Source organism: Solanum pennellii, chromosome 10 (assembly GCF_001406875.1).
Source record: "Solanum pennellii chromosome 10, SPENNV200".
Classification (NCBI taxonomy): Eukaryota; Viridiplantae; Streptophyta; class Magnoliopsida; order Solanales; family Solanaceae; genus Solanum; species Solanum pennellii.
The window spans coordinates 81,267,439-81,337,500 of record NC_028646.1 but is presented as its reverse complement, the minus strand read 5'-3'; the positions used below and the strand labels follow the sequence as shown (position 1 = coordinate 81,337,500).

The following is a 70,062-nucleotide window of genomic DNA, read 5'->3' as shown; positions in this document are numbered from 1 at the left end:
TGTTTTAGCTCGCCACTAAATGAGGTTATTGGCGACAACATTAATCGCCGCTAAAGACTATTTATGTCGCCACTAAAGGTTTTTATTAGCGACAAATTCAGTTGCCGCAAAGATGTCTATGTCGCCGCTAAAAGTGGTTATTAGTAACAACTTCTGTCGCTGCCAAAGATATATCTGTCCCAGACAAAAGTTGTTATTAGTGACAACTTCTGTTGACGCTCAAGGATATATATGTCGCCGCTAAAACAGGTTATAAGTTACCACTTTTGTCGCCGCCAAAGGATATTTATTCCGCGACTAAAAGTTGTTATTAGTGACAACTTCTGTTGCTGCGAAAGGTTATTTATGTCGCAACTAAAAATGTAGTTATTAGTGACAACTTCTGTCGCCCTAAAGGTATATAAGTCGCCACTAAAAGTTGTTATTAGTGACAACTTCTATCGCCGCTAAAGGTATATATAAGTCGCCACTAAAAGTTGTTATTAGTGACAACTAGTGTCGCCGCTAAAGATATAAGAGTCGCCATTAAAAGTTGTTATTAGTGACAACTAGTGTCGCCGCTAAAGATGTAAAAGTCGCACTAAAAGTTGTTATTAGTGACAACTTCTGTCGACGCTAAGGGTATATATAAGTCGCCACTAAAAAGGTTATTAGTGACAACTTTTATCGCCGCTAAAGATATAAAAGTCGCCACTAAAAGTTGTTATTAGTGACAACTTCTGTCGACGCTAAAGGTATATATAAGTCGCCACTAAAAAGGTTATTAGTGACAACTTTTGTCGCCGCAATAAGTCGCCACTAAAAAGGTTATTAGTGACAACTAATGTCGCCGCTAAAGGTATATATAAGTCGCCACTAAAAAGGTTATTACTGACAACTAATGTCGCCGCTAAAGGTATATATAAGTCGCCACTAAAAGTTGTATTAGTGACAACTTTGTCACCACTAAAGGTATATATAAGTCGCCACTAAAAAGGTTATTAGTGACAACTTTTGTCGCCACTAAAAAGGTTATTAGGTGACAACTTTTGTCGCCACTAAAGGTATATATAAGTCGCCACTAAAAGTTGTTATTAGTTACAACTAGTGTCGCCGCTAAAGATATAATAGTCGCCACTAAAAGTTGTTATTAGTGACAAGTTGAGTCGCCGCTAAAGATTTAAAAGTCGCCACTAAAAGTTGTTATTAGTGACAACTTCTGTCGCCGCTAAAGGTATATATAAGTCGCCACTAAAAAGCTTATTAGTGACAACAAAGGTTATATAAGTCGCCAAAAGGTTATTAGTGACAACTACTGTCGCCGCTAAATGTATATAAGTCGCCACTAAAAGTTGTATTAGTGACAACTTTTGTCGCCGCTAAAGGTATATATAAGTCGCCACTAAAAGTTGTTATTAGTGACACTCCTGTCGCCGCTAAAGGTAATATAAGTCGCCACTAAAAAGTTGTTATCATGACAACTTTTGTCGCCGCGCCACTAAAAGTTTTTATTAGTGACAACTATTGTCGCCGCTAAAGGTATATATAAGTTGCCACTAAAAAGTAATTGTTAGTGACAACTTTTGTCTGCTAAAGGTATATAAAGTCGCCACTAAAAGTTTTTATTAGTGACAACTAATGTCGCCATAGTCGCTACTAAAAGTTGTTATTAGTGACTACTTTTGTCGCCATGAAAGGATTTTACTGTCCCTGTTATTAGTGACAAATTCAGTCGCCGAAAGGATATTAATGTCGCTCCTAAAAGTCGTTATTAGCGACAAATTCTGTCGCCGCTAAAGGATATTTATGCTGCCGCTAAAAATATTTATTTCTGACATTTCTGTTGCCGCCAAAGGTATATAAATCGCCACTAAAAGGTTTTATTAGTGACAACTTCTGTCGCCGATAAAAAAAAATTATTTGCTACAACTTCAGTCACCGCCGCTAAAGGATTTTTATGTCGCCACTAAATTATTAACAACTCTCACAGCAAAATGATATATACGTCGCCACTAAAAGTCTTTAGTGACAACCTCCATCGCCGCGAATGAATATTTATGTCGCCATGAGAAGTCTTTATTGGTGACAAAACTTTACACCGGGAAAGGTTTTTATCTCCGCGAAAGGATATTTACGTCACAACTAAAAGTCGTTTAATAGTGCTCTTCTAAAGAATATTTATGTCGCCACTAAAAGTTGTTATTAGTGACAACTTCTTTTGCCGCTAATTATCAATATGAATAGGATTGATTAGGTTTGACATTCCATGAAGGTTTAAAACATGATCTTTTCATTCTCTTAACTTATTTAATCTTCCCAAATGTTTCAATTTGAGCACGTAAAAACAAACAAAAATTGTGATAATATATCGAATGAAAAGTATCCCTTCATTATTAAGTAGAGTCTGAGTTTGATTTCCATTATTTTTTAACGAGATCATAAAAACTCAACCACTTCTCGCAACTTTATTTCTACCATTTATCATATGATTAGAGAATTAATAATATTACCATTTATGTGGAATAAATAGGTATTCAGTATAAATGATATCCCTTTTAATAAATCAGTCACTACCGTATTCCATATTATATTGTAACTAATAAGTAGTAAAGAGTTTACTTCCCGGCATCACATTGTAAATTTCTCCTTACATAGTGAACATTTTCTCACAATCTACTCTATTAGTAACATGAACCGCGTCCACGACCATTTGTACTGAGATCAGAGAGAAGGAAATATTCAACTTCACAAAATGCAGTGTCCCTTACATGATCCGTTCTAAGATTACCCCCCACAAAACCAGACTTGATTGGTCTGATCAACGAACTTCCTCCTCGAGTACTCTATTGTTCAAGAACATCCGCCCAGAACAATGAAAATTTTCATGTTTGAACATACCCGGTATCAGTAAGTTAGTTCTCCGCTCAAGGTCCAGAAGGAGTGATTTGCTTCATTTCTTCAACATGATGGAAATTTGTAATATAGGTGACTGCAACATCATAGATCAGTGTTCCGCGAAAATGATGGTAGTGGCATGGCCTCCTGTGGACGAAGGATGACAAGCACACCAAACATTCCCAGCATAGGGAGTACGAGAATCCATTTCAATAGCTTATAATAATGCATATGGAATGTTATAGAGAAATCATCTGAGAAATATAGTCCATTCTTGTCAACCATCTCTAGCAAAACAGTCCCAGCAGTCCTTACATTAACAGTTGGGAGCATAAGCTGATGTTTTCCAGGACGGTCGAATATCTTATTTTGCTTAATAGTTCGTTCTCCTTGGTAATTACCAGGAACTAACAAGCTCACCTGTGTCAATGGAGAAGAAATAACTGATAAGATTTATATAGTAAGCAGGATGGACCAAGAATGTGAAAGCTATTTACCGTGACATTATAAGGAGCTTGAGACCCAGATGGGTATCTGTATTTATCAACAATCTCTATTTCAACCCAAAAGCTCTTGCCCTCTTCATCACGGAAAGCTCTTGAAGATGGAGTTGCATAGATCCCCTGACGATCATTACGGTAAGCAGCATTGTTTCTCCCTTGATTAGGAGATCTCCAAGTCTGAGTGCAGGTATCAATATCAAAAAACACGAACAATTAACCAAAAGCAAATACACCAAATTTTCACTTACCTTGAGGGGATGATGTGGGGCAGGCGTGGAGAAACAGAAGACGTTACCATTCATCGTTGTTACAATAAGATCAAGGTCATCGCCACCATCAACATTATCAGCCAAGACCATGCTGTATCTGTGACAAGCAGAAAATATATAGCAGATCAAAGATAAGTCTACAAAATAAAAAAGAAAAATGGAGAGAGAGAGAATGAATGGTTGTCTTACGAAGTTTCACCAATATCTACAACATCAGCACATGATGTTGGTCCGTCTATGAGATACAAATAACCATCAAATGACATTGTGACAATTGTAAGCCCTTTTTTCTTCTCCCCACGTTTGCTCAAGTCGACGAGAAGTGCTCGATTCATCACCCTACCATGAGTCCTATAAGGATATGGACGTACAAATGAGCCGTCCTTGCCATTCAGAACATATATATTTCCAGAAAGTGTTGGGACAACGACATCCGTATGGCCATCTCCATCCACATCGCCAATGACCGGTCCCTGAGGAACAAGGCTCTTGAGATGCGTTTCCCAAATTTCTGTACCTTGTGCAGTCCAAGCAGCAACATTTCCATGTGAATCTGTTGTAACTAGTTCAATCTTTCCATCATCATTGATATCAGCTGCAACTACTGCTCCTTGGATTTCAGCCATTTCGAGAGGAAACTTTTCCCTGACTTTGCCTGATGTTAGGTCATTAGTCTTCAAAAGATTTGATAATAAGAACAATCATATGAAGCAGAGCAAAACAAGAATTAGGAGGATGACACATTTACTAAAAACGAAATGAATGGAAAACACTTCAAAACCTAATTGCCACTTAGGGACGTGTATGACTGTCCAGCGAAGAGTAAGCCAAAAGTATTGGTAAACCCCGCAAATTCTAAAAATTGGGTTAATTACAAGCTTAATGGATGATAATTAACTCCAAAACTGTGTGCAGACACACACGGGGATGGTAAAGTATTTGGAACGTGTTAACGGGTGTCTCACTTGGTTTGGGATTGGTTGGAGAGGTAGGAAGGACAAAAGGACCAAAATGGAGAAGTTTGAAAAGGACTGATGGTGCCAATTTTTTTTTAATGAAGATGAGGCAGGTTGTGTCATTAAATACATTTACTAAGGGATGTTTAATTTGCACATGTTATAATCATGCATGAATTATGTTGAGTATGCCATGTTAGGCTGGTTTCCTTGATGGAAGTTTAAGGCATCAGGTGCCGGTCACATTCTCCAGATTGAGGCGTGACAGTATCATGCTTGCACGTTTAACTACAAGTGATGCCAGACTTCATAGGCTTAATCAAAGAAGAATCTAGCAGGAAACAGCACTCTTTAGATGATACAGAACATTATAATTACCATGACAGGACATAGTGTTAAATCAATGATGGGTCTCCCATGATGGGAAGATAATTCAGATCACATGGAAAGAACAGTTACGGTACTAAGGTGAATACTAGAAGCTGAAAAATACTACTGAATTTTTTGAATCGAAACAACTGAATAATGGATACATAGGATTCATATTGCTGAATCCAACAATAGGAATGACATGTAGTGGTTGATTGATGGTTTACTTAAACCAGACATCAGCAACACAATAAACTAAAAAATAAGACTGGAAAGACCTTAACAGAGGATTACCGTTGTGATCCAACACATAAAACAAGCCATAGGAGGTCCCAACTAGAATGTCCATGTTTCCATCACCATCCAAATCAACTACCGTAGGAGAAGAGTATATGTAGGCACGGAATGTCCCGTCGTCAGTACTTAAGTCCAACTGTGCAGTCCATTTAACTTGCTTGGTATCTAGATTGAAAACAACAATACCACCAGCAACATATTTTCCTATTTCAATGTCTCCAAGTTCCTTTATATGCTCCTGATTGTTGTAGTACCTGTGAGTGAATTCATGATTCATCAGTTTTTTATTTTTTTGGCTGCAGAATTGACTTCCAAAAGTTCTAATTAGCTGTCTATTACTAGAAGAGACCTTTTTAGGGCTTTTTTTTGAGAAGGTAAGAGAGTCATTAATGAATGGAGCAAAATAAAGGGGCTCTATTTGACAAGAAAAAAGGAGGAGATTCAATCATTTCAAAAGTTATATATGTTTCATACAGTAATGCACATCAAGAAGATCAAAGCAATGTCCTGAGATAAGTAGCATTTGATTAAAAGATCTTGACATGAACAATTGCAACTCCCATATTTATTTGGCAGGATTGTTATGAGTGAAATGTATAACACAGCCTATTAACATTACCAAACTGAAGTTTTAATCAAACAATCCTACATACCCACGTAAACATCCTTTTTCTGGAAGCAGTAATCATTATCCAATCAACAAAACACTCACTTCAAGATACATAATTCAGCCAACTGTCCATATAATAGCAGCAACAAATGTCTTAAATAGCATATACCATACAAGGGGAGGCTTGGTGTTTCACCCTTAATAAATGCTCTGCAAGACTTAATTAGCATATACCATACAGTGAAAACTGAACAACTTCAACATTTAAAGAGCAAATATATAAATCAGCTGAGACTTCAGTCAGAAACCGAGTAACAATGTGAAACCAAAATAGCACCATGGTGAGAAAGCTTACTCATGGTCAAAGAAGTAGGATACTGCAACAATCATCTCCGACACCCCATCGCTGTCAATGTCAGCAATGACCTGATAGAAACAAGGACATCCAAATTTATTACCTGACATTTACCGACTATGAAGTATCAATCAAATAAGCTTTTCTTTCCAAGAGACTTACAGGAGTACATAAAATATGAGCATCAATATGAACATAATTCTTCAATTTCTCATGTTCTGGTTCCTCAAATTCTTCAGTTTTCCATAATTCATCATCATCAAGGTAATCATCCTCGTCATAATCATAATCATCAGGGATATCCTCATTATCCCGGAATAACTCAAATGATGAATCAGCTTCCGCTTCCAGACCTCCTTCATTTTCCACAGTTGCAGTTCTAACATCTTTGGATCCAGAATCACTTTCCTCCGAACTTCTCAAGACATTGTCTTCAAGAAGCCTTCTCCCTTTACTTGTTCCATTCTCTGGGACACTGATTTTCTCATTATCAGAATTCAGAGTAACATTGTTTAAGTTAGTCATTTTAACTTCTCCACCAGCTACACTATCATTTTTCCCCTTTTGGTCCTCAAAATTAGATGAATTTGATGTGTTAGGTGAAACTCCTGACGGCAAAAATATTGAAGCATTAGAAGCGTCATGGTTGACTTCTTTTTGAATAGAATGGGTTTCAGTGTTAACTTCAGATGCAGTAGATTTTGAATAGTTGCCTCCATGAGTGGATGCATTGTGACCTAGGAGAAAACTTTTGAATTAAAGATATGATTTAAGATATAATTCAATTGATGAAGGTCAACATCTAGCACCCACGTCTAAATCAGAATGTAACATCACCAAATAAACAAAAAATAAATTAAGAGTACCTCTTGACATGTTGAGACAAAAATCAAGGAAAAATTAGTCTTTCCGCAGTGTCAAGTCAAAACAAGCACAAGGGTCGGAGTCCCATTGAAAATCAGTTGAATACTAGAAAGCACAAAGAAAGAGGTAGAATTGGCAAATAGGTGAAAAAAGTCGAGTGGCAACAAAAGATGTGCACCGATGCTGAGAAATATACAGACCAAGGTACCAAATTACAACAGAAATATTCGAGTAATAGACCCTACAGGACAACAGGTAAACTAATTCAGTACTGTAAAATCAAGAATATTTTAGCAGTATTTTATTACGGACCTTATTAACAAAAGGTTAACTTATAGAACATAAGGAAATCATGGTTCTATATATAAATGACAAATGTCAGAACACATTTTAAAAAATTACACATGCTGGGGCAGCTAGGTAGCATATATCATAAACAAGCAGGAATATTAAGAGGAAACAAAGTGACTATGAAAAGCAAATGTAAGAGGATAATACTCACTGGCTGCGGAGTCCATGACAGGCTCCTGTATGAGTTGGTCATCATGTACATCTGGATGAGAACGGTCCACCGGGTCCTGTTTCAAACCAACATGCCAATCTTTTTTAACTCTCAGCCGAGGAATCTCCAATTTATCAGACATCAGGTATCCTGAGACCCTATGAAAATCTAAGAAGGTCATACTAAATAAAGAAAATCTCAACAAGACAACAGCTACAAGATATGTTGTACTCATACCTGAAAAAGAGCACCTCACCATCATAGGTGGCCAAACCTATCTCCCTCACCCCATCCTTGTCAATGTCATACAGGAAAGGAGTGGAATGAACAGTTGATTGATGGAATGCTGGCCATCCTGATGATTTGAAGTTATAAAATTTGTACAGATGTCATCAGATTTACACACACAGCTCAAACCTCATTATCATTTCATATACATAATTTCTTCATATTGAGGTGGATTTTTTTGTTTCATTGTTCATAAATTTACATTTTGGTGTTCAATTTATATACAAGCGGGATGTGAGGTATTATGTAGCTCATCTAAAAAGTTCGCATTTATTCTTATAACCTGTGTCGTTCGGACTCTTCAAAAGTATCGATGGTTGCGTGTAGATACTCCAAAAATAGTGTATTTATGGAGGATCCAACACAGGTGTGGCAACATTTTTGGAGTGTCCAGAGCAACATAGCTTATAACTAGCTTTCTACAAATCATACCTGGAACTTTATCTCCATCAGAACCTTCCAGAACTTCTAAGTAATGAACAAAAGAGGGAACTACCACCTCAAGCTTTCCATCACTGTAGTAATGATCCAGAAACATAGCCGAAATGAATAAATTAAGGAAACAGAAAACAATAAAAGATACTTGAGTTCGAAATTAAGCAACTGCATGTGATTTTGTTGAATCTCACACATAACTAGAATAGTTGTAGCTTTCCCCTGCAATAATCTGGGAGTGCTTGAAAACACAGTTATTTGCCTTTTCAACAGACCACCCATTTTCATCAACAAATTTATATCAGGATACATGTTATCTCCTCTATTACTTTCATTTTAAAATAAGGTAAAAGTTCATTACTAAGGTAGTAAAGGTACCAAGATGGTAGAGAGAAGTACAGAAAACAAACAGCCTACTACCCTTACCTTCCTAAAAAAATAAAAAAATCCACGAACTGATCCAGACTAGCTAAACTGCTAAGGTACTACTTTTACACCAAAAATACAGATTATGCATTCATTCTTAATTCTAGATTTGTGATTTCTCTCCTTCAAAGCAAGCTTTTTCCTCTCCAGAAGATGCATACTAGGACAATTTTCCGAATATGCTTCAACACTCTTAAGTACGCTTTGAAGTTGTTAGCTTTCCAATAAGCTCCTAACCCTGAGGCATCACCCATGAAATGCCACAGATATTAAAGAATAATTCCCAAAATTGTCTTCAGACACTACACGGAAGGATTAGATGAATAACTGTCTCCTGGTCCTCTTATACAGATTGCATCTATTACACCACCAAAATAAAGGTTTTCTGCAGGTAATATTGAGTTAGACAAATCTCCATAGCTGCAATCCATCCCAAGCATGTTAACTTAACAGGAGTGCTTTCCTTCCAAATCATCTTCCAAGGCCGATTCTCATCCCAATGCTTGTCTGCTTTAACAAAATAATATAGCAACTTTAGCCGAGAATATTTTATCTTCAGTAGCTGACCAAATCAGAGAATCCATCTCAGTTTAATCTATAGAGACTGATTCCAGCTGCTGAAACATTAGGAAAAATCCTCTACCAAGCAATCATTTAGATTCCTCGGAAATAAATTTGCCAACCTGAGTTTGAGTGAAATTCAGCAACAAAGACTCCTTTATTAACAGAACAATTAAACTATATAGGGAATTTAGCCTTCAGAATTCTTATCTAACCCATAAATCTGTCCAGAATTTGATCCTATGTCCATCTCCCACCTCCAGCTTAGTGTATTCGATGAATTCTTTCCATGCATGCTTATACCCTTACAGATACTCCATTTAACATTCACTTGCCTAGAAGATCTCTAGTCATCCTTTTTGCCATGTATAGCATTAATTATCTTCTTTTAGGTTCATTGATCTCGAAGTTATATCTCCAAAGTCATTTGAAGAGCAAGGTCATATTGTGCAGTTTCAGATTTCTTACACCTAGTCCTCCATCCTTCCTATCCTTGAGAACCACCTGCCTCTCGTTTACTTTTAATAAAATAACTGCATCCATGTCACTGACATTTGTTATTATAACTATTATTCTCTTGATAATAATTGACCGCTGTACCACTATGGAAGCAAGTAGTATCAGAAAGTAAACAAGAACACTCATCTTAAGGCAGTCATCACACACTCAGAGAGTGTAAAAGCAAATGAATTACAACCCAAAGGAAAGATGCTTCTATCACATTACCTGTTAATATCAGCAATCAACGGGGATGCATATACGCTAGAACTAACTTCTGTCTGCCATCTCAGCTCCAAATGCTGAGGGCACTGTGTATTCAACAATTCATCTTCGTCTCTGCCAGCATAAACACCAAAAGTAATATTAAAAATCTTTTCAGTTTTTATCTTTTGTGTATCAGGCATTGAACCAAAAGTATTTGTCAATGGTACTTCCTCTGTCCCATTTTGTTAGGATGTTTGACAAGACAAGGAGTTTAAGATGTTAATTTGACTTATATACTCCCTCCATCTTAATTATACATCGGTGTTTGTTCAGGCACAAAGTTTAATGTATTTGAATACTTGGAAGTTCAGCAGCTTGAATAGAAATAGAATGGCATGAACAAATTTTGAACCTTCCAAAATGGAAAGACTGTCATATAAATTGAACCAGATAAAGTATAATTTAATAAAAGTTGTAGAAGAAAATGGTAAAATAATGGCTAAAAAGTCTGTTATTATAACAATTTTAGCAGTTTCATGAATGTGAATTCTTGAAAGTTCTATAGAAATCTTAGGCGTCAATTTGTTTGTACGCAAAAACAAATAATTTAAAATTTAAAAAGTGTGTCTGCCATATTAGGAGTAAGCACATATTTAGGAAGATATTAACATCTCCAGTTTGATATTGGTAATAGAGAAAACGATTAAAAACAACACACTCAAGTATCGTCTTTCAGCAAATTTCACACTCCAACTATCATTTGTTCCTTTTGGGAAAATGCACAAGTACCCCCTAGACTATGAACGAAATCCCAGAGACACACTTAACAAAATTAAGGTCTTGCGCGTGGGAGATATTTGGATGCCACGTAAGCCAAAAAGATGCACAAAATTACAAAAAGAAATAAGTTCAGCGGTAATAGGACCTTAATTTAGTTAAAGTGTATCTCTGGAATATCAGTCATAGTCTAGAGGGTACTTTTGCATTTTCCCGTTCCTTTTTGCTACCTAAATATCACCATGTTTTAAAACACGCTTCAACTATCAACTGTTCTGTTTTTTCCTACCTTAACTATGGTGATAGTTCAGTTAGGAAAGCGAAAAACTAATAGTTGAGGCGTGATAATACAGATGATGGTTAAAAACATACATAACTATCATCTTGTCGCAAATTCCACTCCCTAACTATCACTTGGACCATTTTCCTACCTGAATACTAAAAACACACCTCAACTATCAATTCTTCCATTTTCCTACCTCATCTATACTGACAGTTCAAGCAGTAAATGTAAAACTCAGGAAATGCCTTAGTTTAAATGTGTTTTTGATCATTAAATCTCGATAATTAGACACTAAATTGGTAATATTACCAAAAAATTAGGAGAAAATTCTCAATGAGTCAGTATAGCTCTATGTAACATCCTCAAATAAGTGATTATGCAAAATCAAAATCGATTAAACAGCTCAAAAAACACAGAGAAGGAATGAACGGAAACTTACAAATTGGGGTAAGCGAGGGCATCATCAGTGGCTTCCCGTTCTCGAAATTTGTTCTTTGTCGTGTCTTCAGATTGCAGAAAACGGAAATTTGAAGATAATAACAGAAAACAGAGTAGGAAAACCCTAGCTTTCATTGAGATCACCGGAGGAAGTATCGCAATTTCAGACTGCTAAACTTTCCAAATTGAGAGTATTTTTTATACAGAAAAGTCCTTGCTATTCAGTTCAGCTCCGGCCAAAACATTACCCCTTACGGTTTCATATCGTTTCACTCAATCTCGTATTTGTTGTTCGTATTATTAAAAATAGTTACGAATATTATTTAATAAATTATTTATAAAATCAAACATAAAATTGATCAATTTTTTCCGCTTTTACTTTTATAATTTATTAATATATTATTATTTAAGAAACGTATAAAAAGAAAAATGAACGATTAATATAAAACGAAAGAAATACTTTTTGAAAAGTTAAACAACCCACCCTTAAATATACCAAAATAGTTAGTAACCTTTTCATTTTAAACGTGTCATTTGAAAAGTTGAAAGTAAAAAATATTTTAAAAAGTGAAATAACGATCTTTTTAAAATAAACTAATAAGAAACAGAGCACAAACAAATGGAAGGAATAGAGTAAAAATATGTTATTTAGCCATTTGGCTTGATTATTCTGCTTAGATTAAACATTGACTGTACAATCTTATAAATCTTCTTATATGTTTTCTCTTACTTTAACTAACTATATTGTCCAAAAATTCTGCTTGGGAATAATACCTATACCCTATATACATAAAATTCTGATCAAATATTTGCTGCTATGATTTGAAAACTTTAAGAAATTTCCAACTCTTCAGTGAAGACTTTTTCGTGGAATTTTTCCGCGTCTATAATTGAAAAACAGTCACTAACCTAAATTTAGTGATCATATAAACGCTCGAAAGTGGCTAGCCCGCGCTTATTACTATCTTTCCCACTGTGTCAATTCCTTCATAGCCATTTTAACATCTTTGATCTCTTTCAACATGTTGTTTATACAATATCCCAAAGCATACATTGAAATAATTGACTTTTCTTTTAGTTCCTCTCTTCCTTGGTTACTCAATATTCTATCAATCACTTCTTTTGATCTTTCAAAGAAAAAACTTAACCCTCTTTCTGTTTTTTCATTTATTGCGTGATAAACTCTTAAGAGGCAGTAAATGTAAAACTCAGAAAATGATAAAACTTAACCTTCTTTGGAAAAAGCGATAAGCATTTTTTTACTTACGTGTGTGATAAATTAAATTTAAAAAATGTTAAGTGAATAGAAATTTAGAAAAGACTGTCAAGTTTACATGAATACGGTGTAATTATAAAAAAAACCGAAAAATTGAAAAATCAAAAAAATCCAAAAAAATCGAAAAAACCGATTTTATATGATTTAATTTGGTTTTTAGATTTGATTAACCAACATGATTGGTTCAAATTTTTTAAATAAAAAATTAAACCGAATCGACCTATGTACACCCCTAATTGCAATGGAGTACCAAGCCCAAAAGTAATAACTTCGTCATACTTCGTTTTGGGCTCAAAAGTTAAAATCGGGGTTCATGCATGACTATGAGTGGATGTTTTGTGATTTTAAATAACACATTTTATCCTTCAAATATGTTAAATTTTAAGTTTTTGTCATTTGAATGAATAGATCTTTAATTTATCTTTCAACGATTGAATTTATGCCTAATAAGATATGAGCTCTTTAGAAACTGAAGTTATACTCGACTATAACTTGTGGAATATTATGTATATGAAAATATATACTTATGCATCGCCAACAAAAAAGTTATGAGTGACATAAACTAAAGACCAACACAAAATATGAGTAAAAGTGCAACAACCCTTTTGTGATTCATTCCCTTATAGGGGAGAAATTGTTTAGACTTGATTCCTTTTTTAGTTTTTATTTTTAATACATAATAGGTACTCATACAATCAATTTCTAGTTTGAAATTGAAACGTAATTATTATTTTCATAGACTCATTTTTCTTTCATTCACCTTAATAACTAGGATAAAGTCCAAGTATTCTTAGCCCATCTATGCCTAAATATTGACGTTAATATTCTTCAAGATAACTGAACTTAAATAGACCCATGATATTATTACATGCGTAAAAAGAACCATCCTAAATTTTCGTCACTAGGAATATTCTCAACACTTTTCTAGATTTTTATGAAGAACTTCACGCTTATACAAGAGTTTGAGACCATTAATTGATATGTCATGTGACAGTTCAAGGGTATATATAAGATTACTTGATCAAGTATAGAGATGTTTTTAAAATTGTCAATAATTTAAAAATGAAACTAATAATTTACATCAAATTTAAGAATATTTTTAATATTTTTTTTTTTATAAAAATAAAAGGACACATACTCATAATAGAGATGATAAATTAAACAAATTTAGTTTTCTCAATTCATTGACTGCTATTTAAATCCCATGTTGGTGTTTATGGTAGTCCATTACACTTTGAAACATGTTCTTGACACTACTCTTTAAGGATACATTAATTAATTATTTATAAAATTTGACATGTGTCCTTCTAGTGGTACTTGAACACATATAGTTGTATTTTCATTTTCTGATAAATAATGAAATGACAAGTGTATAAATTCTTGTTAAAATATCGAAGAAAACCTAGTAATTTTAATCAAAATTTTCTTGTAAAATTTCATTTAATTAACTCATCGATGGTTGAGCACTACTATGGTCCATGAAAACGACGATCATACAATATTATCGGTTGATGTATTTTTAATTTGTCACAAATATATCAGTATGTGTTTTTCGATTTTATTCATATTCGTTGATGAAAATATCTTATATTAGATTATATATAAATAAATTTAAAATAAAATATTTTGCTTGATAATTATCAAATACAAAAAATAAATAAGAAACATTATTTTAGAAATATTTTTCAAAAAGAATTCCGTCTGAACGGACACATCCTGTATTTATGAGATTTTTTGTAAGATATTATATTTATATTACAAAATCATTTCATCACAAATCAACCGTTATTGAGTTATTTATTGTCCAGAACTATAATATTTTTATTTTGTTTTAGTAATTGTTATTAATAAATTTTAAATATGTGAAAAATAAATTACTCATAAATAATTTTAAAAAAAAATAAGTATATTATTGATAAAAATATAAATATAATAATATTTCTCTCTTGATTTTTATCTCTCTTAAGATTATAATTCTTATTTCTCTGAAGATTTATCCGTGATTTAAGAATCATAGTGGCGTATTTCTCTCTTAAGATTACAATTCTAATATCTCTGAGGATTTAGCCGTAATTTAAGGATCATAGACGTATTTCTTTAAGCAGAATGATATGGACTTCTTTGAGATTTATCCTTTTCTTTTTCTGAATTTTTGAGATGTTTCTCAAAGTAATATAATAGTACCTTTTAAATAAGTATAAACTAAGATTTAGGATAAAATAACTTCCAAGAATTCTAAATGGAATCACATACATCAAATAAAGTTCCATAATTTATTTAAGTTTTAGTTTTTCACCGGGTGTTGGCAAGCCCTAGGAAGGTCTAGGTTTACTCCATATTGAAGCCCGATTAAATCGAGATTCGCACCGAAAAATCCAGCATTGAAAGTTCCATAAATTTCAATGTTACACTAATATTATATTTTCTATCTAGAACATCACTCAAAGTGTTCAACTGACATAATAAAAATGAATTAAGATATCTAGTTATTAGACGTGCATACTCAAAATTAGAATATTTACTTACCAACTAAGCTCAAATTTAAATATACGTTTATATTTCATGCCTTCCTTCTATGAACCCTAGGAATTCCATGCCTTTAATTAAAATTCATGCATTATTACTACTACTTATCATGTGATACCAAAGTTTGTGGTATACGTTGCTCTACCTTTTCTTTAACATATATCTTTATAAATTTCATCACAAATTCTATTAATACAAAAATGACGCAAGTATAGCAATATTCATGTGAATTTCCACATTACAAGAACTATTTTTTTTATGAGAAATTCATAGTAACCTCTTATTGTTACATACAAGCAAAATAAATCAATATCCTAGAAAAAGTAGAAGCAAAAAATAAGAGAAAAAGAAAAATTAAAGCCTAAAACTTTGAATTTTGAACCATCATGCACGTTTTTCTTGCTATGTTATATGAGAAAAAAAAGAACCAAAAAGTAAATCACCATGAAGGACTAAGCTAGACGCTTAGATACAGTTTGATCGAATTCAATAACTTATTAAATATATTTAAATAATAAGTTGATAGTTATTATCACTTGAAGTTGTTATTTGAAATTTTCAAAGACTAAATTATTTAACTCTAATTTATCGAGTAACGTCAATATTTTGTTCATGACATGACTATGGGGATGTTCGGATCACGTATAATCAAGATATACTTATTACATAAATTTAGTTAAGAAATAAAATTATGTTCCTGTTATTTTACCATTTTTTTATTAACCATACGTCAGTATATATTTTCAGACAAAAGCTTTCATCAGTATTTACAACTTTTTTTATTTGATCTTTGAAAACCGTACACACACAAAGCTGCTTTCTTCCATAAGATAATTAAGCCGTTGCTTGAAGTGACGTTTGTTAAATTTCATTATTGTTTTTTTTTGTATTTACATTTTTTTTCGTAATTGCAAAACATATTATAGTGCTTATTAATTATTTTATTTTAATTTATGTATTTTTACTTTCTTTATAAAATATAATAACGCATTTTATATGTTTTAGTAATAAGTTTTCAAGCTTCATCATTTTTGTTGTTTCTTTTAATTATCATACACTCTCGTAGAAATAGAATGTTATTATATTTAACATCGTTAATTTAAAATATATTATTAACATATTGTGCATGTTTTAAGTTTAAAATCATAAATTTTTAAGTTATTTTACAATTTTTAAATTCATTTGCAATCAAATTGAGCCTTAAATTCCATCCCATTACATATTAAATTAAAAATTTATAGAATTGATATAATTTTACACACTTCTAGCCTGTTTGTCACCATTTTAATCTGGTCACCATTAGTTATTAACAAAAAAATTATTAATAACTTAATTTCCTTTTACCTTTAATAAGACAATGACATAATATTTTTTGTTAAAAAATTCTCCTTTTTGACAAATTGTACATATTTAGCTTAGTTTAAAAAGTTGACTAATTTTCTTTTTAAAAATAAAAACATCATATTTAAAGAGTATAAATTAATTAATTAAAAAAAACACACACAAAGCGTTAAAACCACCTTCTACCATTCTGAATCGGCAAACATCCCTCCCTTTGCGAAAATCTTTCATAGACCCATAATTCTCTCTTTTGATTCTGTATTTTGTAATATGTAAATCGATAAACATTTTTTTTTAAGCAAAAATCTTTGAATAGACCCATAATTCTCTCTTTGATTCTGTATTTTGTGATATGTCAATCTGCAAACATTACCCATAGTTCTCTGTTTTGATTCTGTATTGGGTAATATGTCAACCGGTGGCACCGCCACCAATTCTGCCAGCGGTAGTCCCAGAGTGGCCGGAACCGGACTCACTATCCACCACCGACGTCCTGTTATGGAGAATGACCCTGAAAAATTATCAGATCATATACAAATCGGATTTGACAATTACTATGGTGATAATAACAATAATGCAAATATTATTAACGCTGGTAGCGGAAACCTTCCTTATTACCACCATCATCATCATTCTCGAACAATAGTACGATATTTATTAGCGTGTAAATGGGTGCCGGAAAGTTTGATTTTTAGAGTAGAAGAATGTTTATTGAGTTTTTGTTCAATTATGGCGTGTTTAGGATCAAGATATAATATGGGTCGTACGACTTTGGGGATATTGTTGATTTTGGTGATGATTTCTGTCTTCTTTAAGTTTTCAATCGTTATGAATGGTGATGTAAATGGGAATTTGATGAGTAAAGATAATGGGCTTTTTGTTGTTCAGAATTTTAAAAATGATTGGGTTAATGCTCAAAAAGTTGTTTCTGAAACACAGTCCTCTGTTTCTGTTTCCTCTTCTGGTGGAGTTGCGCGGAAACGCCAGATGAAGGAGTTGCCGGTAAGTTCTGAGTAAAAACTCCTAAACTTTAAATCCTAGCTCCGCTTCTATGCAACAAAGTTTAAGGGTTGTAGGTAGACAATGACTTTCTCCGGCTCGAAATTGTTTGGACAGGTACCAGAAATATGGATGAAGCCACCTAGTGATACTTACTACAAATGCATTGCTCGGCCTAGGGATCGAATAAGTATGTCTGAGTTTGTTTTTTTTTAGATTTTGATTTCTTAATGTTCATTTCCTTCTTTTGGATCAGTTTTTACTATATAGTTTGGCTATAGTTATGTTATATGATTATTTTAGGAACTGGATCATCGACTAATGGATATGTCTTGGTTCATGCTAACGGAGGATTAAACCAGATGAGAACAGGGGTAAATGAAGCTTCGAGTTGTCTTTTCTATATATATTCAGCTGTTGGTGATGCTGTTATTTATGACAATCATTGTTTTGGGTTACCGTAGATATGTGATATGGTGGCTATTGCAAAAATTTTGAATGCCACTTTGGTTCTTCCTTCTCTTGATCATGAATCGTTTTGGACAGATCCCAGGTACAATTCTTTAGTTTTTCACTGTGTTTCTTCTTGATTCTGTTAGTTCTAGTTCTGATCTGTTTTTCGTCTCTTGTAGTGATTTTAAAGATATTTTTGACTGGAGACGCTTCATTGATGTTTTAAAGGATGATATTAAGATTGTTGAATCGTTGCCACCAAAATATGCAGCTGTGACCCCTATTCAGAAGGCACCGGTCTCTTGGTCTAAGGTCGGTTAATTGAACTACTATTAGCAAGCGATGATCTTTTGCATGCTGGAACTATAGTTTGTTGCTTTTCTGCAGGCTAGTTACTACAGAGGAGAGGTTCTTCCTTTACTAAAGAAGCACAAGGTGATACAATTTACGCATACAGATTCAAGGCTTGCTAACAATGGCTTGGCATCCTCTATTCAGAGGCTTCGCTGTAGAGCAAATTATGAGGCTCTACGGTACACAAATGAGATCGAGGAGCTTGGAAAGAAGTTGGTGGATAGACTTAGAGACAATGGTGAACCCTACATTGCTCTTCACTTGAGGTAATCTCTCTAACATGGTATCTGTTGGCCAATTTCTCAACCGTTCATTTTTAAGTACGTACTTAGCATGTTTGCAGATATGAAAAAGATATGTTAGCCTTTACCGGCTGCAGCAACAATTTAACTGCTCAAGAGGCTGAAGAACTTCGTTATATGAGGTATCAAGTGAAGCACTGGAAAGAGAAAGAGATAGATGGCAATGAGAAACGACTACAAGGGGGCTGCCCTATGTCGCCTAGAGAGGCTGCCTTGTTTCTTAAAGCAATGGGCTATCCCTCCACGACCAGGATATATATTGTCGCTGGGGAAATTTATGGCAACAACAGCATGGATGCATTTCGAAACGAGTATCCTAATGTTTTCTCTCACTCAACTCTTACAACAATGGAAGAACTACAGACTTTCAGGCATTATCAAAACCGTCTTGCTGCCTTAGATTATCTCGTAGCCCTTGAAAGTGATGTCTTTGTTTACACATATGACGGGAATATGGCAAAGGCCGTGCAAGGGCATAGAAGGTTCGAAGGATTTCAAAAGACCATAAGCCCCGACAGGTAATTACTATTATCTTTAGATTTTTGTACTCGCTTTGTCATCACTCAATCAAACTAATGATGATATTTGGTACTTCTCTTCATTTCAGACTGAATGTTGTAAGATTGATTGATTTGTTGGATAAGGGTACGATCACTCGAGAAGAGTTTACCTCCGAGGTCAAGACGTTACATTCCAACAGATTAGGAGCTCCTTACTCTAGAGAAGCAGGAGAATCACCAAGATTAGAAGAGAACTTCTATGCAAATCCTTTCCCAGGTTGTATATGTGATAGGTCTTTGATGGAAGTGAGGAAGCAGCAAATTAACGATAGAACGAGTTTGAAGGCTGCTGCACAAAGATAAAGATTTAGATTAGATAAATGTCAGTATTTGATCTATGATATTAGGCAGCAAGCAGAATCAAAGAGGACTTACGCCATATGAATTACGTTGATGAACAAAGCTTAAAGAAGCGAGCAACTTCAGAAGCAGAGATGGTAGCTAATGAGAAAAACAGAAGAGGCAGCAGATACAACACAAGGTACTCAAATCATTCTTTTTACTGTGCAGTTTAGAACATTTATTCATTTTCTTATTTATTCTAGTTGGTATTGGTAATTGGTTAATTTATTAGGTTTTCCACAGATTCACAATGTAACATACCACACACGTTATTATACTAGTCTTTATACATGGTTGCAAATTTCTTCATCTTCATACTCGATGAACTGTTTACATTATCGCGATTTCTATGATTAGAACTTAATTTTGTGACTTAATCAAAGAAACAAGAACTCGATACAAAAACACGCGAAATATATAAAAATTCACAAGCTCTAGCTACACAACACTTTTTTTTTTCTTAACAAACACTAGTTTCAGCTTCACTCAACTGGAATCATAACTTCATTAGTCTTAAATGGAGGCAATGTCCATGGGGGATTATACCTAGCCAACTCAAATTCCCCAATTATCTTAAACCCATCTCTCTCTAACCATTTCTTCAAATTCTCCACTTTCTCTTTCACCGTTTTATCATTTGCGGTTCCACTAAACTTCACCGCCCCATACTTCCTTTCCCCTTCTTCTACAATCACCACTCTCTCATCCAACGGTTTCGGTGCTTCTTCAGCTTTCGTATACTTCGCAGGCAAAATAAACTGCATAGTCACTGTATTCTTCTCGCCGTCACCGGTCTTAGTTACCACGGGTGCAGTCATCGCGATTTGCTCAGACGATTTGGTGATTACTGGGGCTGTCATGGCGATTGTTTCAGGTTTGGAGTTTTGGGGATTACCTAACGCGCCGATGTAATTGGCTAGTAGCATGAATCCGCCGTCTTTGTTGCCTTTAAACTGGGTTGGATCGTATGTGACTTGTGCTATAACAGCTGCTGGGTATTTTCGGATCTCGTAATCAGTTGTAGATTGTATCAATTCGTATTTGGGTGTTTCAACAGAGATTTTCCCCAAAATCATGCCCATTTTTAGAGAATTTTCTGGATGAGATTATGGAAATGTTGGCTGTGAATTGCTTGTTGTTAAATCGATGGAAACGAAGCTTCTGGTGCCAAATCGACTTGAGAAAGGGGTTTTGTTTGCTGCAAAACGAATGGCGGTAGATGAGGGCAAGGGATGTGGAGTTCGTTTTGCCACGTTTCGTATCTCAATATGAGATAAGATGAAATCAGCGTTTAAATTTATGATATATAACTAAGTCTTTCAATTACTAAAAATATGACATAAAACTGGTGAGAGGTAGCAAATATTTTCAATAATTTCTTTTCGAGTTGTCTAGATAGAATTATAGGATATCTATGATAAGCGAAAGAAAATAAATCTTATGTGGGATGATTGAAATGGGAAACTTACATAAATATACTATAATAACAAAATATTTACCATTTATAGCAATAATATTTCTTTTTCACTTGATCACTTTTAATTCATTTATAATACAAGTTTAATTCATATTACAAAGAACAATTCTTTATTCATATATAATACAAATTTTAATAATAAATAATTTATTTATTACACATTTTAATTCACTTATAATACAACGTGTCAAATTTTTACCAAACAAACATAATATATTTAAAAAATGATTATAATTCATATATATTACATACATAATTCACTTTTAATACATATGATAAATTTAACATATGATTGCTATAAATGGTAATAAATAAAAAGTATTGCTAAAATCAGTAATTATTTATTAAAATATATCAATTTATGTAATTTTTCCGATTGAAATCTACGCTAGCTGAAACAGAGCAGCATTATGCCATTACTAAAAATAGGAAGCAAATATATCTCGCTAATATCAAGATATATGAGGTCAAAATTAGATGTACTTTGTTTTTTATACGCTATATTCAAACGTATCTTGCTCGCTTCACTTGCTACTCTCCCGTGTATTTGAAATTTAGGTATATCTCGAACCACAACAGCTATAAATATATGTATCGAATGAGATTCACATGTATCTAAGTTAAATAACAAAATCTTACTCGCCTCTCTCCCTATTTAATATATATGATAGTAGAGTATTTCAAATTATTATAAACTTCGAATTTAATAAATCAAATAAGCTACATAGAATTTGAAACTCTATTAACAAAAGCAAAACAAGAACTACATGATAAATTCGATTATAACACACTATAAAGCAGGCCATGAAATAGTATACGCTACCAACTTTAAAATAACGTCTGATATACAAAGTATACAGCCCATATACAATACGTTTTTCTTTAATATACTAGTTTCAGCTCATCACTCAACTGGAATCCTAACTTCATTGGTCTTAAATGGAGGTAATATCCATGTCGGATTATACCTAGCCAACTCAAATTCCCCAATTATCTTACACCCATCTCTCTCCAACACTTTCTTCAAATTCTCCACTTTCTCTTTCACAATTTTATCACTTGCAGTCCCACCAAACTTCATCACCCCATACTTCCTCTCCCCTTCTTCTACAATCACCACTCTCTCATCCAACGGCTTTGGTGCCTCTTCACATTTCGTATAAGTCGCTGGCAAAATAAATTGCATAGTCACCGTATTCTTCTCTCTGTCATCGCTTTTAGTCACCACCGGTGTTGTCATGGCGATTTTCTCACCCGATTTGGTGATTACAGGGGTTGTCATGGCAATTTTTTCAGGATTAGAGTTTTGGGGATTACCGAATATTCCAATGTAATTGGTTAGTAGTTTGAATCCACCGTCTTTGTCGCCTTTGAACTGGATCGGATCGTAGGTGACTTGTGCTATAACAGCTGCTGGGTATTTGCGGATTTCGTAATCAGCTGTAGATTGAATTGTTCTGTATTTGGGTGTTCCAACGCATATCTTTCCAAAAACAATGCCCATTTCTGAGAAATTTCTAGATTTTTTTAGTTGGAAGTGTAATTTGAGATTGTTGATAGTAAAGTTAGTCTGAATTGCTATACTTATAAAGAAGAATAGGAAGTTTCCATAGAAGTTAGAACAGCCGGCAAAAAGGACTGAGAATTTTGATTGCCGCAAAATGAATGGTGGTTGATGAGCGGGAAAGAAGAAATAGGCTGTGTGGAGTTAGTTTTGCCACGATTATGTACTCCGAGTATTACGAGGTCTCAGGTATAATTTCTTCTCATATGATTTAGTTTTGGTACATATAATTTTATATTGTCGATTCGATGATACAATATTTTATATAATTAATTCAGGTATATGAAAGTTAGTGTGGACATTGGTATTAAAAAATGATTATTTATCTAATTTTGATTTTAATTTGATACAAATTTTTACAAACTAAGGATATATTTGAATGTCTTGAACTAAGAAAATATAGAATGTACTGAAATATTATTTTATTTTGTAATCTTTTAATTCTTAAATATATAATGTAGAAAGTTGAAAATATATTTTTTCTGTCGATAATTGTTAAATTAGTATCGAATCAATTGATATCTTGTTGGTTTCGATTGGGGTTTAGTGAATTAAAGATTGGCAACCAATAAGTGAAAGTTAAGTACAAATATTCAATTGGGTCATTTGTATATATTCTAAAAATAAAATTCCAAGTAAAGCTTCTCTATTTTAGTTATCTGACATTATTTTTATATTAGTTTGTTTAAAGAAAAATGACATTTATTTATGAATAAATTTTAACTTTTAATACTTTCTATTTAAGACGTGGGTTGATAATAGGAATAGTTCCTTGGAAAAATTAAGGAGCTATAAAATATTTCTAATTATAAGTTTTAAAAATAATTTATTTAAAATTTATATTGAATCAAATTTGTCTTATGAATTAAAAGAAAGAAATTATCATAAATCAAATTAGATGACTTTAAATATTTGAAAATATTTGTATACCTAATTAAGATAACCGATAAAGTTATTTGACTGTCCTCAATATTGAGGCATTCATTAGAAATGTCTTATGGAACTAGGCTTTGATGAATAATATATTTTTGTTTTTACTATTCAATGAGAACTCAAATTAAGGTTCATTCATTTTTGAGCTTGTATTTGAATTTTTGAAATTTCAATTTTTATTTTTTTATGCCAAATTCCACTTTATTTTGATGTTTGAAAAACTCTACTATTCTTAGGAAAAATCTAACTTTGCAAGAAGAATTCTTTTTTTTTAAAAAAAAATAAAAGCTGAAATTTTCAAAAATTAGAAAGAGCCTTCAATGATTGATTATACATTTAAAAATTCATCTTTAAAAAAATTGACCAGTTTATAGTAGAAATTCCACTTTCACATATAACAATTTATTTTTTTTAAAAGTAAAATGCATGTTTGAATGCAACTTATCAAATCTCATAAATCACAATTCAAATACTCAAATTTTATGTTTCAACTTCAAAATTTATGAACGAACTAAACGTTGAACTCTTTGTACAAGTCCATTGTTGGGAGTGAAAGACTTATTTGTAGCTTCTCCGATATATTCACTGTAGATAGAGTGGCTAGCAAACGAAAAACATCATCATAACAGGATTGTTTTTGCAAAAGATTGGATAAAACAGGCTAAAAAATGGTTGATTCATATTGATCCTTAAATCCTAAGACAAGATTAATCTTAAATGAAAATGTAAGTTTGCTTACCAAAATTGTGAAATAAACACTAGACACACTTTACACATTGTTTCATAATGTGTATTGTACTCTATTGTACTATATTGTATGGTAGATACAATGTTTGGCTAGACTGTATTGTTTGTTGTTGTTTAATAACATTTTAACTGTTTTAGTTTGATTGTATCGTAATGTATTGTAATTTATAAATTTACTAAAAAATTCTAATTATTCTAAGGGTAAGAGGTTTGACTAGATTTAAAGAATTAAGATAAAGGGTAAAATAGTATTTTGATATAATATGTAAATATATAATTGAAAAAAGAAATAAAGTAACAATGGGAATACACCAAAATGTTTGTTCCATAAAATAGAGGTTTTCATTGTTACGTAACAACGAAATTTAACGATACAATACAATACATTTTAAATAACAATCAAAATAAATATTGTAGATATGATAACGATATAATACAATACATTTTAAATAACAATCAAAACAAACATTATAGGTATGATAACGATACAATACAATACAATAAGTAAAAATGATCCAAAATGACCCTTAACAGTAAATGCTAAGACTCTCCAAACATTAGTATGTACAAGCAAAATTTCAAAATTAAGAGTATCGTATCGTAGTTTAGTAAAAATAAAAGGACCTTCATTGTCAAATATAAAATCTAAAAGGACTTTTGAGTAAGAATTCTTGTGTTATCCAGCTGTACCGCACAATTTTTCAAATTTCAAATTCATTTCCACAGGGTCCAAGAGGTCAAATTAAATCTAACCGTTGATTTAGTAACCGTTACCGGAGCCCCGGCTCCGCCACCCACATATCTCTCAAAACCCTAAATTAATTTAAATTTCATTATAAATATAACTCCCCCTTTCTCCGTCCCTACACACAAAATTCTCTTTCATTTCTCTCTGATTCTAAAAAAATTTCTCCCAAATTTCAACAAAATGCGTGAGATTCTTCATATTCAAGGTGGACAATGCGGCAACCAAATCGGTGCCAAGTTTTGGGAGGTTGTTTGTGCTGAGCACGGCATTGATTCCACCGGAAGATATGACGGAGATGCTGATCTTCAGCTTGAGAGAATCAATGTCTATTATAATGAAGCTTCTTGTGGTAGGTTTGTTCCGAGGGCGGTTCTTATGGATCTGGAGCCTGGTACCATGGATAGTATTAGATCTGGTCCTTATGGACAGATCTTCCGTCCTGATAACTTTGTGTTTGGACAATCTGGTGCGGGTAATAATTGGGCGAAAGGGCATTATACTGAAGGCGCTGAATTGATTGATGCTGTTCTTGATGTTGTTCGTAAGGAAGCTGAAAACTGTGATTGCCTTCAAGGTTTGTTGTTCATTTCTGTTTTGGGTTTGTTGTTATAGATCTGGGTTTTTATGGGTTATGTATAATGTGATTTTCGTTTTTTGGGTTTTTTAGGGTTTCAAGTTTGCCATTCATTGGGTGGAGGAACAGGATCTGGTATGGGTACCCTTTTGATTTCTAAGATCAGAGAGGAGTACCCAGACAGAATGATGCTTACGTTTTCGGTTTTCCCTTCACCTAAGGTTTCCGATACCGTCGTTGAACCTTACAATGCTACTCTGTCTGTTCATCAATTGGTTGAAAATGCTGATGAATGTATGGTTCTTGACAATGAGGCTTTATATGATATTTGCTTCAGAACCTTGAAGCTTACCACCCCAAGCTGTAAGATCCTTTATGCGTTTTGATTTGCTTTATAGATGTTGTTTATTACTGTTGTAGGTGTTTATGTTTTTTCGTAATTGTTTGATGGAACAGTTGGAGATTTGAATCATTTGATATCAGCAACAATGTCTGGTGTTACCTGTTGTTTGCGTTTCCCTGGTCAGTTGAACTCTGATCTCCGTAAGCTGGCTGTGAATCTGATTCCATTCCCAAGGCTCCATTTCTTTATGGTTGGGTTTGCACCTTTGACTTCCCGTGGTTCACAGCAATACAGAGCTTTGACTGTCCCTGAGCTTACCCAGCAAATGTGGGATGCCAAGAACATGATGTGTGCAGCTGACCCTCGCCACGGCAGATACTTGACTGCCTCAGCTATGTTCAGGGGCAAAATGAGCACGAAAGAGGTCGATGAGCAAATGCTCAACGTGCAGAACAAGAACTCATCCTACTTTGTCGAGTGGATCCCTAACAATGTGAAATCAACTGTTTGTGATATCCCACCTACCGGACTTAAGATGGCATCCACCTTCATTGGTAACTCAACATCAATTCAGGAGATGTTCAGGCGTGTAAGCGAACAGTTCACTGCTATGTTCAGGAGAAAGGCTTTCTTGCATTGGTACACTGGTGAAGGAATGGACGAGATGGAGTTTACCGAGGCTGAAAGTAACATGAACGATCTTGTGTCGGAGTATCAACAGTACCAAGATGCCACTGCTGATGAAGAGGGAGAGTATTATGAGGATGAAGATGAAGCTCAAGAGGAGTAAATTGAAATGTAATTTGTACTTTTGTTATGGATGATGCCAAACCACAACTTCCAGTTGATGTTCTTTTTGGCTATGAGATGTAATAGTTCAAAACTTGAAGCTTTAATTATCTTGTAATAGTTCAATTTGCTATGGAAGACTATTTTCAATGTTGTGATATTTTGTGGCTTTTCTGTTTGTGGTTAATTCTGTGTAGCTATTATGCTCTGTTTGTGCCTCTGTGATCTTGTCTGCTGTTACTGTGTTCACGTTTCATCGTTTAACCCAAGGCTAGATAGACGATGATACAGTTGCAAGATTGTCTCGAAACATGTTGAGAGTAGTCCATAGTTCTCCTTAGTCAAGAGTACAAGAGTACCGGATGATTCGTAATAAAGAACAAAGGGGTTAACTTTGTTAATTTCAAGACTCAAAAAGAGTACCAAATGTGAATTCATATCTTGGATACCCTGGAAGACATACCTGAACAGGGTAATAAGGATGGAGCTGAGTTACATGCCTTGATGGAAATAGTATAGGTACGTATGAAATAATCGAGGTGTGTGCAAGCCTTGATGGAAATAGTAGGTACGTATGAAATAATCGAGGTGTGTGCAAGCTAGTCTGAACTATAAAGAAAAGATGTATAATATAATCGTACTTCATGGAAATTGTCCTTTCATGTCTGGTTAAGCTTTGCAATTTCAAATGACATCTTCAGGGCTTCTAATTATAACTTGTATCTTTCACACAGTAATGTCCCCAATACCATGAAATAACTCAGGCCCATAATTTCCAGTTTAAATGTTCCTTTTTGAAGCTACAATATATGATTGGGCCTAACACTTTCCAATACTAACATTATCATCATTTATTCAACTGTATTTATCCCCATAAATACAGTTGTCTGGTCCATGAAAACAGGTTTTGGGAAATCATGAGTTGGGCTGGGTCATTCTTACTAATGGACCACTTTCTTCATCGTATTCTACGAGATATAAAAGACATTTCAAAGTAATTATCTCCTCTTCTTAGCTTTTTCATATCTTATGTTACACTTAAACGTTATTTTTTTACTTATCAAATACCATAAAATATAAAAGAAATTTTTCCAAACCTTATAACAAAGTGAATTAATTAGAAAGTTGGCAAAATGTGGCATGGGTTGGTCTAAAGGGTCATAACAAACCAAATAGAAGCTTCTAAACGTAGGCCAAAATGTGGAATTTTTAAACAGCAAAATTGCAAGTTCCATACCGTCAACTACACGGTACGTCCACTATTTGCCAAATTCCACCACTAATGATTTGACAATCAATTAATTATGCTGCGTATTGTTAATGGAACGTTATTTCCAAGTAAAGACTTTGATTCCTCTCTCCCGTGAAAATTTGTATATATTTATCCTATTTTTTGTATATTCGTAAGTGAAATAAACAAATCGTAGCCTTCATAGCAAATAAAACTATAGCTATGGAACGCAATTATAAAAAAAAAAGAATTAATTAATAAAGTCTTATTATGTCTATTAATTTGCTATTTATGAAATTTTCTCATTTTATAAATAAATAATTATGTGTTTCGATGAAATGGTAAAATAATATTGTCCATAAGCATTTGTCTATGTTCAAATGATTGGAATATCTTTAAAAGACATGTATCAATATTAAAACAAGGAGAAAATACTGTAGTTCTATAATCCTAAATTTGAGTTACGATCTTTATCCGATTTCAAATTATTAAGCACTTTTGATATTACCTAACAACATAGATCGACTAAAAATGCTTATAAATTAATTTGACCGACTTATAAATTTAACCAAATATTTCTCTAAATTATTTAATACACAAGTTTTAGTTAATAAGCCAATAGGCAGGGGCGGAGCCCCTGGGTACAAGGTGGTTCATTCTAACTCCCTTCGATGGAAAATTATATTATTTATTTATAATTAAAATAATATTTATTTATATATAATAGATGTTAAATCACCTTCTACTACTTTATGTGTCTATTTCTATGAATTTTGAACCCTTTATTAAAATTTTTGACGCCAATAGGTGAAATCTTAAAATAATGCGCAAATAACAAATTAAAATTAATTTTCGAAGAAATATCTAAATAGTTTGAAACTTTCAACAAGCAGACGTTAAAAAGACGTGTTTTTAGTCTTCAATTACAAAGGCACGACTAATATTACTACAAATAATAAGAGAATCAAATAAATACATTTCTTTTTTATAATTGGCAAAGAAAAAAAGAGAGAAAATTAATTAAATAATTAGTTTAGCAAACGCGTGGGCTCCACTATGTTTACACAAGGACCTTGACTCTTTGAGCCACCTCCCATGAATAATCCCTTCCTATTGCATCAGCAGAGAATTCGCGACGGTGGAGTTAGAATTTTTATTTAAAAAAGAAAATTTAATTAAAATGAATATATCAAATTAAAATATTATCGTATGTCAAGTAAATTAAACTTTTGGTTTTTACATAATTTGAAGAAAAACTAAATTGAATCGAATCTCTTTTCATCCACTTAGCTCCGCCTTTAAATTTGAATTTTCAAAATTTATAAACAAAAACATATACATCCACCACTCACCCAAAAATTAAAAATTAAAAATTAAAAAATTAAAAAGGAACGACCAAACTTAAAAAGTAAACGTGTGACCTCATGTCATCTTTGGTTTTTCATTGTCATATTTTCCCTATATATACACTCAAGAAACCCATCTCATATTACAAAACACAATTACTAATAAAACTTCATTTCTCAATTACAACATAACTCCTTACAAAAATACATTCTTAATAACCAAAAGAAGAAAAATGGCTTTATCCATGAAGCACTCTTCCATTATTCTTTTCTTTGCTTCCACCCTTTTCCTCCAAGTCGCATTAGGTATTTTTACATAGAAATTTTTTTATCGTAATTTTAATCATATATATATCATTCTCGTTATTAATATAAATTAACATAACGGGGAATTTCCAAGGTTTTAACTCATGACCTAATCACAAAACAACAACTCTTATCATCGTGCAAGATTTACCTTGAATTGACGAATAGAATCAGAAGTTACTTAAGCTGAAATGAATTGAGTTAGATGAGTTAAATAACGGGTCATAATTCATAAAACTTTTTTTCTTTATTACGATTATAATATTAACATATCAAAATCATGTAGCAGGGGAAATCACGTGTGAAAACTTGCCAACGAATGTTTGTTCATTTTCAATCTCATCATCTGGAAAGAGATGTTTATTGGAGAATTCAGCAAACGAAGATGGAAAATTGGAATATCAATGCAAGACCTCAGAAGTTGTTGTTGCAAACATAGCAGAGTATGTTGAAACAGATGAATGTATTAACTCATGCGGCGTAGACAGAAATTCTGTTGGCATTTCTTCTGATTCTTTACTTGAACCACAATTTACTGCAAAACTCTGTTCTCCTTCATGTTATCGCAATTGCCCTAACGTTGTTGATCTTTACTTCAATTTAGCTGCTGGAGAAGGTAAATAATACGATTTGTTTATTTAAATATACATATACATGCTCGATTCACGCATAGTATTTTCGTTCTGTTTTTCATTAACCTCAACTGTTTTCAATTGAAATTTTCAGGAGTATATTTGCCAGATTTGTGCAGCAAACAGAGGAGCAGCCCACACCGCGCAATGATTGAGTTATTGAGCAGTGGAGCTGCTGCTGCTACTGATGCTTCTGCTCCGATTTCTTCTGAAGATATTATTGTTGGTGCTCCTGATATTTCCCCTGCTTCTTTATAATTTTTATATATATAATATCATTCTAAAAGTTCATTTTTTATGGGAATTTGTTCATGAAAAGAGAGAGGAGATATTGTTACTTATATTATCAAGATTGTAGTATAGTAAGAAATGGGATTTTGATCTCTTTGTTGATTTATTTTTATAAGAAATTGTTGTTGTTGGGAGAATATGTTTTACCAGTTTTTCTTCTGCTGAGACTTCAATAAAATGTTTTTTTCTTTTTTTGCATCTTATTTTTCATTTTACTTATATATGCATCTCATTTATACGGGGGCAAATTAGATGTAATTTATTTCATTTGCATGTATTTGAATATACTAATTCTCTCGCTCACCTCTCTCCCTATGTATCTGTATATTAGAATGTATTTAATATCAAAGAAACATGTATATAACGTGAAATCTAAAAGAACAGTGTTTACCTTGAAATTTGGTATATTATAATTTATAAACATGACCCTAACTTGACTTCAACAGACAATTGTGCTCTCCGACTTTGAGTATGTATAAAATTGAATAAGTAGATATATGTGTCCTACATAGCATAATACACGTAGGACACCACGTAGGGATAAAATTTCCATGAAGGGTGTCATGTAGGACGGATGTGTCTAAAGGTCATAATTGTCAGCTGATACCAAATTAAGAGTCGTATTTATGTATTATGTCAATTATTAATTAGCAAGTCAATACTTGGTTTTTTCAACCTATTGAATGTATAAGTATTTATGGTAGAAATGATTGTCTAATTAGGATTTTCCTCTGATTTACATCTTAAAATAAGCCCTGCATCTTTCTTTTGTTGCCCCATCATGTTATAGGTTGCTTGATTTGTTAGAGATTCGGTTTTATGATATACTTTTGTTTGATTATTATTGTTTGGTGAGCACACTCAACTATGTTTTAGTACTTATTTTCACATGGGATGCTAAGAATTATATTATTATATATCAAAAGAGACAAGGTACTTGGTGTTTGAGTTGTGGGATAATGTGTTTCTAAATGAATCTAAATTTGACTCATGATCCTCAAAACAAGCAAATTCTTGAGTTTGGAGTTCACGAAGAGAGTAAGATGTACGCAGATCTTATCATTATCTCGTGGAGATAGAGAGATTGTTTCTGAATAACTTGAGAAAGACAACAGAAGTTAATAAATCTACACATATAAGTATACGTTACATAATTTATTGACACTTGGTAGAACAAAATATTTTTTTTAAAAAAGCACCTTTCTACTATGTTAAAACTGCAAATCCAAACAAGTTGAGATTCCATTTCTATTAAACAAATCAAGAACAAAAGGGGCAATCTATAATTCTCCAATGCCTTGACAGAATGTGAGCACAAAATCAAAAGTAATTTAGTTTAAAAATAAACTATTGACATAGTAACAACTTTATATCATCACAAGCCCTTTAATAGATATAAGAAACTTGAAAAATCAAGAAATGTAAGTCTACACACTAGTAGTTTAATTTTTGCTCCTTTTGCCTTCCAACTTTGTGGCTTCTTTTAGTGCTTCTTGAGCATCATTCTCCATCCCAAGGGTAAAAAGGGCAACAGACTGGAGATAAAAGGCGGTAGGCCACTCAGAGGATATAACCTGAGCTTGCATTGCATCTCCTAAAGCTTCTTGTGCCATGTCACTCATCAGATAACACAAGCAGCGCCTCGCATATATGGTTGGTGACACCATGGTCCCTCCATCATTGAACTGATATAACAATAATAGTAGTATTTATGTAAGCCTGTGTTAAAGGTAGACGTGAATCATTAAGACGATGAAAAATTTTAGATGGTCAAACCTGTGTGTAGCATTCAATGGCTGTTATGAAATCCTTGGCTCGGAAAGCAGCATCTCCTTGTTGCTTAGAGTTCAAGGTTTCCTGCATCTGATTTGTCCACATTTGGAAAGAAAGCTGCAAACATATCAATGTTCAACTTAGGTAGAATCCCCAGATAACGAAAGGAGTATTACAAGAAGTATCTCTCATACACAGTAAGAAAGAAGAGCAACACATCACTCAATTCTTATGCTAAAACTAGCATAACAATTAGTTCATTTTCACCCTATTTAAACAAATTATAGTTCATCATCATCATATCACTCTATTATTAACCGATGACTGCTGTACTATGAAAAAGTCATAATATAACATTAGCATATCTTACTAACTTACTTCTAATTATTCCAGTAGTTACTCTCATAACAGTTAACACAAAACATCTTACAATGCTTACGTACCGACGAGAATAATACAAGGACATGATAGTGATAATATAGAAGGTCCCTCTGGAAATGATATTTGATGGAGTTAATGCATAAAACCTCTTTAAAACGGAAAACCTTATATGGGAATTATTAGAGTATACACATGACAACAAACTTAAATAACTATTTTTTTCCTTTCTGGTCGTGGGGTTGAAAGTCTAACTGAAACAGTCTCTATTTCTACAAGGTAGGGTAAGGTTGCGTACACTCTACCCTCCCCAGACTCCAGTTGTGGAATTACGCTGGGTATGTGGTTTTTGGGGAGGAGGCAAGATATTAATGTATAAACAAAGCTGATGCCAAGGGAATGAAAATGTGGAAAAGCAAGCTGCAGAAAATGAAATAAGTCAATGGTAACAAAGATACCAGTAGAAGAAACATGTCGAGAAAATGGATGTCATTCATATAAAGTGCTCAATGGGAGAGGGAATAAGATTAAGTGTGTGAGATCACGTAAAGAATACTTTAGCAACAAAGCAGCTTCCGTAGTCTTACTTTTCAAGAAACAAGAGGGACAATGTACATTTGGAAAACAATTCATTATCAATAAATAGTAAAGGGACAAACCTCATTGGCAATTCCTTCATCATCCTTGTACCCCGTCTTTTGCAATATCTCATGAAGGGCAGTCAGATCTCTTCTCAAACATGCTTCACCCATTGTTGTCAACACCAATGGTTGGGGTGGGGTTGCAGCTCCATGTCTAATTCCCAGCAAAACATGTGATGGTACCTGGAATTACATCATTAGGAAGTATGATCATCAAGCATTATTGATGCAATAATTATTATTTTGTTTGATATGGTAACTTCACCCCACACTCCCCCCACCCCATCCCGCGCGCACACAATATTTTAAAGAGGTCAAGTGACTTTTCTACTTTTTGCCCCTGTGTGACTAGAAACACCATTTTCATGCTTGGAGGTGGGAGATTTCTATCCACTAAGTCATCACTCTCTTATCGAGTTGTAGGAGACAATTGAAAATTTAAAAAAAGGGAAAATATCTAATCGGTTAATTCTGAGGCACATTTACAAAGATAACTAGAACATGCTTCATTTTAAAGAGTCAGAAGATTGTGTTCAATGTCACTCCTTAACCATGGATGAACTTTCAAGTTCCACGAATAGTTAATGACGTAAACTAGGGTCACAGGAGACACTTCTATTCTATTGTGAGAACCAACCTCACTTAGAACCCAGACGACCAAATTTCAAGTGCCAAAGTTAACGGAGAATATATATTATAAACTCGCTTCTATATCATATATGACAAGAGTTTGCAACTCTTCAAATGTTGGAATGATCTCAAAGCAAGTCAAGGGGGATTCAATAACTTTGATTGTACCTCTGTTTCTTTCTGAATGGTAATGAGAGAATTAACAAGAGATTTTGCATTTGGCCTCTCACGTGCTTCATACTGTAAACAACGGGTGGCTAGCCGCACTAGCTCAGTTCCATCATCATTAGAAAAATCACCCTCCAAACAAGAATCCATCAACATCGATAAATTCTTCACCCGGATCAGATCAAGTGCCTACAGGAAGGTAAGATAAAAGCTTACAATTAGGTACTTAGATAATAGAGTCAATAACGTCCACTGATAAGAGATGACATGATTTTCAAGATAAAGAGTCCAACAATACTTCAAAACTTACATGGCTTGGAGGTATATGTTTTCCACTCAAAAGATCTAGCAACATTGTTCCAAAGCTGTAAACTACACTTTCAGATGTCACTCTTCCTGCCAATCATAAAACTCTTGTCTCAGCTTTTGCAATAGTTGAATTAAGGAAGGAAAGCATAATATGGTACTAAAGTGAACTGCTGCATCAAGAAATATATAAATTAACAAAGCAGCGGCCTCTCAAAGCTAGTTTTTTGCAGCAAACAACTAAAAGACACCAGGAGTCCACTATATAGAACACTAAACTGAGTAAATAATAGCTAAGAAAAACAGATGTTTGACCTGTTCTCATGTACTCTGGAGGTGTGAATGCCAAGTTTGTACTATAACTTTTTCCATCTCTACTGTTCTTCATCAGGCCAAAGCAAGAGAGTCTAGGATTACCATCCTGTAGAATACAAAACAAAATTACAAAGCCACACAAACAGCAACTCATTAAGGTTAACTAACATAAGGGTAAAACTAATTTTACCTGATCAAACAAGATTCTGTAAGCATTAAGATCATGATATATTGCTCGACCCTTACTGCTGCAGTATTCCATAGCTTGAGCTAAGTAAAAAGCCACCCTCAACCTCATTGCCCACTTCATAGGTTGGTTGTCCCCTATTACATTTCAGAGTAAATCAAATATCAGTATTTACCCTCAATTCATGAACTGATTCATTAGCCTTGTCAAGATATACTACAATTAAGGATAAAGTCACCAAAATAGCACATCAGTCAATCTACCCTTAGAGAACACAATTCTTTAAGCATATCATATCCCTTAGACTGCTAAATCATTAAATTCTATAATCTAGACCACATCAGCTTCAAGGAGTTGTAACATAATGCTCCTACAGTCCACATTGCAGTTATAAAGATTCAAGTATCGTTTAATCAAGACTTAGGTGAAAACTCACAGTGAAATAAATGCTTTGCAAGGGTCTCATTTGGCATGAACTCAGCCACGAGCAACCTTTGTTCCCCTTCACAGCAACATCCAAGTAGATTCGCCAGTCTCTCACTTCTCAGATGACCCACCGCTTTAGCCTCATCCTATGCATTACATAAACAGTGTCCAAAACAAAGCTCAACATACAAACTGGTAGAATAAATTGGATAGATCAAAAAGAAATCTTGTTGACAAAGCTTGTACTATGATAAATATGTGCTCTCACTCTCTTTCTCTGAGCATTTAGATAAGGTGGTCATACACAATTCGACATGATTGTATTCTCAGTGGCGGACTTAAAGTACAGTTTACAGGAACCAGTAGCTTTTTCTTAGACCTTGTAAATGCATTAAGAAATTCACCAAACATCTATAAATATCTAACCATAAATTTTGCAGTAGGAACGCATAAATTTTAAATCTTGGATCTGCCTCCGATTAAAGCTGGCTAAGGTTTAGCTAAGTGTCTACTACCACCTATCAAAACCAAATCTTTTTATGTGCACAACAAAGAATTAGCCCCACTTTAAGTAGATAAATGTGTCCTTTTTCTATGATTACACATAATAATTCAATAAAAGAACTAGAGTTTCATCAAAGCTAACCAAGAATTGGCGAGAATCTGGCCAAGCAGACCTATTGAAGCGTTTAACAGCAACCCAATGACCATTCTCCAGCAACCCTTTAAAAACCACATTTGGGGCTTTTTCTCCATGTTCAGACACAATGTTATCAGCAGAAAATCCTTCAGTTGCACTCATCAGCACATCAAGACTGAATTCAGTAAAACTCGGCAAGGCGTTTTTCCCATTTTCCCCTCCATTCTCTGCACAGATTACACTGATAAACTAACAAAGCAAACAAGAACACCAAATAGCATCAACCCATTCAAACAAAATCACATAAAAGAAAGAAAAAATACCCAGATCAGATAAATCATGAGGAGATGGTTTACGGCTTGAATGCCAGCAGCAGAAAGAGAATTTAGAAGATCGACCACCCATTTCACAGCAAAATCTATCAGATTTCTTCAAAAGAAAAACTTATACCCTCTTCAAGTATCAACAAAACAAAAGGGGGCAAAATGAAGACAGAAAAAAAAAAGCTGTCTTTTTTATACAATATGGTATATACCAACTTTCTTTCTTATGGAAAAAGATAATTACTATGTGGGTATCCAAAGAAAAGATTTTTTTTAAAAAAAAAGCTCTGTTTTGTTGTTTGAAGATTAGAGAAATGGAGAAAAATGGGTTATGTAAAAATGGTTGAATGATAAAGAAACAGTGATTTTCATGTGTTTAACTTTTCAGAGAAAGATGTGTTTGTGCTGCAAAGGGAATGACCTTTTCTTTCTTCATTTCTACTATTTCTAGATTACAGAGATATATGTATATCTATATTTCTCTTTCCATTTCTCTGTTTTGTTTTTTTTATTTCTATTCTAGTCTAACTTTTCTGCCTTTGAACTTCCATTTTTGTGCTTACACAGAATTTTTATTTCGAGGCGGTGTTGAATACTTATATTGAATTTAAACTCGAAATTTTTAAATTAAGAACAAAAGATCAATACGAGTTGTGGTGCATTAGTGAGAGTGATTCACTTTTAATCAAAAGTTTCGAGCCTTAGGTATAAAAAAAATCTTGTTGAAAGGACCCGTTAACTAGTGTTCAGGCCCTGGATATAGAGAAAACTTTGTTGGGACCGTCACCCCAAATTGACCATGTAAAACGCGATTTGAATTTAATTAAATTTCAATATGACTCTAAACATAAAATAAAAAAAAATACTTATTATTTCATTTCAACCCGATTGATTGCTTACATAGTATTGATTTTTAATTTCTCTTCCTTACTCACTTTCCTTATATATATATATATATAATTTTGATTGACTAAATTATGAATTTTTGGTTTTAAGTTAAGTTGTTAAGTTTTTTATAGTGAAAATGATATCATATTCACGAGTTTCTGACAAAATGACTATAAAAATCACTTTCTGATTCGAAATACTCTGACTTTCAGCTGGATACAATTTTTAAAAGGGAAAAAGGGTAAATATATTCTTTCTTGTTTATTTGTATTATTAAAAGAGTTATGCATATATTGATATGGTTTAATAAATAATGAATATTTAGCTTTTTCATTAATATATATAAATTTACTTAATTAAAAAATGATATAATATTATTTTTTAAATTTAAAAAATATTTATACCTCAATATCCGACTTAAAAACAAAAGGTCAAATTCGCTTCTATTAAGTTATAAAATGATTTTGGATCAAGTCTGAATAGATGAAAATTTATCTTTTTAACTGGATCAAGCTTGGGTGTAAAAAAAATGAACGAGGTAAACTTTTTAATAAACAAGCAATATATTTGAATCGTATAATCTCTATAAGAGAATCAATTCTAAATCTAGTATGTAAATGACCTCCTTTAAACTAATTGAGTCATTTTAAAGTACATCTACTGCATCTTAACATAATGTTGTCCTATTAATCTATTTAAATAAAAAGGGGAATGTCCTTTGTGATCTTTAAATTCTTAATTCATTACTATTAAAATTCTATAACCTAGGATTGAGTCTCAAGGTGAATAATCTCACCTAGACTATGATTTAGTAATAAATGTGTATATAAAAAAATACATAACTTATATTTATTAATTTAATATAAACATTTTAAGCAAATATACTTTTATGGAGTAAACCTAAATAGTTTTAACTAAAACTCAAAAGAATACTTCTAATATTTAATAATTAAAATATTCATTTTGCATTCAAAATAACAAAAAGATTATCGACACATTCAAAATTTGAGATCTCATATCAAACTGCATATTTTATTTTTCAAAGTAAAATTTTTCTATGTAAATTCAATTCATTAGACTTCAAGACTAGTACAATATAATATGGACTCAGATCGATTTGAAATTGAAATTTGTTTAAATATAAAATTAAGAATATTTAACTAGTCACATTAATAAATTATATATTTTAATGATATTTTTATAAATCATAATCTCAAATTATATCATTAAATATTAATTTAAAATAATAATTTCATATCACATGTCTAAACGTCAATCAAAAAGTGTTACAACTTAGGAGTTAATCCAACAAAAGTAGCTTCCAAAGGATAAAAGCCAATGGAATTGATTTAGACACATGAAATGTTCATGCAATTCTAGGTGAAATATAAACCAATTAGAATATGGTCAATATTATTTTTTATGAACTAAGTTTTAGACCATGTCAAGTCAAGTCATTTTCATTATTTTATTCAATTTAGCCAATGGATAACTTCATATCTTCCACTATATATTTAAAGAAAATTATTTCTTTTATTCCATTATGAATCTTGAATTCAAAAAGTATCTAATTTTTTTTTAAGAAAAATAAATAGTGACTTGACCTAGTCAGTAAATATAGGAGGAAAATGCTAAGATTGGAGCTGGCAAATCCAATTCATTATAATTGAAATAATTTATTAAAAGATGTTTGCATCACTTAATCTTGGGTAAATAGTAATTTTAATAATTGATTAGACTCTTTCAAATGTTAGAGAAAAAAAATTATTTAAGAAATTTCAATCAATGTTTAAGGTCCTGGCTAAATTCGAATCGTGCACTATAATCTCCATATCCCTTTCTAATTTACATCAAATTATGCAAAAAATGAATTTGGTTGAAGGAGAGATGGGGCAATAAAAGTTTGTTATGTAATTAATATGTTACATGTTTACGTTGCAAAAACATGTCTCTTATAATAAAAAAAAAAAAAGAGAATTGCATATAATAAACTCAGTCTTGTTTCTTGAATCTCAGGCATAAATAGGAGCTTAAAACAATGAATTGTCTTTTATTTTTCATGTTGATATTGAATCGTCATTTATAAAATGTTGTTTTATTGATAAATAATTTAATAATGTCGAAACTAATAACGATTTACATTATTATATACTACAATTATTATGATGTATACATTCTTATTGACATATGTTTGATTCATCAAACAAACAAAAAAAAATACAAGGTATATATAGTATAACATATATTTTGGTTTAAACTAGATCATAAATCGCGATTATCATATATTTCAATGTTAAACTTGTCTAAATTTCTTAAAGGACCTTAGAAGAAAAGGTTTGGAGAAGGCAAATGCATTTTTAACTAACCAAGACTACGATATAAACAATTTCAAAATTATTAATCTCAAAATAAAAAATCCTATCAAACGTAGAATTATACTTTAATAACCTAAACTGCATTCTGAAATTTACATGTAATCTTTTTATCCCTCGAACCAAACGACTCAAATTTGGACCTAATGAATTGGGACCAAATGAATGAATGATCAACATCACTAAAAGAAACAAGTAGGTCCATTATGTTTATAATGTGTAGCACCACAAAGGTGTCAAGAGGACCCCTTCAATAACAGTATATGTAGACTTAATAACAGTAAGAATAGTGATTGTTAGACAGACAAACATACCCTAATTAGGACAATATTTATACTCAAAATCTCACTCACAAACATGTTGTCTGTCAAATGTATCAACAATAGTTGCATAACCAGCTGTTGACAGGCTATCTATCACTCACTACAACTTATACGGATTTTTTCTATCGCGATTCAGTATTATAAAATACGATTTCTCTATACAGTTTTCATCGAAAAAACATATGGTAGATTCTTACTGAAATACTGAGATATTTTTTTTATTCAACGACTATTATCCCATGATAAAATAATGTAAATGACAAAAATACCCCAAATGAAGGAAGAGGCTATTTAGGTGCAATCTCTGTTTTTATCTGCAGCAAACATGTAAATGGGGCCATACATAAAGAACTTTACTATTTATGAATACATAGTGGTTCTTGATGTGTAGTGCAACTGTTATAACTACGCCTCAGTCTCAAAGGACTAGCGCAAAACTTGTAAATTCATCATGAATGCTTATAACAACGGACATCTTTACATATTTCACATTTCTCTTCGGCCTTTAAAGTAATGAACATGTACTAAAATTTTGGTGAGCGCAACTAGAAAATAATTGCATTATCGAAAGAAAAATTGAATTCCATGATACATTGAAGCCACGAAAGTTAAGGTTAGGGACGATAGAGGCATTCATAGCAGATCATCTAGATTTCGTATCCTACACTACAGACCAAAACTATTGGGACCTGGAAGAGTACCACGAATGAGTTGTGGAACGCCAACTTTAGTGACATTGAACAGCAGTGCTTCAACCAGGTTCAGGTAGTTGCGCTCTATGTATTTTACTGTCTATATACACCATTCACTGCTGCTTCAACGTGGACTGCGCTACCATCTTCCATGATCATCCCGTTGATTTGTGTTCTAGGCCTCTATAAACAAAGAAGAAAGCAATTTCATTAGCTACAGATGATGTCTAATGATAAAGAAAACGGTAAATCTCCATACCCAATCTTCAGGATCTGTGTTTCCGTTCAGAAGTTTGTGATTCTCTTCTTTAGTCTTGCTATCCTTGCTTACTGGAAGCAATGAGGCTGCACTACTACGGTCAGGCAGCTCTGCAGGGAATAGCTCATACTTTAGCTCTTCCTCACCAGATAAAAGAATTCGTTCGAAGGGAAGTTTAAAGCTACATGCCTAACCTGGTAATTTTTTGTCAACGAAGAACACTACTAGATTAACAGTGTACCTGTAGGAAAACAGTATGGGGCAAATAAGTTAGTCATTTGCGAAAAATTATGCAAGACAGCACCTCAAGCCAAAAAATCGGACTCACCATGCCACAACAACGTCTACAGTATAATGTTTACGTGATGCAACAATTAAAAAGCTCTGAGCAATAACAGCTATCCAAGCACATTGCTTTATAAACCTACAGAATCAATTTAATTAAAAAGATTAGTGATATTATGTTCAGGAGTTGGGACTGATCCGTTGATGCCATACCCGTATCGAATCCTCCAAAAATGCACTAATCTTGGAGGATCCGACACATACCCGTCAACATTTTTTGAAAAGTCCGAGCTACATTGTCTAGTACAACTGAAATCAAGCTTTATCCCCAACATCATCGATAATATCACTTGCACAGTCGCACTCACCAGTTGTAAAGCTAAATTTGGACATCAGTCCTAACTCCTACTCATAAAAGAACAACATAGTAATATCAAAGCCATTATATTACCTTCGTGTGCCATATTTCTGATATGTCCGCACAAAGACTAGGGAGAATATCATATGCGATGAAAATATCAAATCACCACAACCATAAAGTAAGCCCCGAGGAACTGCCATAAAGATCATTTAAGCAACAAAGATAAACAAACCAAAGACCCAAAAATGCTATAGATGTAAACGTGAATGCAACTTACAATTAAGTAGTAGAACTTCTAAAACACTATCAGGCCGAGGAAGTGTGGCAAGCTTTGAACCCTGGAAATCGCAGAATAAAAAAAATAAGGGGATGCACAATGCATAGACACCACTAACCAAATGCAAACCAATAAATCATCAATTGGGCCGGTTTCTACCTCACGGCAGTGATAATTTGGACCAGGAAGCTGTGTAGAATAAAATGTTATCATCCGAAGAAATTGACAAGCCTGTACCAAACAATTATTTAACAAATTAGAAGATAGAATACATAAGTCGAGGTTCTCTCTAAATGTTGGAAGCAACGAACAAACATATGTATTTTATCGAAAAAGAGCAGAAAGTCATCTTTTGCCCAACACAAACCATATATATAATAATGATGAAAGAAACTACTCTCAATTGAAAATTGACTTACGAAACAAAAGGAAGGTGAATTATAAGAAAAAGGGCACTTACAACTAAGAATGCCAGGACCCTGCACCATATCAGAACCGTATAGATCTTTTTGGTCTTGAAAATGAAAGGATGGAATGTCCACTGCCGTAAAAGATGAGTAACAATTAGATCAATAACACACAAAAATTCACCTCATAGGTAAATAAATAAACTATAAACGTTAAGACAAGATAATATAGCCAGGTGCGGATTATGAAAGTCATTGTGGCACCACGCAATACTTTCTAGAGTCTTATGTCCATGCTCTCCCTATTTTTTTAAACCAAAGTTAGCTTGGGCTCACAGTTTGCCTTGAACATATTCAAGTACGTGTAAAAAGTTTATAACTAACAAAAAGAGGGAACAAAGAGACTCAGTGTTAGCTAGTGATGGAAAGATTTATCTGAAACCAACTCACCAAGATGAAAGATAGAAAAATGGTAGTGAATACAGTTTCGCTAATATAAGCATTGTCTGACCCAAGCTCCTGGAAGTTTACAAGGAAAGAAGAAGGAAAAAAATAAGAATACACCTCTTCCAAGATAGCGGACAGATATAGAAAAACAATCAATAAATCTAACCGGAAGAAGAAAGTAGCCAGCGTCCTGAAGAGTTGGTCCAGGTCGATGTAAGTAATGAACCCCACGAGCACCAAGTCCATGGATGTACTGAAGAAAGGAGACAGATAAACTCCGTAACTCTAACTCATGTATCTAAATTAACAATGATCAAAAGTAGAAACTCAATTTTAGAACGTCTTTTTCCCTACAATTTGTGACGCCCAATCAAACATGTCATCGGCCTAATGGCTTCATGCACAACTTGGTGATACATCATACAGTAGTCAACGACACTTTTCAATGGCAGCAAAAATGTGTACGTAAGAAAAGTAAAACCACAAATTGTTACACGAAATGAAAAAGAAAGCAAAATTTGATGTCTCTCAATCTCTCCTCGCTCGTAACTTGAACAGTGACATTTTGCTACTTACACAAGTCAATACTTGATAAGCTATACCTTAGCAGAAACAAAACAGGAAAAATCGTAGTCATCTTAATTTATAAGCTAATATACACCATTATAGATGGGATATTCTTAATCCAAAAAGGCAGACGTTAACTCTCCGCAAAGTTACAACCACATCAATTAATCAGAAAATACTATTTCCTGCATTAGGCCAATCAGGCACCCCGGTAAGATCATTAGACAATCTACTAACAAACTTTCATCTAAATGAGAAGGCATAATACATAAATATGTCATTTAACTTGGCATCAGTTGGCATCTACACGCTCCAACTTCGGGTGTGCAGACTCAAACTTATATATTAAGTTGAACTAGTAGATACACACATCTTATGCGTATTACACATAGTATAGGACGTGAATCGCCACGTAGTCTACTTGTTCAATTCATTGGAAGCATATATGTCAGATGAGACCAAGTTAAAAGAGCACGTTTATATACCAAGTTAAAAGAGCACGTTTATATATTATGCCAAAAGAGGAGGAAAAAACACACTCCCAATTAGCAAAATATATCCTTTTGCCTTTCTCCAACGTGTTTTCAGTTATGGCAAATCTGAAGAACTTCTCATTCTGTGCAACAAAAGTTGATAAAAAAGAAGAACAAATAGAAACCTGAAATATTAAACCACCAAGAATATATTTCCAATTTTCAGCAAGAAGATTAATCTCTATTGTTGTCTCTGCACAAATTCTCCTCCACAGCTACTCTCCATTAACAACAACAACAACAACCATCATTATCACAATTAAATAAACAAAATCACAACACAAAACACAATATCATGAGAAAAAAACCAACCTTTGGAGCCTCATGACCAATATAAAACGACATTTTTTTTTTGATTTTTTTTTTTCGTATTTACATCATAATAAACCAACTTTGAATATCAAAATCCTTCATCCTAAAAACCCAAAAATTTCCAATTTTTGAAAACAACGCAATTCCCCAAATTGAGAAAACAAAAAAATTCAACAGGCAATGAAGTTGAAGGAAAATCAGTCTAGCAGGAATAATTTTTTTTTCCTGTAAAAATATTCCTGCAGATTGATTTTCCTTTTGTGTGTGAAATTGCGAAATGGTAATTGCTACTTTGAAATTATGTTTCTCTCTCTCTAAGTTTCTCTCTCCATTTTGGTATGTCTGCCAAGGAGTTGAACACGGAGCGACAGTTCAGAAAAACGGTGGATTTTTTTGCTTTACACAGCTTTTGAGAGAAAGATGCTAATATCAAAATCTTCTCCAAACGCGATGAAATTATTGATTCTTGAAAATTATTCGAGTTTAAATTAAATTAAAGTTCAATTAAATTTAGGTTAAACTTCTTATTTAAAAGAATATTTATAATAGAATTCTTTTTCAACTTTGAATTTAAAAGTTATGATTACAAAGTAAAAGAAGTATGTAATATATTGAAAATTAATGCAGTCATATATAATTATGATTTATTTTCGATATTAAATTTTAATATATTATTATCTTTTTTTAAAATGTTATCGATTAATTAACATCGCATAATTATGATGACAGGGTGAACATGCCAAGTTTCAAGTTTATTAGTAACTTTTATTTAAACACTCAAAATATAACATATTTTGATTGAGGACATGAACTTATGATAATGTATTTTTATAGATACTTTTGCCTCAAATTTTTAAAAAGAGTATGTAAATAGGATAATAACTTGTGAATTGTTTGCTATGTGAGCTAAAATAAATAAGAATATATAATGGAATAATTTTGATTTCACCTTTTATCGTAATGACTTTATTTTAGTGCAAATAATAAGATACTCTCTCTGTTTCAAAAAAAATGATCATATTTCCTTTTTAGCATAAATTAAATTGAACTTACATATAATTATTAGATATAGAATAGATCATTATAACCAATCAGACACTTAATATAAAATAATTTTAGCATAACTTATTTCATTCTAACTAATCCAATCATAACTTATTCTATCATAACTAACTCATTATAACGTAAATTCAAATCAAAACGGACTCCAAAGATTATACTTTTGCTATTTTTGAGAATGTAATTTTAAAAATTTAAAACAAAAAAATAGCAAAATCTTTTGGAAAATCTATCTATAAATTCTACACAACCGCTAGCTTGGCAAGTACGAAAACAACTCATTCATTCATACAGAAAACTGAACACAAATGGGGTCTACGTAAGGAATAATTTCTTTCCATTTTTGGGAATGCATTATTATTTGGACGATGAAATATTGTTAAAAGACTCTCGATTAAATATAATAAATTTGGATAAAAAAGAAAAAAGTTTCATAAAAACTATAAAAGCTACTATAAGATTACGATTAGTAGTATAACAAATATCAACAATTTTAAATTTTCAACAAACAAAACAACACTCCATTATCTTTTAATCTTTTACCCTAATAAATAAAAAAAAAACCCTAAAAAAAATTACTACACAATTTTCACTCACAAGAATCTAAATATAACTCTGAAAAATATTCATGTTCAAATACAAATTTAATTTATAATATTAGTGTCAACTTTTTTAAAAAGGAATTAACACTTTTTGTTCTTAAAATTTTACTATTTTACGTCCAAACGTCGGTTCAAGTATTACTGTTCATAATAGCTCGTTCATTTTTTATATATACAGTTATTCTTAATTACACATCGATTATAATCAATCAAGAAAATACAATTTTTTAAATTTATTGTATCCTCGATTAATTTCTTTGAAAAATGTAAAACTTCTTTAAAATCTTAAATTTTTAATTCATCTACTTTATAATTAATAGAAATAAAATGATGAACTCACAATGTGTATAATCATTTTCTTAATAAATATGTAAATTTAAAAGTGGACACCTAATTAGGAACGTTCATCGAATGGATTATTGAAAGAACCATTTTAGACCAATGGGCTAATGGATTAAAGGATTAACTGTGGTCCATTCTTACAAATATTCTCATAATCTTGTAGCTATTTAGTATATTTTTTCTTTGAATATTAGTAGGTTATCCTCAATTCTTTTATCATACTTTATAGGGCACAAAAGGCAAAATTTGGTAATATTGCAAAATTTCAGTGCAGGGTACTAGTTGGTAAATATTTTATGTGATATATTATTTGAATATTATTATTTAATTAATATTTATTTGTTTATACTTCTGGAATAACTATAAATATTGTGTTTTGAATTATAAGAAAAAGACTAATTCAACTATATACGACTGAAGTTCAAACAAAAATAGTTGAACTTCAGTCAAATATGTAAAAGTGAAATTTCAAATATATATTTAAAATGAGATTGTTTCAAAATGAATAAACTTATAAATTTTTACGCGCTAAGAATATATAATTTAAATAGGTTCCCAAATTAAGTGGTATTGCTTTTGTATGAATGTATAATTTTCATATATTTCAATTTTAATTATGAATATTTAATTTGAAAAAAATAATAATAATAAAGAGTGGTTGCATTAGAGACTCCTAGCAAGCAGGAACACACATGCATCAATAACTATTCTATGGTCCTATCTTCCACTTATTGGGGGCAATTGGATTAGGCCTAAAAAGTAGCTCAAAAATAAATTAATTATTTGTTGATAGGTTTAATAAATTAATATTGTTTAGTTTTATTTTCATATATTTATTTAAATTTTAAGTAAGTGCAAGCCATAATGATTGTTAGAAGTGTATAGCGAAAAATCTTATTATAATCTTCGTTATGGCTACTTTATTTTGAGATTTGAAAGTTTGATGAAAATATATCTATCGGGATTAAATTTTTATCATAATATAAAGATCAAATTATAGGTATGGAATTAACTTTGTTAGGAAAAGTTGATTTTCTGGTGTGAGTCGTCTCCGAGTACCGAACACGAGGGGGGGGGTTATAAAATATTATTTGATCATTTTTTTGTTTCAATTTTTATGACATGACGATAAATTCGAGGTGTTAATGCATGTTATAATTCGAGTATGTAAATAAAATTTTGGGCGAGTGAGATATGAAACGTGTAATTTTTGAATTTATCGGTTTGCTTCACCTGATCCAGACTTGGCCCATTTTCTTTGCACTTATGGGTTGAGATAGTAATCCAAAGCCCATAGGTTCAAATCTATTGAGTTTGGCCCATGTGGCGGGTTAATTACCAAGTTTATGCAGCTGAAATTGGTTCAGCAGCCCAAATTCTCCTCAGTAAGGCCCAATTCATTTATTTATTTTTTCTTTTGTATAATTTATATAAATTTTATAGTGTTGAAAAGTTAATTACATTATTTCTCTATTCTTTTTCAAATTAAAAAAATTTCTTAAAATTTATAAATTTCTAATACATAAGCAAACATTCGGATACATAGGGAGGGATGTATTCGAGAGATGACATATGTATCAAAGTGTGATATGAATGTACCAGAGAGGAATTTAGACAACCGAATACGCATCACAACCTATGTTGATAAAATTAAAGTATTGTTATTGCTAATATTGGAAAAAGAAAAACCAACTGTCAGACTGAAATAGGATTGCTTCAAAACAAGTAATTGCACATTCGATTCTTTCTTTAAAAGGAAAATGCATTCTTATTGTATGTTATTCACACGCCCAAAAATATTCAAATGTAAACAACATAATGTAATTAATTCTTATGGGAAAAATATTTATTAGTGTCTAAATATTTATATCCAAAGGTGGGATTGTTAGCTAATATTTGTATTATAATAGGGTACTAGCATGACACTCTTTTAAGCATCTTTGGTAGATTGAATTAACAAAAGTAGTGTACACATTAATTTTATGTATTATTAGTATTTTCTTTGAGTATATTTTTTAAGTTGATGTATAATTTTAATATTATTATATACGTTATTGTGTGTTAAAACAAGTATTACTAATATCTTATATTTTCATATATTAACAATACAAACCATTTCAACACAAGTATAGATTAATTATAACATAACTCTCATTTTTATAGAAGTTACACAATGCATTTTTATTGTATCAAACTAAACACTACACTAAAAAAATAATCTCAATATAACTAATACATACATTATTCTTATATCCTTCTGGACTCTGATTATTTGATAAAGTGTATAAAAGTAATATTAAATATAATGCATTAGTAAGGTAAACAAAATGTATCAAAATAATATTAGTAATATACAAAGCTAATATACATATTATTTTTATTAATACACTCTACCAAACATTTCCACGCCATGTGAACTACAGGGAAAAAAGAAGAAAGAGGACGTGTAAAAGGACAAATAATATGCACTTTGTCTCCTCTTCTCCATTTCATTTTCACTCTTTTTAAATCCCCCATTAATGTGGTTCTCAAACTTGAACCGGGTTTAATCAAATGAACCCATCATTGCCCATGATGGCTTGGGCTAACTCAAATGAAACAACTCAAATTCATCCAAAAACTCATCATCTTTTTCACTTGTCATTCTATTGGGGAAGAAACACTTTTTTTCTTTTCCCAAATTGGCCTGGAAATAGCAAAGGAATGTATGGTTTGGGTTTGGTTTTTGTCTTTTTTTTGGCTATTCTTGTTGAGTTTTTCTCAAATTTGAAGTTGGTTAAACCCGGTTCGAACCGGGCTGCAGCGGTTTTCTTTCAAGCCGGAGTACAAGCGGTTCGAGCCGGGTTTGCTTATATGGTTATGCTTGCTGTTATGTCTTATAATGGTGGAGTTTTTATTGCTGCAATTTTGGGCCATGCGGTTGGTTATGTGGTTTTTGGAAGCCCAATTTTCAAAAAAGATATGGATAGATAAATCGGGTCGGGTTTATTTGGAGTCCATTTTTTTTTTCTTTCTAGTTTCTTGATTGGTTTTGCATGATTGAGTGCACATTTTTTTCCATTTTAATAAATATTATCGTATTCGTATCGAATTCTTAATAAAAATGATATATTTTTATAGGATTTATACTTCAATTTGGTAATCATTGAGGTTTGGGTAATGGTGTTGAAGATAGAATAGATTTGAGAATGATTAATAAACATACCAAACAACACCCATTCTGAAAACAATCTTTCTTACCTAGTGATGGTAAATCACCCCTTTGCATCAACGAGGTTGTGATAGAGTGGTAAGTATTCATTCATCTTTAATTAACTATTTCAGGTTTCAGTTCTTTTGTACATATAGTTGTTTTTGTTAAAGAGCAATTTACTCCTCAATATAAGACTTTTTGATGCAAATTCAAATTAAATAGGAAAATATGAGACTTTTCGGCGTAAATTTGAAACGGATGAGAAACAAAAAATAATCGATTTGCAAATGGAAGCTAATACATACCAACTGTGTTTCTTGGATCCTCAAAATGTTGTCAATCTTGGTAAATATTTTGAAGGATCTGACATATATGATATATCTAAGGACTAAGATGATACTTTTTAAGAGTTCAAGCAACATAGTATATTAGACATCTTGAAGGATCCGTCCAACACATGACATGTAACATAGTATTTTTTTAAGAGCTCGAACAACATAGTATATTAGAGCTCTTCTAAGAGCTATACTTTTCAAGATAAAAGTACATAAATATTCATGATTGTGATGACTATCATTGCCAATTATGTTTCTATCCTTGCAAGATAAACTCATAATAGAAAATATCTTAGAAAAATGGAGTGATTACAATTAGCTCTTTAATTAGTATATATTATTGTAGAAGTACAAGTTACTCTTCATGATTGTATTAACAATCATAGCCAATTATGCTTCCAAATTACTACTCAACTTCATTACTTTCTTGCTATTTATAATTCACCTTAGTTCTAATTAAGTTCCCATAACAACATACTTAAGAAACATAGTTATGTTTTCAACCAATTATTCTCCGATATCGCGAAGTTATTTCGTTACTAATGCAAGTACAACCAAATCACAATCATCATTAAGTTCAAGTTACTGGATTTCTTACACAAAAACACAATTTCCAGGATGGTCTGATTGTGAAATGACTAAAGGGGGTTGTTTGTTTCCTGTTTGTTTGATTTTCTTGATGGCATTTATGTCTGAATTTTGTTCTATGTACAGTTTAAGTACTAAGAAACAACAGAGAAGTCTTAAAATGTTGTTACAAGAATCTGGATTTTATGGACTTAGAATTTTTTTGACTTATTTGGTGGTTGTGTTTATTGTTACTACAGATTTTAGGTTTTTTTTGGTGGCTGTTGTTGGTCATGCAGCAGGGAGATTTGTTTGTAAGGTTTATCAATTTCATACTGATCAAGAAATGAGCATTGAATTACCATCTGAGTTGGTAATTAAAGTGTGATGATCGCTGGTGATAGAGTCGAAATTTTCATTTCGAAGTTGAGAAAATTTCACGTATGTAATGTAAACATAAAAATATTTTTACCCTTTATGTAATGTTTCGTAAATGTAATTTTGATGAACCCCTTGTTTCTATCACAAATTTTGTGAAGTTCAGTTATAAGATAACTTGTCTACTATTTTTTTTTTACTTTGTTGAGTAGTATCATTATATATTATGTGTAATTGAGGGCAAAGTTGATCAATTTCCAATTGTACTTCCTTTGTCTATATTAACTTTTCCACGTTTAATTTGATACACTCCTTAAAAAAATTAATGAGAATAAAATCTATTTAAAGTAATTAATATTTAGTAATAAGAATAAAATAAATATAAAATGGTAAATTATAAGTACTATCTTACGTTTTATATTGAATAAATAAAATTAAAAATTATATGAATTAAGGGATTCATTCAACCGTTTCAATTTATCTAACACATTTTTCTTTAATCTGCTTCAAAATAAATTACATATGTATATGTTTATTTACAAAATATATGTGCTAGAATGATGAAATTTTAATTCCATTTTAACTCTGTATCAAATTGAACAACGTTAGATAAATTGAAGCGAAAGAAAGTTTATTTTTTCAAAATTTTAAAAACATGAAACATTGGAAAAAGGAAAAGTCAAGTATGGAGCATCTTGAATACCAAAGAGTCTTGTTTACACTTTGCACATCCGTCCTATATGGGCAACATTCTACGAAGCATTATAATGTTACACATTTCTCTATAAGTGACCGCTATTTAGTGTTTCACATATAAGTACTCTTTTCACAATTTTATATTTATCCAAAATAACAGCTAAGCTTCTTCTTTTTTTTTTAATTAAACCAAGAACCAAATGAAGGGTTTCATGTACTACCCTTATTAAGTCCCATTTATTTAATTTGAATTTGCGCCGAAAAATATTGTTTTTAGAAGTGAAACGGTTTCTATCGAAAATACGTGTGATACTATTATAATTTGAATTTGAAATCTTTTTTATTTGGATGAGATGTGAAAGAGAAGATCTCTAGGGCATGTTTGGGTCCCTAATATCTTTGACCATAACATTACAAATACTCGACAAAAATCAAAAAGAGGAAAGAGATAAGAAGAGTGTGAATAAAGCCAGCCCTATATTGGGCACTTTTTTCTTTCCATAAGGAACTAAAGTGATTCAATACACTTTCACAATATTCAATGTAGAGTTGCACACTCACCCTTTTGTGCTATTGGACTCTCTTTATCCGAAGAGATTTGCTCGAATGATAAATACTCAAATCATAAAACATAAAGAGGTAGGAAGAAAAAAGAACTTTGATATTTCTTCTTATTTTTATCTTGTGTTGGTATCAACTAAATCTATATTCACTTCGAAAAGACTCAATACTTCCGAACAAAATTAACTCTATAATCAAAGAGACTCAAAATACTTTGTATCTCAAGAAACTCAAATCCAAACCTCCGACTAAAATGAAAGAATACTTATCATTCCACCACATTTTTTAACCTAGTGTCCAACTTCCACAATTTTAATCTCAATTATATTAACAATAAGCAAAAATGAAGACATTCATAATACCAATATATAATAATGCAAAAAAAAAAAAAAAACTTAAAAGAGGCAAATGGACATTAAAACAAAGGCCAAATGGTATACTTATTGATAGATGATTCCCATTACATTTGCTGATTAAAACCAAAAAAGAGAAAATTAGACTGTATTTCAAGTATTCCACAACCAAAACAAGACACAGTCAACTTTCTCCCCCATTTCTTGATTGACTAAACAAGTTTATTTTTGTCATATACTTAGTATAATCTAATCTTAATCCAAAACAAAACAGTACCTAAAAATCTACTAAACCCCTTTTTTTCTTCTTCTTGAATCTAGAGCCTTGTCTTCTACTCCCCACCCTAAATCATCATCCTCCTTCATCTTACCTTACTATGAAAATTAGTTTATCATATAACCCTAAAATTACTAACCCCAAAAACCCATTCCTCTTTAAACTAAACAAACAAATCTTCACTACCAAAAACTAAACACAAGTTTTCTTCTGAGTCAGTAGATTTTTAGTAAGTCCACTCCTGAGGAAGTTGATGTTCTTGAGATATTGCTTCTACTGCTGCCTGACTTCTTAAATTTCGCCATTGTTGTTCTCCCAAATTCCGGTACTTCATAACCCCACCTATACAAGGAAAAAAAAAAGAATTTTAATAAATCTGCGATGACTAACAAACAAATGGATTTTGAATATTAATACTGTTATTTGTCTTACCATTATTACATCTGGGTTGAACCTGAGGCTGCAAATTCAGAGCTTGGACCACTCTGTCAGGCAGAAGAACTGTGGAGCAACCTGGTAAATTGACAAAACACATAAACACCACAGAAGATAATTATAAAGTTAATAAATAATAACATGAGATAAAGAGAACAGAGCCAAAATAATCTTCATATTTCACTAAAAACAGAGCAAAAGTCCAAAATTCCAGTCTAACATTCACACTATCAGTTTCAAGAAAGTAGAATTAATAAAATGTAACGGATAACAAGAACAACCCAATGGAAAAATCACTGCAAAAGTAGACTAATTATACATAAGGATTTTGTAAAGCAAATTTGAAATTCAAGTCCAAAAAACAGGGGAGAAGAAAACGAAAAGGTTACCTGGTTTCTTGCGAGTTTCAGTTTGAGCTACAACTCTTCTGGGAATGAACACCCCTGTTCCAGCACATTCTCTTTTGGGTGCAGCATTTCCAAGGATAACAGCACGCATGCTGGAGACAGGAGGCGGCGGCGGTGGCTGTTTCAGGTGGTGGTGGTGGTGGTGAGATTGTTGTAGGGCAGGCCAAGCACCAGACATTGCCATGTTCACAGGCCTCTCAGCTCCATTTCTGTCCCTTCCCTGTATACTCTGATTTTGGTGATTCTGCCTCAGTTGGTACTGCCAAAATCCTTCTTTTTCAGGACCCGATACAAATTGCCTTTGCTTCATTATCTGTTGTTGCTTCAAACGCTGAAACTGCACATCCACAGATGTAAAAAATCAATAAATTTTGAAGAACAAAAGAAGAAAAGTGAAGGGCTAAACAGAATTGAAGCTTACTTGAGCCATTTTAAACTGCTGGTAAGAGAGTGGTGGCTGATTAGAGTAAAACGAGCCATGATTTGGTTGAGACATTTTTGGATCTACATAGACTGGACTTGACTTCCTTGGAGAAGCCCAAATTCCAACCTCTTCCTCCATTTTCTTCATTCTTGCAACCTCACCAACAGCAGCATACAGCAAATCCACAGTCCCCTTGACCCCCTGCACTTCCGTCGGAGAACAAACCTGAAAAGGGCTATTTGGGCTCTCACTCTGTAACCCCTGTTTAGACCCAAGCACACCACATAAAGTTGACTGAGGAGAACTCGACAATTTATACACCTACAGAAAACAAAAAGAAGAAAAACCCCCAATCTCTAAATTAATCAATGGAGAACTAGCAGACAAAAATAAAACGAATAACAACAAACACAAAAACAGTAAAAATACCTTGCGGTTTTCTAGAGTGGACTGAGCCATCTGTCGAGTTAGCTCAGTGATATAGTCTTCTTCATCACTCTCCGTCTCAGTCGAACCAACAACCGACTCCACCGGCGAACTCAGATCCGAATGAGGACCAAACATATTAAACCCATATGAAAACTCGTTCTGAAAATCACAACCAAAGTACCTCTTTCTTTCATTTCCCTCTCCTTTACTGTTCCCCTTAAACCCCATAAAAACATCATCGCCGGTGAGAAACTCCGGCGGCAGCCAAAACTCACACTCCTTCGAATCTTCCCCCATCTCAAAACCAACAGAAAATCACAAAAACAGAGCTTTGAAAATGAAACTTCAGAGCTTCAAAGTTCAGTTTTAATGGTGGAAAGGAGGACACAACTAGCGGAGACAGTTGATATTTATATTAATTCAAAAAAATAAATACAGATAATGTATGGGGTTTTAAATTTTAAAAAAATAAGTAATTTTTATTCTTCACTTGCGATGTCGGCGATTGAATTACACGCCATCGCCGTTTTGGGCCCAGTAAATGAAGCACGTCTGCCACGTGAGTGTAGTGGTGGACCCCACGTAATGGGAAGTGGGAAGACTATAGTTACTTTATTTTTGCCTTTTTTTAATTAAGGAATATTTACCTGAAAATAATATGGAATTAATTAATTAAAAATAATTAAGATGTTAATTAATGTTTTAGTTGAGTTTAATCATAAAAGATTATTGTAATCTAATGATAACGTGTTGGCACCTTTGTGATTTGGCATAATGGGTGGCAGCACACAGATTGTCCTCATCCACTAATTCCTTTTGTTGTACTACTTCGTGCTTTGCATGAATTAATAATATTTTTAATTATTTTATAGGTAATTTTTATCTTAAAATTTATCAATTTGTAATAAAGATGATCTTCTGATTCGATTTATCGATTATTAATTTATACATATATTAAGTGATTATAAAATTATTAAGATATTAATTTATTAATTGATTTATCCGCTACAAACCAATTGTATTGTGCAAATAAGTTGATAAACTGTTTATGAATTTCGAATAGTACCCAAGATTTTCTATTTTTGATTATCTAATAAATCACTTTAAGAAGTAGATTATTTTTCTATTCCTTTCCAAAATTCCATAATCCTTTTCCGAACTAAACTTAATATTTCGATTCATTTGGCTCTCACGCTCAATAATCTTAGAGGCCTTTGTATTGGCATAAAAAAGTAGTTTTAAAGATAAAAAATTAAAAGTCAAACTAAAATGATTTTAAGTCAAATAATAAAAAGTAAAGGAAGATCTATTTTTGATTTCTAACTTATTTGAAGTCACTTTTAATTTATTTAAAGTTATTATTTACTTTGTCGAGCACTTTATAACTTATTTTAAGCATTTTTTGACTTAGTCAAAAATTGACTTACAAGTTGATTTGACGGACTTTTAAGTCAATCTTATAATTTGAGATAATAAAAAATAAAATTATGAAATTTAAAGATTATTATTTTATATATTAAATGATTTAAATGTAATTATTTATTTTACTATTAAAATACTGATTAATTCATTAAAAACCTTAAATTATTGAAAATTGATAATCCAAAAATATAAAATGTTATCTAAACTACAAAATGAATAATTCATTATAAAAAAAACAATAATGTTTACTTTGCATGAACAATCATTATATTATTCAATAATGTGTAAGATTTGGGAAATATATTTCACCATGTGTCATAGGATTTGGGAACTATATTTCACCTTTTTAGAAAAATATAATTTATATCTATAAGTTTTAAAAACTATTAAAACTAACTATAAGTTTCTATTACAAGTCAATTGGATATTCGTTACAATAATAACAAATAGTTTTCACACACTAGAACAATGTGGTAATTTGGAGCGAGTGCAACAAGTATCATTTCATACATCGTGAAGTAGAAGAAGCACATGATTTTATTACCTTAAGTTAATTTTTCATTATTTTCATCAACAATCAAATCATTATTTAATATTCACTAAATATTTCATCACTATTTTAGTGTTTACGTAAAAAAAAATTATGTAATACAATACAAACAACTACTATAGAGGATTTCTTTGTAAAAAATAAAAGTTTGGGATAACATTTTAATTTTAAAAAATCCCAAATTATGAGATTTAGCCCAAATACTAGAAACAACTAGTATTTGGAAATTTAAGATATTTGCTAAAAATATTTATCAAATAATGACAAATTATATAGTCTAACATTATTTGTTAAATTTCTTCCCAAATATTTATTCAAAGAATCTATGACCAAACGGGTTAAATTCGAAATCGAAAGAATAATTTTATTCCATCACCACATTCTTTGGTGGTAAAGTGACATTCTCACTCTGTTCTGAACTCATAATTTATGTTGTCTATTTTTATTTTTTATCAATAGTTTATATGTTTTAATTTTTAAATTTAAAATGAAGTAAAAAATAAAATAAGATGATATAAATTAAATTTGAAAGAGTATTTACAAGTAGGGAAATAGGAGACATGGTCAGAGTGCATATGTTTAAAGCCTGTAACTTAATGAGCTCATTAAAAGATCTGCCTGCACAAAAATCTCTTGATTGTCAATCTCTATTTATTTTTATTTTATTTTTCAATTTTAAAAGATTTTTAAAAAATCTAACTAAAAAACATAAAAATTGAAAAAAGATAAATTTTGAGATAAATTATAATTTGTTGAGTGACATCTCAAGGAGATCAATTTTAATTAATTTCTAATAGACCAGAATTAGATTTGGCATAAATGCTACAATACCTTCAAATAAAATATAAGTGTCATAGATATAATAAATTTAAATGCTGAATAATCAATATAATAAAAATGTAATTTGAAAGGGAAAATTAATTCAAGCAACACGTAATTCTTGAATATTTAATGTAACATAGATACAAGAGAGAAAAATTAGACTCATGATTTATTTACAATTAAAAACAAGTGGTCTGAGCAAAGAACATTCTTTTCATATATTCACTTGCATGTTAAAACATATCATACCATTCAAAACAATATGATAAATTATATAAATATGTAATTATAAACTACTTTTTTACATATAAATATTGAAATTTTGAATAATTTTATAATTTTTGATTTTAACATCGAAAAATAACATACCACATGAACGATGAAGTGATGATATTTTACCCACTATTATATACATGCCAAGCAACAATGAAGTCACATTGATAGTGTCACATTATTCTAATAATAATTACATCGAATATTTTTTCAAAAAATTATATCGCTCATATTCTCACTATCTATTTAATATCAATTCTATATATTTTTAAGCATGTCACACGTAATTATATAAAATGAGTTGTAAAAATATTTCTTATTCATATTAGTTATTCAGGATAGAAATAGAAGTAAAATTTTGATATGAATATCTAATAATAAGTAAAATTTTGATATGAATATCTAATAATAATAAATAAATTTTTAACAAATAACGTAATATTATTCATTTATAAGAAACTTATTTTACTACGATTTAAACTTTACGATAAATAATAATTAGAATAGTTGAATAGTGAGGTTTCTTCCCCAAGTGAGCAAAGTATCTGAACTTTTGACGATATGCCGACGTGGCAGCAATGTGAAAGTTGTGGGTCCTACACACTTTAGGGTTAGTGGCCGTCTTTAACTGCTACGTATACGGCCCCCGTCGTTTTCATATGGAGGCACTGCCGCCGCTTATTTCCCGCCTTTTTCTTTAGTGAACCACATTTTACGGATGATAAAATAAATAATTTAATAAATTAATTTGTATATGTTTAAACTTAACTTATTAGATATAATATGCTAATTTTTATGTGTATTTTTAAATAGTTATATATCTTAGTTTTCTATTTATAATAAGAAATATAAATATTGATATATGTATATTAAAAAATAGCAAGAACTCAAGCAGAATGGGAAGGAAGATGAGCGAGATAATCATGTATATTAAATACATAGAAAAATGATGAGGAAGATGGGAGGGAGCGAGCAAGATAGTATGTATCCCAAGAGTGTCGAGCGAGATGATGGAGGCGAAAGATATTTGTCTATGTATCTCAGATGCATGCGAATCGACTTAAATCGAATGTATATTTTTAACAAATTATATATAATTTTAATCCTATTTATCTTGAGATATATGTATTCAGACGTATTTGAATGCACTAAAATTTGATAAGATTGTAATATTGTAAATTAAAGTGTATCGAAGTAACTATTTTCTAAAATAGTGAGATTTTCTTTTAAGCTTTCATATAAATATATATAATAAAATAATAATTTATCCGTCCATATTTTCTTTTATAGCTATCTCTATTTGCTTGTCCATTTTAACAAATCAAGAAAGGACAATAATTTTTTTCTTAATATATCTTTATTTAATTCTAGAAAATTTCTAGTGTTACTTAGTTATAATATATGCTTTTTGAAACCAGAAAATACATATATTATACTTGGCGAGTTGCATAATTTTTAAGCTAAGAGTAAAATTCTAACTAAACCTATGATAATCGTTGGTGTCTTAATATGTGTTTCACTTCTAAAGTGAACAACTAAATAGGGACAGAGAAAGTATTAATTATTTTGAATGTATGTGTTTTTTTATCGAGCAAATTTACCACTTGATAAAGTGTCTAACAACAATATATTAAAAATAAAAAAATACCATCTATAATACAAGAAGAAAATTAAGTATTACCTTATCAATCCTAATAAGATAACTAACCTCTGCTAAATAATAAGCACTAATTATATATATATATTTAAAATTATATATTTTTTGATAAATTTCTAACTCAATCCCTTAGTAATTAGTTAATTACTTATGTAAAACTATAAAGAAATTTGAGTGTTATACTTCACTTTCTACCAATTTAAAGCAGGCACAAGCCCCAAAATAGCGTACATTAACTCTATGATGTGGCCTGTTTGAATTTGCACATGAAACCTTATTAATGAAGTAAAATAATTTTCATTATTTAGAGTAAAAAAACAGATGCCATTTAAGACAATTTCTAAAGATACCATTAGATTACAAAACAAATATTCCGTGCTTTATTATCAACTACTATACCATATCATTATTATTATTATTATTATTAATTATTATTATTTTATTAATTATTATTATTATATCTTCTACAAAACAAAGTGGGACTGCTTGTTGGCCAACAACTTTTTTTTCATTCCCATCTGTTTTTAAAGTGAAAAGGACATACATTAAATTATTAGAAAATGGACTTTCCCTTGGTCTAAATGCCTCATATATTACTTAGTAGTGGTCGTTTGAATTAGTTCATTAAATATAGTCGATAAATATAATGTATTGAAAATCATCTGTAGGTGTTTAAATTTATTTTATAATAAGTAATTATGCGTTAAGATAAAGTAATTGATGATAAATATTTTATTCATTTCAATTTACATGATACGAATCTTAAGAAAAAAAAAGACTTTCAAAATATGTTTTACAATAAACCATTAATAATTATATCACTATAAATCATTTCATTAAGCGCAAGTAAAGCGTTTTAAATTAAATTATTTCTAATTATAAAAATATGACGCTTTTCTTTTTAGATATAATAAGAAAAATTAGATCGACATGAATTGCAACAGAAGGAACAATAAAAGATGAGTTTGGAATGATTAACTTAATTTTGACTTATGAACGATTTTATCATGATGAGTTATTGATCACTTTATTATTCTCGTCACTCAAACCAAATGACTTTTGATACTCTAGTAAGACGAGTCGTTTGATAGTGATTTTTCGTTACGACGAGGAGATTCATATTCAATATTCTTTTTCGCGCCGAAAGGCAGAGTGGTGATCGTTTGGTTTGTTAAATTTTGAACCGTAAATGTCATTTTCATAACAAAGTAGAACAACACATTTATCCAAATAAAATCTCTATTTAGGATTTGGATTCAACGGTCACAGATTCTTCACGGGTTTTCCCTCCAAAAATATTCCAACTGTCATGGCCCATTTAATGGCCCCAGCCCAGCCCAGCCCAATACTTCTATTTCAAGAAAATGTTACATAAAATATTTTGCTTTGACTATCATTTTCCATATACTTTTGGGTATTTTTGATTGGGTTTGTAATAAAATAGAATAGGTAGGGTTACCTTTAGCATTGTATATTGAAATTTCAATGCGAATCGTGATGGAGAGGTAAATATTTTTACATCCTTAAATAGGTGTTTTAGATTCGAGTTTTTTAGAATATGGAATCGTTTTTGTTAGGGGAGCACTTTTTAGCCCTACAATATGAGATTTTGTGGCGTAATATCAGATTTACTCGGGTTTTAATATGAGTGATGAAGAGATAAGTACTCATTCATCATTAACTAGAGGTTTCAAACTTGAATTCCTCTAAATATGGAATCGTTTAATGTGGAACTTTCTGACACGATATCAAATTTAATCGAGTCTTAATGTGAATATCACACGACGAATATGAAAAAAAAAAGTGTCAATTGAAATCCTCTATTCATGGATGATATTATGACCATTTTCTCCTTACATATTACTACTTTCTTTCTTTAGTCACATCAAATGTTGAAACAACTCTATCATTTGTTGCCTTCAAGCAGAAAAAAAATTTACATTTGTTGACTTAGTCAGCTTGTGAAATTTGAACTTGTTAGTTGAATTTGAATCATATACAAATTAAGATCCCTAACCTAAAACTTACACAACGAAAGTTCTTATTTTAATTTCACCACCATGTAATATCAGTGGAGTATGTTAACTAGATTTTAGACTCTCCAAAAATATTATCGTATTTTATGTTGAATTTTTCAAGTATATGTTATTTTTGAAGCATCCGACATAGACGTATCGACATTAGCAATGTGTACAATGCTATAGTGAGTAGTAGCTACTTGTTTGCCTATGCATTTATTAAAGACAGACGAAGAACGCATGGGAATTCTCTGTTACAATTGTATTTTTGTGGCCAAACACTCTGCTGCCTTTTCTTGCTTTTTCTGTCCGCATTGCTTCTTATATTTTTTTTGCCTGTTGGTATTAGTTTTGGGTACGACATAAATCTGATATACATCTCAAAACTTAGCTTAAACAAGCAATGTAAAGCTTACATAGTCAAAGTTATGTTAAGATGAAGATGACGACTTTTCGTACGGAGAAAATAAGTTTCATAAGTGACACTTTTAGTTTTAACACCTTCATGCAAGACCTTCAGTCCTTCACTATATTTCATAGTGTTCGCGTAGATTACATACAAAGATAAAATAAGTATGAAAACTAACATAGATATTTTTCTTCCTTTCTTACATAACATGTCCTTTCGATTAATTATTTTGTCTAGTCTATTTAAATTTCAAACGAGTTCGAATTTGAGGATGGATAAACACTTAATAGAAAATGCTTTTGCTTTGAATAAATTCATAATATACGAATACAAATTAATTGAGTGAATAGGAAATAAGATAGGATAATTGAAAATTTTATATTCTTAAATTATATTAGTAATAATCAGACTCTAATATAAATATCGAACGTACAAGATGGTAAGGATAGAGAAGGAAATATATAGAGACCCTAATGGAATGATCAACCGACAAAAGGGGGTTTAACTCCATGTTAAACGCAAGGATTAATAGATAAAGTTCACTCAAATCATTATTATATTGGGACATTTGGTGGAAAAGCAAAGAAAATAGAATATATTATATGGGCCAATTATATTGACAAATCATATAATGCATGTTCAAGATTAATGATCCAAGGCCCTGATTGTGGGGAAAATAAACTAAGTGGAATCCAGTTTTAATTAGGTGCACTCTGACATTAAAGATTGTTTTCTTTTCTTAGAGCCTCTTTGGATCATTTTATTTTAGATATTTTTTAAATTAAATAATTTAAAGGAAATTTTATAGTGTTTTGGTAAAATAAAAAGGCGTTTTTAGTCCAGTTAATAAAAATAAGTGAAAAGTCATAAATTAAAACGGAGGACTTTTGATTGAAAGTCCTAAATCAGGGAATTTTGATATCTTAGTTGGTTAGTTATATGAAATTAAAATATTGTAAAAAAAGATTTACTTGCACACATTCAAAGTTAGAGGCTATAATAGTCCGTTAAAGCCAAGTTAAGGGTTATGTTTATGTATTATGCCCAGAGATAAAGCCAGAATTTTTGATAAGAGAATTCAAAATCTGAAGAAATAGACACAGGAAATAGTCAAAGAGATACGACATCTACTGTATATACCTAAAGATATCATTTTAACCATATAAAAATAATATAATTTTCGTCGAAAGAGATTCAAATAAACAACCTAAAGCTATGATGGCTCCGTCACTGATTATGCCTACCATATTTCTTATTTCTAATTACTTTTAGGGGGCTATTAGTGTGGGCCCTAAGATTGATTGCATCAATTTTTACATTAACTTCTATCTTCATTTTTCTTTTTATTATTAATCAGAAGATTTAAATTTAAGTCTCTTGGTACATAAACACTTTTTTAGGAAGCGTTTTACTTTTGATATGAAATTTTTTAATAAAAATTTAGATTTAATCGAATTTCAATATAGATACTGAATATCGAACAAAAAAACTAAAAATAAATAAATAAAGTAGGTCAACTTCCTCATCTTACAATTGATTAAACTAATAATGTTTGATTAGTGTTAAATTTATTGTGCTATAATAAAGTATCTAATGTAGGGACAAGTTAGAGATATTTGATGTATGATGAAATTACTTTTCCCTATTTTTGTCTAAGTTGAGTGTGTTATTGATTATAAGATCTCAATTAAAATGTCCCACACAAAACCAATCTTGTCTACAAATAAACATAAGTTGTCCATAAATAGACCCACACAACATGGATTCTCATAAGTTAAAAATTTAAATAAATTCACCCCTTTTTTCCTTTTGTGTTGTCGTTTATTTTCTGTCCCAAACATGCCTTTCTGTGTTTCATGGACACATATAGATGATCTGATTTGCTTTGTCCCTCTATTATTTCGAGATAAATATATCGATAATCTCTTAAATTTATTTAATTTCATAAATATTTTCTAATTTAGTTACATATTTAACTACACTATAATATATTTTTTATTCATATTTTAAAAAGTTTATGTATGTGTTTTCAAGCGTCGATTACTTATATTAATTATTCAAATAACATATGTCTTTCTCCTATATATGTACACATCAATGCAAGTTGAAAATTGCTTACAAAGCATTAAAGTTAATGCATATAACTAAAAACAAATTAAAATTTTAAATAATTAATCTATTTATATAATGAATGCCTGAGTACGTATTCACCATCTTAAAACAACTAATTTACCAAGGGTGGAAGCTTATTACCTCAATGAGGTTGGAACAAAGCTCTATTTCCATCGTGTTTCGTAGATTTAACTTGAGAAATAATATCAAGTATTTTTTTGTTATTGTTGTAACATCTTAAATCAACGAATTAATTCATTATTCATTTTGATTATCTGTCTCATTTTAACTTGATACATAATTTAAAAGGAGCTAGAAGCCTTTTGAATCACATGATAAATTAAAAACATATTAAAATCGTCTTTAATCTTATGATTTTCAACCTATTATATAGAAGCTGAAATTAAGAAGTTTACAGAAAAAATATTTTAAGATAGACTAAAAAACAAAAATAACACACAAATAAATTAAAACAAAAGAAAATAACACTTAAAATAAAAACAAAAATCCTCTCTTCTCTCCTTGCCCAATCTCTATCTCTTGCTCCTCTTCTGTCAATCTCTCTCCCTTCATACTAACACAGATAAATAATTTGTGTTTATATTTGTATAAAGCGAGAGAACAAAGTATACAAATATCATACACTTATAATTATAATAATACAAATTTTTTATTCTCTGCACAGTTCTCTTTTGCCTTCCACGCTCTCTCTCGCTTAATTATACAATAATGTATAATTTGTGTTTGTATAAAACGAAAAAAATTAAATATACACAGAGAAATGTTTTAACTCAATTGCATAAGAATTCAAATTGTATGCATATGTACAAATATAATAATTGATACATATACATAATAGTAATATATATACAATTATTTAACCGATATTCAAATATAGTTTGCCTCTCTCCTCGCTTTGTCCTCTCCCGCTCACCTCTCTCCTCCCACTCCCAATCTCGTTCGCCAGATATACAAATACATATGGATACCATGTACATATATACAATTATGACAGATATAGATATACAATTCGCCTCTCTCCAATCAATGTCCTCTCTCGCTCACCTTTCTCCTCTCTCTCCCAATATCGATTGTCACTCTCCTCCCTATAACATGTAGCTACGAATCGTAATCAGCAAACTATAACTATGTAACATAATTAAGTTATTTTTGGAGATGTAAAAAAATCCCCTATTATATATCATATCATATCATATATAATCCTTGTTAATATATATGGAAAAACGAATCAATTTCTCAAGAGATTTATTATATCATATCATATATAACAATATATTTGAACATTGGTGACGGTGCAATTAGGTAGATGTCTTTTGTGTTTGACTTTCCCCTATATAGATATAGGTGAATATTATGTATATACTGGGTGTTGGTTTAAGATAAGATTTAGATTTCGAAATCCAATTTGAAGTCACTAATTATATGTAAGTTGGTAGTTAATTTAATCATCTTTCACATTATTCTCTTAGCTGTTTGCACATATAATACTTATTAGTTTACTTATTATTAGTCCAACTAAGATCAATATGACGGTATGATTTGTAGGGACCATTAATGGTTTTCATACTAAAATAGTTTCCATGATATTATCATCAAAATCAGGTTATGGTTGGATGCACCGTTTCAGGTAAAATGGAAAAATCGATAATTATTGATATTAGACTATTGTTATTTCTACTTTCAAAATATTACGTATTTTATCATTAATTAAAAATTTTCTTTCATATATTGAGAAAAATACATTTGCATGCAGTCTGTTGCCATATATTAAGGAAGATACACTTAGATACATGTATTTTTGCTACAATATATACTAAAATAAGGGAGGAAGCGAGTGAGATTCATTATATATATATACTCGATACATGTGGATCACACCAAATACATATCTGATGTGGTTTACTTCACATGTATTTGAAATATCAGATTCATAGGTGAGTGACAAGCGAGATCAGAGAGAGGGGCGAGAAAGGCGAGAGAGATTTATTATGTATCACAAATAAATGAAAATCCACTTGGATACAATGCATTTAGAATATATTACACCTATTTTTGATCCCACGTATTTTGATATACAATATACATATATATGAACATATCAAAAAGTATTTAAACACATTAAGATCTGATAAAATATATAACATTACAAATTAAAATGTATCAAAAATTAGAGCTGTCAATAAGTCAGTTCTGCCCATCACAACGAGCCTTGAAATGGTCATCTCTGCGGGGTCTTACATGGGCTGCCCATTGGGCCGAGAAGGCCCATTTTTTAAAAGTTTTTTTTTTTGGGTAATTTTCAAATTTAAATAAATAAATACTAACATAATATTTATAGGATAATATATATTACATAATTGTTGCTAATAAGTAATAACATTATCTAATGCTTTCACCTTTTTTTAGGTTATGCACATTACATAAAGAGACTTTTGTACAAGTATGGTTGGTATCACTATAATTTTCTCTTGTATTTCGTATTTGGAAAATTATTAATTAAATTCTCACTCATTATATTATAGAAAAGTATTCAAACGTACTCCTCCGGGGATGTGGGGAACAAATTATTTTGTAGAAATGGGATATTTAAGTGAACTTGGGTGATTTCATCCACATAGAGATATTTTTAAATAGTTATATGATTGTAGAAATATACGTAATCGATAGTATAACGATGAATAAATTTAACTAAAGCCTTTATTTTTGTAATTACAACTTATTCCTAGGAAGTTGGCTAGATAAATATTTCTCAATGACAACTGTTATTCCCAAAAAGAAAACATAAATAACATATTTAAATAATTTCACAAATATAATCTAGAGAGAGTACTACATGCATGTAACTTTACGGAGACCTTCAAAAGATAGATAGATTATTTTTGATAAATCCTCGACTCAAGTATAGCTCAAAAAAACCACTACAAGTGTGTAAAAAACTAAATCCATAGGATATTGGATTTAGATATTTATTTGGGAGTAGCCGCAACATCTTGAACCAGAGACTTAAAATTATCAAGCAATATTTCTCTGAACGGCATATTTTTCTTAACTTCGTCGCAAATAAGATACTCATCTCTCCATGCACAAAAATTAAGAAATTTTTCACTAGTCACAAGTACAACCCCAGTTGAAGATTTTGCTATGATTGTGTTATTGATTCTTTAGTGTTCTTTTATAGCTCGATGCAAAAATGAGAGCGAATTACTATGGACTTTGCGATAATATTAACCTATGTGCCAATTAAATAAATTTGTTGTTTGACAATTAGTGTTGACTGACAAATACAAAGTCGTGGATCTATTCATTTCAATATTGCTGTCTATTTTGCAATTTTATAGAGATACATGTGACATGATTTGTTGATTGACATCTTATGGTTGGATGTATCATTTCAGGTAAAAATGGAAAATTCAATAATTATCTATATAAATGTTATTTTTAATTTTAAAATATCATGTATTTTACTTTTTTCTAACAGGAAGATATATCAATTTTCGCTACTGTATATTTTGGAAGAAACACTTAGATATATTTGTTTTTGCTATCAAATATATTAAAATAGAGCAGGAAACGAGTGAGATTTGTTATGTATCTCAGATAATTGTGAATCACACTCGATACATGTTTTTGGTGTAATTTAATTCGTATGTATTTGAAATATAAAATACTAGGAGAGTGACGAATAAGATCAGATAGAAGCGAGAGAGATTTATTATGTATTGTAAGTACACAAAAATACACTTATAAATAATATATCTAAAATGTATTACACTTATTTTTAATGAATATATCTCGATATATATATATATATATATATATAGCTGTTATACCAATGGAATTTATGTAGGTAAGTTTCCATGTGAAAATTAGAGCTAATCAATAAGGCCCCCACTAAACTCACATGGGCTTAAAATTTGACAACTCAAGTCAGGTCTGCCCATCACAATGAGCCTTAAAATGGTTCACATGGGCTGCACATTGGACTGAGCCAGCCCATCTTTTAAAACTTATTTTTTGTAATTATCAAATTTAAATTTTAACCTAAAAATAATAACATAAATATTTAGGAAATATTTATAGGACAATACATACTACATGGTGTTGCTAATAAGTTTTTTATCACAATTATTTCATTAAGTATTAGATATTCATTATCCAATGCTTTCATTTTATTAGTCATGCACATTACATAAATAGATTTTTGTATAATTGTTTTCGGTACAATTTAATTTTTTTGTATTTTATATTTTGAAAAAAGATTAAAAATATCTCTTTACTTTTATTTATTAGTTAAATTCGTCACTCATTATATTATTGGAGAAATATTATATTGAAAGTGAATTTGAGCGATTCCAATCACAATGGACATTTTAAATACTTATATGATTATAAAAATAAATTTGATCGGTAGTATGACGATAAATAAATTTAACTAAAATCTTTATTTTTGTTATGACAAGTCTTATTCCTATGGAGCTGGCTACACAAATATTTCTCCAAATGACAACTTTTATTTTAAAAAAAAAAAAAACATAAACAATAATAACATATGATGGAGACCTTCAGAAGGTTAAAACTATTTTTGATACATTATCGACTCAAGTAAAGTATAAATTTTTTTTACTACAAATGCATAAAACTAAATCCACAGGAAATTGGATTTAGATATTCATTTAGGAGTAACCGCTATAGCTTGAACCCGAGACTTAAAATAACCAAGCAACATTTCTCTAGACGGCATATTTTCCTTAACTTTGTCGCAATTAAGATACTCATCCCTCCACGCACAAAAGTTAGGAAATTTTTCACTAGTCACGAGTACAACCCCGGTGGCTTCTTCAACAATTCCTATCCAAAATCCGACAAAATTGGCTACTATGTCAACAAATCCGATATTGTCTCCCCCAAAAAACTTCTTGTCCTTAAGTTCATTATCGAGAACTTTAAGGACCTCATAAGCTTCTTCTTTATCTTTTTCTTGCTCATCTCCTTGGCTCCACAAAGCTTTCCACACTGCTGGTAAGCACTGAGAAAAAAAATAAACAAACTTTAATTAATCATCCTAATAACTAATTAGAGAGTAATTTGATTAAAAAAAATTTGAGTATTAAATGTCAAAATTTTGACGGAGCAAGTAATATGAAGTTAAAATAAAATTATTCGATAGAAAATGATTATTGCCATAAGCGAGAAAAGTCATTTTATTTCGTCATAACTAATAACCAAAAATAACAATTTTCTTATAAAATAATTTTCTCAAAAAAAACAAATAATTTCGTTGATAATCATTCAATTTTTACTTTATTGTATCAAAATTATTGTGAAAAACAAGAAAGATGATTGACTTTTATCTATGTGTCACATAATTTCATTAAACACAAAAAGATGTTAGTGATTTTTTTCATACTTACTTCAATATAAAGAAGAGTTACCTTTTCTTTTTTACAAAAAATAATTTAGTAAAATTTGTCAATAAAATAAAAGTTAAATAATCATCCCAATGACTCTCTCGGTACCAAATATAAAATATATTATTTGTATTAACATTTGATCATAAATTTAATGAAAATTGAAAAAAGAAAAGGATATTTAATTTTGTGTAGAAAAATGAAGTTTTAAACTTGTAAGTACTAAATTTCACCCACAAACTAATTCAAACTAGGTTTTGAAATTCAGACTAATATTTCATAAACAAACAATATTTTTTTGAAAATCAACTTTCAAAATCTACAATCGAACATATGTAAAAAAAATAATCGATTTACCTTTTCATCGAGAAACTTCACCCAAAAACGCGCGATAGCTCTATCATAAGTATCTTTAGGCAATATAGATGGTCCTTCAAAGGCTTCATCAATATACTCAATTATAACAAGTGATTCAGCAATAGGCTTATCATTATGCAACAGAACTGGAATTTTCTTATAAACTGGATTTGATTTAAGAAGTAAAGGGCTTTTATTTTGTAAATCTTCAGTTATAAATTCATATTTTACCCCTTTTATTTTTAAAGCCCATTCAACTCTTTGACTAGCTGGGCTCCCATTAACACCAAGCAATTTCACTCTTGACATATTTTTATATAACTTCTAGTTCTGTGTTAAAAGATTTTGTTATGGTTGTGTTACTCATTCTTTGGTGTTCTTTTATAGCTCGGTATAAAAATGGGAACGGATTACTATGGACTTTGTGATAATAATTATCGTACAATACGTCAATTAAATAAATTTCTTGTTTGACAACTGGTGTTGACTAATCAATATGTTTGTATTTGCGCTGACGATTTCATAAGAAGTCGTGGAAGCTTCTGTACATTTAATTATTGTTGTCTGCTTTTGAAATTTCTAGATACACATGACTTGTAACTTTTTTTAATTTTAATTAATTATAGGTTTAGTTTTAGAGATCTTTCTCGAAGTTTCGCTATATAATAAATTTTTTTTGTGATTTATGATTTTATGTTTATCTCTTTAATTTTGATTTTTTTTATAATTATTCTTTAAAAAAAATATGAGTTTCATAGAGTGAAACCTGAAGAAAGATATATAAATTATCCATGTGATG

The 70,062-nt window shown here is 31.3% G+C and overlaps 10 protein-coding genes and 1 long non-coding RNA gene across 13 annotated transcripts; 4 read left to right on the top strand and 7 right to left on the bottom strand.

Moving 5' to 3' along the window:
• Nucleotides 1-2,512: 2,512 nt before the first annotated feature.
• Nucleotides 2,513-11,804, bottom strand: LOC107002643 (protein DEFECTIVE IN EXINE FORMATION 1-like). Of its 2 annotated transcripts, none has more exons than XM_015200743.2 (12): nucleotides 11,514-11,804; nucleotides 10,036-10,146; nucleotides 8,320-8,402; nucleotides 7,837-7,954; nucleotides 7,600-7,757; nucleotides 6,396-6,970; nucleotides 6,234-6,304; nucleotides 5,266-5,522; nucleotides 3,836-4,301; nucleotides 3,626-3,743; nucleotides 3,372-3,554; nucleotides 2,513-3,294 (listed from the first exon to the last, which is right to left on the bottom strand). In XM_015200743.2, the coding sequence occupies exons 1-12, from the start codon at nucleotides 11,645-11,647 to the stop codon at nucleotides 2,977-2,979; spliced, it is 2,592 nt and encodes an 863-aa protein (XP_015056229.1). In that variant the 5' UTR covers nucleotides 11,648-11,804; the 3' UTR covers nucleotides 2,513-2,976. The 2 variants fall into 2 exon arrangements, with proteins under 2 accessions (XP_015056229.1, XP_015056230.1); XM_015200744.2 differs by having other exon boundaries at nucleotides 6,396-6,841.
• A 4,992-nt stretch (nucleotides 11,805-16,796) lies between these two features.
• LOC107001655 (O-fucosyltransferase 19-like) lies at nucleotides 16,797-19,987 on the top strand. The gene is made up of 8 exons (XM_015199624.2): nucleotides 16,797-17,657; nucleotides 17,772-17,844; nucleotides 17,958-18,028; nucleotides 18,119-18,207; nucleotides 18,287-18,419; nucleotides 18,495-18,727; nucleotides 18,805-19,281; nucleotides 19,371-19,987. The coding sequence occupies exons 1-8, from the start codon at nucleotides 17,064-17,066 to the stop codon at nucleotides 19,624-19,626; spliced, it is 1,926 nt and encodes a 641-aa protein (XP_015055110.1). The 5' UTR covers nucleotides 16,797-17,063; the 3' UTR covers nucleotides 19,627-19,987.
• On the bottom strand, nucleotides 19,882-20,928 carry LOC107002753 (heme-binding-like protein At3g10130, chloroplastic). The gene has a single exon (XM_015200916.2). The coding sequence runs from the start codon at nucleotides 20,745-20,747 to the stop codon at nucleotides 20,148-20,150; it is 600 nt and encodes a 199-aa protein (XP_015056402.1). The 5' UTR covers nucleotides 20,748-20,928; the 3' UTR covers nucleotides 19,882-20,147.
• Nucleotides 20,929-21,884: 956 nt separating this feature from the next.
• Nucleotides 21,885-22,694, bottom strand: LOC107032480. The gene has a single exon (XM_015234084.2). It carries the CDS (start codon nucleotides 22,644-22,646, stop codon nucleotides 22,047-22,049), a length of 600 nt encoding a protein of 199 aa, XP_015089570.1. The 5' UTR covers nucleotides 22,647-22,694; the 3' UTR covers nucleotides 21,885-22,046.
• Nucleotides 22,695-25,121: 2,427 nt separating this feature from the next.
• LOC107002318 (tubulin beta-2 chain) lies at nucleotides 25,122-27,000 on the top strand. Its single transcript, XM_015200288.1, has 3 exons — nucleotides 25,122-25,708; nucleotides 25,802-26,071; nucleotides 26,165-27,000. The coding sequence occupies exons 1-3, from the start codon at nucleotides 25,315-25,317 to the stop codon at nucleotides 26,839-26,841; spliced, it is 1,341 nt and encodes a 446-aa protein (XP_015055774.1). The 5' UTR covers nucleotides 25,122-25,314; the 3' UTR covers nucleotides 26,842-27,000.
• A 2,552-nt stretch (nucleotides 27,001-29,552) lies between these two features.
• LOC107032471 lies at nucleotides 29,553-30,844 on the top strand. 2 transcript variants are annotated; one of them, XM_015234074.2, is made up of 3 exons: nucleotides 29,553-29,723; nucleotides 30,013-30,339; nucleotides 30,450-30,844. In XM_015234074.2, exons 1-3 carry the CDS (start codon nucleotides 29,651-29,653, stop codon nucleotides 30,611-30,613), a joined length of 564 nt encoding a protein of 187 aa, XP_015089560.1. In that variant the 5' UTR covers nucleotides 29,553-29,650; the 3' UTR covers nucleotides 30,614-30,844. The 2 variants fall into 2 exon arrangements, with proteins under 2 accessions (XP_015089560.1, XP_015089559.1); XM_015234073.2 differs by having other exon boundaries at nucleotides 30,010-30,339; nucleotides 30,450-30,838.
• Nucleotides 30,845-31,870: 1,026 nt separating this feature from the next.
• Nucleotides 31,871-36,944, bottom strand: LOC107031952 (serine/threonine-protein kinase BSK5-like). The gene is made up of 10 exons (XM_015233477.2): nucleotides 36,434-36,944; nucleotides 36,117-36,337; nucleotides 35,481-35,616; nucleotides 35,048-35,181; nucleotides 34,858-34,963; nucleotides 34,547-34,632; nucleotides 34,237-34,425; nucleotides 33,457-33,621; nucleotides 32,423-32,536; nucleotides 31,871-32,331 (listed from the first exon to the last, which is right to left on the bottom strand). The coding sequence occupies exons 1-10, from the start codon at nucleotides 36,513-36,515 to the stop codon at nucleotides 32,089-32,091; spliced, it is 1,476 nt and encodes a 491-aa protein (XP_015088963.1). The 5' UTR covers nucleotides 36,516-36,944; the 3' UTR covers nucleotides 31,871-32,088.
• A 3,460-nt stretch (nucleotides 36,945-40,404) lies between these two features.
• LOC107032446 (phosphatidylinositol:ceramide inositolphosphotransferase 1-like) lies at nucleotides 40,405-44,534 on the bottom strand. Its single transcript, XM_015234049.2, has 12 exons — nucleotides 44,157-44,534; nucleotides 43,970-44,059; nucleotides 42,911-42,997; nucleotides 42,748-42,816; nucleotides 42,351-42,431; nucleotides 42,050-42,121; nucleotides 41,891-41,951; nucleotides 41,704-41,806; nucleotides 41,296-41,391; nucleotides 41,162-41,208; nucleotides 40,968-41,077; nucleotides 40,405-40,891 (listed from the first exon to the last, which is right to left on the bottom strand). The coding sequence occupies exons 1-12, from the start codon at nucleotides 44,187-44,189 to the stop codon at nucleotides 40,802-40,804; spliced, it is 939 nt and encodes a 312-aa protein (XP_015089535.1). The 5' UTR covers nucleotides 44,190-44,534; the 3' UTR covers nucleotides 40,405-40,801.
• A 4,609-nt stretch (nucleotides 44,535-49,143) lies between these two features.
• On the top strand, nucleotides 49,144-50,831 carry LOC114074379. The gene is made up of 2 exons (XR_003574761.1): nucleotides 49,144-49,448; nucleotides 50,515-50,831. It is a non-coding gene; the product is annotated as an uncharacterized LOC114074379 (long non-coding RNA).
• A 1,473-nt stretch (nucleotides 50,832-52,304) lies between these two features.
• LOC107002796 lies at nucleotides 52,305-54,621 on the bottom strand. Its single transcript, XM_015200963.2, has 5 exons — nucleotides 54,215-54,621; nucleotides 53,783-54,106; nucleotides 53,344-53,698; nucleotides 52,952-53,032; nucleotides 52,305-52,861 (listed from the first exon to the last, which is right to left on the bottom strand). The coding sequence occupies exons 1-5, from the start codon at nucleotides 54,509-54,511 to the stop codon at nucleotides 52,746-52,748; spliced, it is 1,173 nt and encodes a 390-aa protein (XP_015056449.1). The 5' UTR covers nucleotides 54,512-54,621; the 3' UTR covers nucleotides 52,305-52,745.
• A 13,438-nt stretch (nucleotides 54,622-68,059) lies between these two features.
• LOC107001778 (probable glutathione S-transferase) lies at nucleotides 68,060-69,673 on the bottom strand. The gene is made up of 2 exons (XM_015199751.2): nucleotides 69,264-69,673; nucleotides 68,060-68,524 (listed from the first exon to the last, which is right to left on the bottom strand). Exons 1-2 carry the CDS (start codon nucleotides 69,570-69,572, stop codon nucleotides 68,168-68,170), a joined length of 666 nt encoding a protein of 221 aa, XP_015055237.1. The 5' UTR covers nucleotides 69,573-69,673; the 3' UTR covers nucleotides 68,060-68,167.
• Between the last annotated feature and the right edge of the window lie 389 nt (nucleotides 69,674-70,062).

Excerpts from the sequence above, each read along its gene's own strand:
- LOC107002643 (XM_015200743.2), bottom strand. The coding sequence starts at position 11,647 with ATGAAAGCTAGGGTTTTCCTACTCTGTTTTCTGTTATTATCTTCAAAT. Across the intron at positions 5,523-6,233 it reads TCCTACTTCTTTGACCATGA|GTACTACAACAATCAGGAGC; the intron begins GTAAGCTTTCTC and ends ATTCACTCACAG. Across the intron at positions 4,302-5,265 it reads TTATGTGTTGGATCACAACG|GCAAAGTCAGGGAAAAGTTT; the intron begins GTAATCCTCTGT and ends ACCTAACATCAG.
- LOC107001655 (XM_015199624.2), top strand. The coding sequence starts at position 17,064 with ATGTCAACCGGTGGCACCGCCACCAATTCTGCCAGCGGTAGTCCCAGA. Across the intron at positions 18,029-18,118 it reads TAAACCAGATGAGAACAGGG|ATATGTGATATGGTGGCTAT; the intron begins GTAAATGAAGCT and ends GGGTTACCGTAG. Across the intron at positions 18,728-18,804 it reads TACATTGCTCTTCACTTGAG|ATATGAAAAAGATATGTTAG; the intron begins GTAATCTCTCTA and ends GCATGTTTGCAG.
- LOC107002753 (XM_015200916.2), bottom strand. The coding sequence starts at position 20,747 with ATGGGCATGATTTTGGGGAAAATCTCTGTTGAAACACCCAAATACGAA.
- LOC107032480 (XM_015234084.2), bottom strand. The coding sequence starts at position 22,646 with ATGGGCATTGTTTTTGGAAAGATATGCGTTGGAACACCCAAATACAGA.
- LOC107002318 (XM_015200288.1), top strand. The coding sequence starts at position 25,315 with ATGCGTGAGATTCTTCATATTCAAGGTGGACAATGCGGCAACCAAATC. Across the intron at positions 25,709-25,801 it reads AAACTGTGATTGCCTTCAAG|GGTTTCAAGTTTGCCATTCA; the intron begins GTTTGTTGTTCA and ends TGGGTTTTTTAG. Across the intron at positions 26,072-26,164 it reads GAAGCTTACCACCCCAAGCT|TTGGAGATTTGAATCATTTG; the intron begins GTAAGATCCTTT and ends TTGATGGAACAG.
- LOC107032471 (XM_015234073.2), top strand. The coding sequence starts at position 29,651 with ATGGCTTTATCCATGAAGCACTCTTCCATTATTCTTTTCTTTGCTTCC. Across the intron at positions 29,724-30,009 it reads TTTCCTCCAAGTCGCATTAG|CAGGGGAAATCACGTGTGAA; the intron begins GTATTTTTACAT and ends AAAATCATGTAG. Across the intron at positions 30,340-30,449 it reads CAATTTAGCTGCTGGAGAAG|GAGTATATTTGCCAGATTTG; the intron begins GTAAATAATACG and ends TGAAATTTTCAG.
- LOC107031952 (XM_015233477.2), bottom strand. The coding sequence starts at position 36,515 with ATGGGTGGTCGATCTTCTAAATTCTCTTTCTGCTGCTGGCATTCAAGC. Across the intron at positions 34,964-35,047 it reads ACAGAATCTTGTTTGATCAG|GATGGTAATCCTAGACTCTC; the intron begins GTAAAATTAGTT and ends TGTATTCTACAG. Across the intron at positions 33,622-34,236 it reads CCATTCAGAAAGAAACAGAG|GTACCATCACATGTTTTGCT; the intron begins GTACAATCAAAG and ends ATGTAATTCCAG.
- LOC107032446 (XM_015234049.2), bottom strand. The coding sequence starts at position 44,189 with ATGTCGTTTTATATTGGTCATGAGGCTCCAAAG. Across the intron at positions 42,817-42,910 it reads CTGGCTACTTTCTTCTTCCG|GAGCTTGGGTCAGACAATGC; the intron begins GTTAGATTTATT and ends GTAAACTTCCAG. Across the intron at positions 42,122-42,350 it reads GGGTCCTGGCATTCTTAGTT|GCTTGTCAATTTCTTCGGAT; the intron begins GTAAGTGCCCTT and ends TGTTTGGTACAG.
- LOC107002796 (XM_015200963.2), bottom strand. The coding sequence starts at position 54,511 with ATGGGGGAAGATTCGAAGGAGTGTGAGTTTTGGCTGCCGCCGGAGTTT. Across the intron at positions 54,107-54,214 it reads CCACTCTAGAAAACCGCAAG|GTGTATAAATTGTCGAGTTC; the intron begins GTATTTTTACTG and ends TGTTTTCTGTAG. Across the intron at positions 52,862-52,951 it reads TCAACCCAGATGTAATAATG|GTGGGGTTATGAAGTACCGG; the intron begins GTAAGACAAATA and ends TTCCTTGTATAG.
- LOC107001778 (XM_015199751.2), bottom strand. The coding sequence starts at position 69,572 with ATGTCAAGAGTGAAATTGCTTGGTGTTAATGGGAGCCCAGCTAGTCAA. Across the intron at positions 68,525-69,263 it reads TGAAGTTTCTCGATGAAAAG|TGCTTACCAGCAGTGTGGAA; the intron begins GTAAATCGATTA and ends TTTTTTTCTCAG.